This window comes from Mustelus asterias, unplaced genomic scaffold, assembly GCF_964213995.1.
Source record: "Mustelus asterias unplaced genomic scaffold, sMusAst1.hap1.1 HAP1_SCAFFOLD_1875, whole genome shotgun sequence".
Lineage (NCBI taxonomy): Eukaryota > Metazoa > Chordata > Chondrichthyes > Carcharhiniformes > Triakidae > Mustelus > Mustelus asterias.
Genome location: NW_027591820.1, coordinates 5,001 through 72,670, shown reverse-complemented (window position 1 = coordinate 72,670; position 67,670 = coordinate 5,001). Strand labels below are relative to the sequence as shown.

Below are 67,670 nucleotides of genomic sequence, written 5' to 3'. Positions count from 1 at the left end.
CCTAACCTGCACATCTTTCGGACTGTGGGAGGAAACCGGAGCACCCGGAGGAAACCCACGCAGACACGGGGAAAATGTGCAAACTCCACACAGACGGCAATCCCTCAGCACTGACCCAAGCTGGGCGTCGAACCCGGGTCCCTGGCGCTGTGAGGCAGCAGTGCTAACCACGGGACCAACTTGAGGAATGGCCACCTAACCTGCACATTTTGGACACTAAGGGACAATTTAGCATGGCCAATCCACCAAACCCGCACATCTTTGGACTGTGGTTGGAAACCGGAGACCCACGCAGACAGGGGGAGAACATGCAGACTCCACACAGAGTGACCCAAGCTGGGAATCAAACCCGGGTCCCTGGCGCTGTGAGGCAGCAGGGCTAACCACTGTGTCACCCGTGCTTGCTTCCTCCATTTCCCACATCACAATATTCACTGGACTTCAGCAGTGTGCAGTTGTTTTGAAAGCGCTTTGGGTTGGTCTGGATCAGCTCGAGGTGAGCAGATGTGTTTGCAGCATCCGTGACAATCCCCACAGCCTGTAATAAGACTGGGAATAACAGCAACCTCAGGAGAATAGGGCTGAGGGGTGTTCAACAAAAGCCATGGATGGCAAATTAGCATCAGAGGCTGGACATTTCCCATTAATCCAACCCAGGGTTGGATTATTATACACTGGGCCTGATAGAATGTGATCCAACTGTGATATTTAGAATCACAACAAATACAATCTACCATCAAGGAGTGTGTACACAGGGCTGTGTGTGTGTGTGTGGAGTCAGTGATGGGGGAGTGTGTACACAGGGCTGTGTGTGTGTGGGGGTGGAATCAGTGATGGGGGAGTGTGTACACGGGGCTGTGTGTGTGTGGGGGTAGAGTCAGTGATGGGGGAGTGTGTACACAGGGCTGTGTGTGTGTGGGGGTGGAATCAGTGATGGGGGAGTGTGTACACAGGGCTGTGTGTGTGTGGGGGTAGAGTCAGTGATGGGGGAGTGTGTACACAGGGCTGTGTGTGTGGGGGTGGAATCAGTGATGGGGGAGTGTGTACACAGGGCTGTGTGTGTGGGGGTGGAATCAGTGATGGGGGAGTGTGTACACAGGGCTGTGTGTGTGTGTGGGGGTGGAATCAGTGATGGGGGAGTGTGTACACAGGGCTGTGTGTGTGGGGGGTAGAGTCAGTGATGGGGGAGTGTGTACACGGGGCTGTGTGTGTGTGTGGAGTCAGTGATGGGGGAGTGTGTACACGGGGCTGTGTGTGTGTGTGTGGGGGGTAGAGTCAGTGATGGGGGAGTGTGTACACGGGGCTGTGTGTGTGTGTGGAGTCAGTGATGGGGGAGTGTGTACACGGGGCTGTGTGTGTGGGGGGTGGAGTCAGTGATGGGGGAGTGTGTACACGGGGCTGTGTGTGTGGGGGGTAGAGTCAGTGATGGGGGAGTGTGTACACAGGGCTGTGTGTGTGTGTGGAGTCAGTGATGGGGGAATGTGTACACAGGGCTGTGTGTGTGGGGGGTGGAGTCAGTGATGGGGGAGTGTGTACACAGGGCTGTGTGTGGGGGTGGAGTCAGTGATGGGGGAATGTGTACACAGGGCTGTGTGTGTGGGGGGTGGAGTCAGTGATGGGGGAGTGTGTACACGGGGCTGTGTGTGGGGGTGGAGTCAGTGATGGGGGAGTGTGTACACGGGGCTGTGTGTGTGTGGAGGTGGAATCAGTGATGGGGGAGTGTGTACACAGGGCTGTGTGTGTGTGGGGGTGGAATCAGTGATGGGGGAGTGTGTACACAGGGCTGTGTGTGGGGGTGGAATCAGTGATGGGGGAGTGTGTACACAGGGCTGTGTGTGTGGGGGGTAGAGTCAGTGATGCGGGAGTGTGTACACAGGGCTGTGTGTGTGTGGGGGTAGAGTCAGTGATGGGGGAGTGTGTACACAGGGCTGTGTGTGTGTGGGGGTGGAATCAGTGATGGGGGAGTGTGTACACGGGGCTGTGTGTGTGTGGAGGTGGAGTCAGTGATGGGGGAATGTGTACACAGGGCTGTGTGTGTGTGGGGGTAGAGTCAGTGATGCGGGAGTGTGTACACAGGGCTGTGTGTGGAGTCAGTGATGGGGGAGTGTGTACACAGGGCTGTGTGTGTGTGGAGTCAGTGATGGGGGAGTGTGTACACAGGGCTGTGTGTGTGTGTGGAGTCAGTGATGGGGGAGTGTGTACACAGGGCTGTGTGTGTGTGGAGTCAGTGATGGGGGAGTGTGTACACGGGGCTGTGTGTGTGTGTGGAGTCAGTGATGGGGGAGTGTGTACACAGGGCTGTGTGTGTGGGGGTAGAGTCAGTGATGCGGGAGTGTGTACACAGGGCTGTGTGTGTGTGGAGTCAGTGATGGGGGAGTGTGTACACAGGGCTGTGTGTGTGTGTGGAGTCAGTGATGGGGGAGTGTGTACACAGGGCTGTGTGTGTGTGTGGAGTCAGTGATGGGGGAGTGTGTACACAGGGCTGTGTGTGTGTGGGGGTAGAGTCAGTGATGCGGGAGTGTGTACACAGGGCTGTGTGTGGAGTCAGTGATGGGGGAGTGTGTACACAGGGCTGTGTGTGTGGGGGTAGAGTCAGTGATGCGGGAGTGTGTACACAGGGCTGTGTGTGTGGGGGTAGAGTCAGTGATGCGGGAGTGTGTACACAGGGCTGTGTGTGGAGTCAGTGATGGGGGAGTGTGTACACAGGGCTGTATGTGTGGGGGTAGAGTCAGTGATGGGGGAGTGTGTACACAGGGCTGTGTGTGGAGTCAGTGATGGGGGAGTGTGTACACAGGGCTGTGTGTGTGTGTGGAGTCAGTGATGGGGGAGTGTGTACACAGGGCTGTGTGTGTGTGGAGTCAGTGATGGGGGAGTGTGTACACGGGGCTGTGTGTGTGGGGGTAGAGTCAGTGATGGGGGAGTGTGTACACAGGGCTGTGTGTGTGGGGGTGGAGTCAGTGATGCGGGAGTGTGTACACAGGGCTGTGTGTGTGTGTGGAGTCAGTGAAGGGGGAGTGTGTACACGGGGCTGTGTGTGTGTGGAGTCAGTGAAGGGGGAGTGTGTACACGGGGCTGTGTGTGTGTGGAGTCCGTGATGGGGGAGTGTGTACACAGGGCTGTGTGTGTGTGGAGTCCGTGATGGGGGAGTGTGTACACAGGGCTGTGTGTGTGTGGAGTCCGTGATGGGGGAGTGTGTACACGGGGCTGTGTGTGTGTGGAGTCCGTGATGGGGGAGTGTGTACACAGGGCTGTGTGTGTGTGGAGTCCGTGATGGGGGAGTGTGTACACAGGGCTGTGTGTGTGTGGAGTCCGTGATGGGGGAGTGTGTACACAGGGCTGTGTGTGTGTGGAGTCCGTGATGGGGGAGTGTGTACACAGGGCTGTGTGTGTGTGGAGTCAGTGATGGGGGAGTGTGTACACAGGGCTGTGTGTGTGTGGAGTCAGTGATGGGGGAGTGTGTACACAGGGCTGTGTGTGTGGGGGGTGGAGTCAGTGATGGGGGAGTGTGTACACAGGGCTGTGTGTGTGGGGGGTGGAGTCAGTGATGGGGGAGTGTGTACACAGGGCTGTGTGTGTGGGGGGTGGAGTCAGTGATGGGGGAGTGTGTACACAGGGCTGTGTGTGTGTGGAGTCCGTGATGGGGGAGTGTGTACACAGGGCTGTGTGTGTGTGGAGTCAGTGATGGGGGAGTGTGTACACAGGGCTGTGTGTGTGTGGAGTCAGTGATGGGGGAGTGTGTACACAGGGCTGTGTGTGTGGGGGGTGGAGTCAGTGATGGGGGAGTGTGTACACAGGGCTGTGTGTGTGTGTGGGGGTGGAATCAGTGATGGGGGAGTGTGTACACAGGGCTGTGTGTGTGGGGGTGGAGTCAGTGATGGGGGAGTGTGTACACAGGGCTGTGTGTGGAGTCAGTGATGGGGGAGTGTGTACACAGGGCTGTGTGTGGGGGTGGAGTCAGTGATGGGGGAGTGTGTACACAGGGCTGTGTGTGGGGGTGGAGTCAGTGATGGGGGAGTGTGTACACAGGGCTGTGTGTGGAGTCAGTGATGGGGGAGTGTGTACACAGGGCTGTGTGTGTGGGGGTAGAGTCAGTGATGCGGGAGTGTGTACACAGGGCTGTGTGTGGAGTCAGTGATGGGGGAGTGTGTACACAGGGCTGTGTGTGTGTGTGGAGTCAGTGATGCGGGAGTGTGTACACAGGGCTGTGTGTGGAGTCAGTGATGCGGGAGTGTGTACACAGGGCTGTGTGTGTGTGTGTGTGGAGTCCGTGATGGGGGAGTGTGTACACAGGGCTGTGTGTGTGTGTGTGTGTGGAGTCCGTGATGGGGGAGTGTGTACACAGGGCTGTGTGTGTGTGGAGTCCGTGATGGGGGAGTGTGTACACGGGGCTGTGTGTGTGTGTGGAGTCAGTGATGGGGGAGTGTGTACACAGGGCTGTGTGTGTGTGTGGGGGTGGAATCAGTGATGAGGGAGTGTGTACACGGGGCTGTGTGTGTGGGGGTAGAGTCAGTGATGGGGGAATGTGTACACAGGGCTGTGTGTGGGGGTGGAGTCAGTGATGCGGGAGTGTGTACACGGGGCTGTGTGTGTGGGGGTAGAGTCAGTGATGGGGGAGTGTGTACACAGGGCTGTGTGTGTGGGGGTGGAGTCAGTGATGGGGGAGTGTGTACACGGGGCTGTGTGTGTGGGGGTGGAGTCAATGATGGGGGAGTGTGTACACAGGGCTGTGTGTGTGGGGGTGGAGTCAGTGATGGGGGAGTGTGTACACGGGGCTGTGTGTGTGGGGGTGGAATCAGTGATGGGGGAGTGTGTACACAGGGCTGTGTGTGTGGGGGGTGGAATCAGTGATGGGGAGTGTGTACACGGGGCTGTGTGTGTGTGTGGGGGTGGAGTCAGTGATGGGGGAGTGTGTACACGGGGCTGTGTGTGTGTGTGGGGGTGGAGTCAGTGATGGGGGAGTGTGTACACGGGGCTGTGTGTGTGTGTGGGGGTGGAGTCAGTGATGGGGGAGTGTGTACACGGGGCTGTGTGTGTGGGGGGTGGAGTCAGTGATGGGGGAGTGTGTACACAGGGCTGTGTGTGGGGGTGGAATCAGTGATGGGGGAGTGTGTACACAGGGCTGTGTGTGGGGGTGGAGTCAGTGATGGGGGAGTGTGTACACGGGGCTGTGTGTGTGGGGGTGGAGTCAGTGATGGGGGAGTGTGTACACAGGGCTGTGTGTGGGGGTGGAATCAGTGATGGGGGAGTGTGTACACGGGGCTGTGTGTGTGGGGGGTGGAATCAGTGATGGGGGAGTGTGTACACAGGGCTGTGTGTGTGTGGAGTCAGTGATGGGGGAGTGTGTACACAGGGCTGTGTGTGTGTGGGGGTGGAATCAGTGATGGGGGAGTGTGTACACAGGGCTGTGTGTGTGGGGGTGGAGTCAGTGATGGGGGAGTGTGTACACGGGGCTGTGTGTGTGTGTGGGGGGTGGAATCAGTGATGGGGGAGTGTGTACACAGGGCTGTGTGTGTGGGGGGTGGAGTCAGTGATGGGGGAGTGTGTACACAGGGCTGTGTGTGTGGGGGGTGGAGTCAGTGATGGGGGAGTGTGTACACAGGGCTGTGTGTGTGGGGGGTGGAATCAGTGATGGGGGAGTGTGTACACGGGGCTGTGTGTGTGTGTGGGGGGTGGAATCAGTGATGGGGGAGTGTGTACACAGGGCTGTGTGTGTGGGGGGTGGAGTCAGTGATGGGGGAGTGTGTACACAGGGCTGTGTGTGTGGGGGGTGGAGTCAGTGATGGGGGAGTGTGTACACAGGGCTGTGTGTGTGGGGGGTGGAATCAGTGATGGGGGAGTGTGTACACGGGGCTGTGTGTGTGGGGGTAGAGTCAGTGATGGGGGAGTGTGTACACAGGGCTGTGTGTGTGGGGGTAGAGTCAGTGATGCGGGAGGTGTGTGTGTGTGTGTGGAATCAGTGATGGGGGAGTGTGTACATGGGGGTGGAGTCAGTGATGGGGGAGTGTGTACACGGGGCTGTGTGTGTGTGTGGGGGTGGAATCAGTGATGGGGGAGTGTGTACACGGGGCTGTGTGTGTGTGTGGAGTCAGTGATGGGGGAGTGTGTACACAGGGCTGTGTGTGTGGGGGGTGGAGTCAGTGATGGGGGAGTGTGTACACAGGGCTGTGTGTGTGGGGGGTGGAGTCAGTGATGGGGGAGTGTGTACACGGGGCTGTGTGTGTGTGTGGAGTCAGTGATGGGGGAGTGTGTACACAGGGCTGTGTGTGTGGGGGGTGGAGTCAGTGATGGGGGAGTGTGTACACGGGGCTGTGTGTGTGTGTGGGGGTGGAATCAGTGATGGGGAGTGTGTACACGGGGCTGTGTGTGTGGGGGGTGGAGTCAGTGATGGGGGAGTGTGTACACAGGGCTGTGTGTGTGGGGGTGGAATCAGTGATGGGGGAGTGTGTACACGGGGCTGTGTGTGTGTGGGGGTGGAGTCAGTGATGGGGGAGTGTGTACACGGGGCTGTGTGTGTGTGTGGGGGTGGAGTCAGTGATGGGGGAGTGTGTACACGGGGCTGTGTGTGTGGGGGTGGAGTCAGTGATGGGGGAGTGTGTACACGGGGCTGTGTGTGTGTGTGGGGGGTGGAATCAGTGATGGGGGAGTGTGTACACAGGGCTGTGTGTGTGTGTGGGGGTGGAATCAGTGATGGGGGAGTGTGTACACAGGGCTGTGTGTGTGGGGGGTGGAATCAGTGATGGGGGAGTGTGTACACAGGGCTGTGTGTGTGTGTGGGGGTGGAATCAGTGATGGGGGAGTGTGTACACAGGGCTGTGTGTGTGTGTGGGGGTGGAATCAGTGATGGGGGAGTGTGTACACAGGGCTGTGTGTGTGGGGGGTGGAATCAGTGATGGGGGAGTGTGTACACAGGGCTGTGTGTGTGGGGGGTGGAATCAGTGATGGGGGAGTGTGTACATGGTGTTCAAACTCTCCCTGTTGAAAGTGTTTTTTTATTCATTTGTGGAACATGGGCGTCGCTGGCTGGGCCAGCATTTATTGCCCATCCCTAGTTACCCTTGGAGGGGGCAGTTGAGAGTCAACACATTGCTGTGGCTCTGGAGTCACATGTAGGCCAGACCGGGGTAAGGACGGCAGATTTCCTTCCCTAAAAGGAACCAGATGGGTTTTTCCGACAATGGGTCATCAGTAGATTCTTAATTCCAGATATTTTTTTATTGAATTCAAATTCCACCATCTGCCGTGGCGGGATTCGAACCCGGGGTCCCCCAGAACATTAGCTGAGTTTCTGGATTAATAGTCTGGTGATAATCCCACTAGGCCATCGCCTCCTTTGTTGGTGGAAGTGTCTGTTTGGGTTGAGCTGTTTGTGAGACGGGAGTGTGTGAGAGCAACATCCTGTCCCATGACCTATATTTTCAGTGATTATCAACAAATTGTCTGCTTGTTACAGAACCAAACAGCTCACAAGATCACCAGGCACTGGGGTCACTGGACAGTGATCAGGAGCAGGAACCCTGGCTGATTTCCCCTCTCTCTCTGACCCAGGGTTCGCTGGATAGTGATCAGGAGCAGGAACCCTGGCTGATTTCCCCTCTCTCTCTGACCCAGGGTTCGCTGGACAGTGATCAGGAGCAGGAACCCTGGCTGATTTCTCCTCTCTCTCTGACCCAAGGTTCAAACAAACAAAGAACAGTACAGCACAGAACAGGCCCTTCGGCCCACGATGTTGTGCCGAGCTTTATCTGAAACCAAGATCAAGCTATCCCACCCCCTATCATCCTGGTGTGCTCCATGTGCCTATCCAATAACCGCTTAAATGTTCCTAAAGTGTCTGACTCCGCTATCACTGCAGGCAGTCCATTCCACACCCCAACCACTCTCTGCGTAAAGAACCTACCTCTGATATCCTTCCTATATCTCCCACCACGAACCCTATAGTTATGCCCCCTTGTAATAGCTCCATCCACCCGAGGAAATAGTCTTTGAACGTTCACTCTATCTATCCCCTTCATCATTTTAGAAACCTCTATTAAGTCTCCCCTCAGCCTCCTCCGCTCCAGAGAGAACAGCCCTAGCTCCCTCAACCTTTCCTCATAAGACCTACCCTCCAAACCAGGCAGCATCCTGGTAAATCTCCTCTGCACTCTTTCCAGCGCTTCCACATCCTTCTTATAGTGAGGTGACCAGAACTGCACACAATATTCCAAATGTGGTCTCACCAAGGTCCTGTACAGTTGCAGCATAACCCCACGGCTCTTAAACTCCAACCCCCTGTTAATAAAAGCTAACACACTATAGGCCTTCTTCACAGCTCTATCCACTTGAGTGGCAACCTTTAGAGATCTGTGGATATGGACCCTAAGATCTCTGTTCCTCCACAGTCTTCAGAACCCTACCTTTGACCCTGTAATCCACATTTAAATTAGTCCTACCAAAATGAATCACCTCACATTTATCAGGGTTAAATTCCATTTGCCATTTTTCAGCCCAGCTTTGCATCCTATCTATGTCTCTCTAACCCAGGGATCACTGGACAGTGATCAGGAGCAGGAACCCTGGCTGATTTCCCCTCTCTCTCTCTAACCCAGGGGTCACTGGACAGTGATCAGGAGCGGGAACCCTGGCTGATTTCCCCTCTCTCTCTCTCTCTCTAACCCAGGGATCACTGGACAGTGATCAGGAGCAGGAACCCTGGCTGATTTCCCCTCTCTCTCTCTAACCCAGGGATCACTGGACAGGGATCAGGAGCAGGAACCCTGGCTGATTTCCCCTCTCTCTCTCTAACCCAGGGGTCACTGGACAGTGATCAGGAGCAGGAACCCTGGCTGATTTCCCCTCTCTCTCTGACCCAGGGTTCGCTGGATAGTGATCAGGAGCAGGAACCCTGGCTGATTTCCCCTCTCTCTCTGACCCAAGGTTCAAACAAACAAAGAACAGTACAGCACAGGAACAGGCCCTTCGGCCCACGATGTTGTGCCGAGCTTTATCTGAAACCAAGATCAAGCTATCCCACTCCCTATCATCCTGGTGTGCTCCATGTGCCTATCCAATAACCGCTTAAATGTTCCTAAAGTGTCTGACTCCGCTATCACTACAGGCAGTCCATTCCACACCCCAACCACTCTCTGCGTAAAGAACCTACCTCTGATATCCTTCCTGTATCTCCCACCATGAACCCTATAGTTATGCCCCCTTGTAATAGCTCCATCCACCCGAGGAAATAGTCTTTGAACGTTCACTCTATCTATCCCCTTCATCATTTTAGAAACCTCTATTAAGTCTCCCCTCAGCCTCCTCCGCTCCAGAGAGAACAGCCCTAGCTCCCTCAACCTTTCCTCATAAGACCTACCCTCCAAACCAGGCAGCATCCTGGTAAATCTCCTCTGCACTCTTTCCAGCGCTTCCACATCCTTCTTATAGTGAGGTGACCAGAACTGCACACAATATTCCAAATGTGGTCTCACCAAGGTCCTGTACAGTTGCAGCATAACCCCACGGCTCTTAAACTCCAACCCCCTGTTAATAAAAGCTAACACACTATAGGCCTTCTTCACAGCTCTATCCACTTGAGTGGCAACCTTTAGAGATCTGTGGATATGGACCCTAAGATCTCTGTTCCTCCACAGTCTTCAGAACCCTACCTTTGACCCTGTAATCCACATTTAAATTAGTCCTACCAAAATGAATCACCTCACATTTATCAGGGTTAAATTCCATTTGCCATTTTTCAGCCCAGCTTTGTATCCTATCTATGTCTCTCTAACCCAGGGATCACTGGACAGTGATCAGGAGCAGGAACCCTGGCTGATTTCCCCTCTCTCTCTCTAACCCAGGGGTCACTGGACAGTGATCAGGAGCGGGAACCCTGGCTGATTTCCCCTCTCTCTCTCTCTCTCTAACCCAGGGATCACTGGACAGGGATCAGGAGCGGGAACCCTGGCTGATTTCCCCTCTCTCTCTCTAACCCAGGGATCACTGGACAGGGATCAGGAGCAGGAACCCTGGCTGATTTCCCCTCTCTCTCTCTAACCCAGGGGTCACTGGACAGTGATCAGGAGCAGGAACCCTGGCTGATTTCCCCTCTCTCTCTAACCCAGGGATCATTGGACAGGGATCAGGAGCAGGAACCCTGGCTGATTTCCCCTCTCTCTCTCTCTCTAACCCAGGGATCACTGGACAGGGATCAGGAGCGGGAACCCTGGCTGATTTCCCCTCTCTCTCTCTAACCCAGGGATCACTAGACAGGGATCAGGATCAGGATCCCTGGCTGATTTCCCCTCTCTCTCTAACCCAGGGATCACTGGACAGTGATCAGGAGCAGGAACCCTGGCTGATTTCCCCTCTCTTTGTAACCCAGGGATCACTGGACAGTGATCAGGAGCAGGAACCCTGGCTGATTTCCCCTCTCTTTGTAACCCAGGGATCACTGGACAGTGATCAGGAGCAGGAACCCTGGCTGATTTCCCCTCTCTTTGTAACCCAGGGATCACTGGACAGTGATCAGGAACAGGAACCCTGGCTGATTTCCCCTCTCTCTCTAACCCAGGGGTTACTGGACAGTGATCAGGAGCAGGAACCCTGGCTGAATTCCCCTCTCTCTCTCTCTAACCCAGGGGTCACTGGACAGTGATCAGGAGCAGGAACCCTGGCTGATTTCCCCTCTCTCTCTAACCCAGGGGTCACTGGACAGTGATCAGGAGCAGGAACCCTGGCCGATTTCCCCTCCCTCTAACCCAGGGATCACTGGACAGGGATCAGGAGCAGGAACCCTGGCCGATTTCCCCTCCCTCTCTCTAACCCAGGTTGTGGTGAGTGTCGCAGAGTGGGATTGAGGTTTTGGACTTGACCAGCCTGTGCTTTCCTGGACGTGAACTCCAGCAGAGACAGGAATTCAGAACCCTCCACAGCAGCTGGGGAATTCTAATTCACTTCATGGAACGTATGGGGAATAAAGATCAGTAATGGTGAGCAGGAGCCCTCTCTGAGCTCTGTGTAACCGCACTGTCTCTAACTCGCTGCTGAGCCAAGGAGACCTGTCTCATTTTGAAATGTACCAGACAACGGATAGGTGGAGATGAAAGTGAGAGTGCTGATATCATCCCGTTCGGTAGGATGTGGTTCAGCTGCTCTCCACAGTCTCGTGCAATGGTGGATGAGTCATTGCTGGGGTTTCACTCTGTTTCCCCGCTGTGTGAATGCTTCTTCAGTCCACAGAGGATCGAGGATTCCCAGACATCCCGGACAGGAATGGGGGAAATATCTCGCGGCCTCGGGAGCTGAGGCTGGGCCTGTGGTACCATTACAGAGGTCATCTATTCCTTACCGTCTGGAACCCTTAAAGAGCCATGACTGGTGGTAACAAACTCTCCCAGGACAGGTGCAGCACGGGGTTAGATACAGAGTAAAGCTCCCTCTACACTGTCCCCCATCAAACTCTCCCAGGACAGGTACAGCACGGGGTTAGATACAGAGTAAAGCTCCCTCTACACTGCCCCCATCAAACACTCCCAGGACAGGTACAGCACGGGGTTAGATACAGAGTAAAACTCCCTCTACACTGTCCCCCATCAAACTCTCCCAGGACAGGTACAGCACGGGGTTAGATACAGAGTAAAACTCCCTCTACACTGCCCCCATCAAACACTCCCAGGACAGGTACAGCACGGGGTTAGATACAGAGTAAAACTCCCTCTACACTGTCCCCATCAAACTCTCCCAGGACAGGTGCAGCACGGGGTTAGATACAGAGTAAAGCTCCCTCTACACTGTCCCCCATCAAACTCTCCCAGGACAGGTACAGCACGGGGTTAGATACAGAGTAAAACTCCCTCTACACTGTCCCCCATCAAACACTCCCAGGACAGGTACAGCACGGGGTTAGATACAGAGTAAAACTCCCTCTACACTGTCTCCCATCAAACACTCCCAGGACAGGTACAGCACGGGGTTAGATACAGAGTAAAACTCCCTCTACACTGTCCCCCATCAAACACTCCCAGGACAGGTACAGCACGGGGTTAGATACAGAGTAAAGCTCCCTCTACACTGTCCCCCATCAAACACTCCCAGGACAGGTACAGCACGGGGTTAGATACAGAGTTAAGCTCCGTGTTGTCTGAGTGTCAGCCTGGTGTGGGTTTGTTCAGAGTTGTGATGAGGTCGGTGGCTGATCGAGCAGACTGCCCTGTCCGAATTTGTGTGGTAATCTTGCTGCTTCTGGTTGGATGTGCTGTGGCCGATGGTATTGAGTGGAACATACGTGCGCTTTGACTGGTTTGGGACTTGTCAAAGTTCTGCAATTTCATCTTCGAGCTGGTTTCTGTTTCTTGTTTGTGGAGAGGGAAAGATTTGAATTGGCGAAATTGGAGTTTCTCAATGGGCCTCTGTACTGTGGTGATAATACCATTGATAGAGATTTTTTTATGTTTAAGGGTCATGTGTAAAAATTCAGCATAATTCGACAGGCAGTCAGTATGTCTGGAGGGAGTGCGGCTCAAATGGTGGAAGAGCAAGATAATTGCTCATTTTAGCCATGTAGTGTTTACTTAGGCTAGAGCTAATGGAGTGTTATTTATAGATGGGGATGTCTCCTGGGGTTTTTGATTAGGTTGATTGAAAGGGTTATGAATTATCCATCAGGTGCTAATGAAAGGAACTAGGTCTAGCAGGGAAAGACTGAAGGAGTTACAGTCAGAAGCATGTGCAGGCTGCTCTCTCCACAAAATCTCTCTGAAAGCTTCAAGACTGTTAACACAATTTATGGCAAGTATGCCTGAGTTTGCTAACTGTATTTATTTGAAAGTGTTTTTGGCCTATGCATAAATGGGGTTCCATCAGAGCTGGGGCAGACATAAACTGAAAGTAAAGTTGCTGCCTTAAATGTTGTTTGACTGTTGATGGTTAAGCTGCTTCATTTGTTAGAGTTATATTTAAACGGTGTTATTAAAGAACATTTGTTTCACTAAAAGATTCCTGCTTTGTCAATGGAATCATTCATGGGAAAAGAATATCCTTTCCTCATTTTTATGGCAAAATAGAAAAGTTATTGGGGTCCAATCTGTTGCCCTCATGTTGGGGTCCAATCTGTTGCCCTCATGTTGGGGTCCAATCTGTTGCCCCCATGTTGGGGTCCAATCTGTTGCCCCCATGTTGGGGCCTAATCTGTTGCCGTCATGTTGGGGTCCAGTCTAGCGTTCTGATGTATCTTGGGGTTCTGATCCAGCACCCTAACAGTGCCATCTGCAGCTGTTGGCTCAGACACAGTTAGTACTGAGTGTGTTATGGGGATGATACAGATTCAAGCAACCCACTTTACACTGGCGATGAGGGTGTCATCACAGTGCGATACAGGCACAGAGCCTGGGAATGTATCCTCGGGCAGGTGCTGTCAGTCGGGGTAATACCACCATTGGGTGTTAATCCCCATTGGAAGATGTGTGGTGTTTGGGTGCCAGAGCAGAACCCCAAGGTATCTTGTGAAGCTAGACCAGACCCCAACAATCTTTCTATTCTGGTGTTAATGTGAGTAAAGGATATCTTGCCTCCAGAGTAATGCCACTGACAAACTAGGGATCTTTCATCAAAACATGCTTTATTCAAAACCGTTTAAATATAACTTTAATAAAATGAAACAGATGAACAGTGGAACAATCTTTAAACATGAAAAGAGGCAACTCTTCACTTCTAACTTATCAATACTCACTTCCAATTAAGCAATATTTCTTTTATAGGCTTAAAAATTACATTGCTGTACACCAGGATACAGCACAATCCAGGAATGTAACCATTACATTGCTGTACCCCTGGGTACAGCACAGTCTGGGAATGTAACCATTGCATTCCTGGACCCCTGGGTGCAGCACAGTCTGGGAATGTAACCATTGCATTCCTGTACCCCTGGGTGCAGCACAGTCTGGGAATGTAACCATTGCATTCCTGGACGCCTGGGTGCAGCACAGTCTGGGAATGTAATTCCTGGACGCCTGGGTACAGCACAGTCTGGGAATGTAACCATTACATTCCTGTACCCCTGGATACAGCACAGTCTGGGAATGTAACCATTACATTCCTGGACCCCTGGGTACAGCACAGTCTGGGAATGTAACCATTACATTCCTGTACCCCTGGATACAGCACAGTCTGGGAATGTAACCATTACATTCCTGGACCCCTGGGTACAGCACAGTCTGGGAATGTAACCATTACATTGCTGTATCCCTGGGTACAGCACAGTCTGGGAATGTAACCATTACATTCCTGGACGCCTGGGTGCAGCACAGTCTGGGAATGTAACCATTACATTCCTGGACCCCTGGGTACAGCACAGTCTGGGAATGTAACCATTACATTCTTGGACCCCTGGGTACAGCACAGTCTGGGAATGTAACCATTACATTCCTGGACCCCTGGGTGCAGCACAGTCTGGGAATGTAACCATTACATTCCTGGACCCCTGGGTACAGCACGGTCTGGGAATGTAACCATTACATTCCTGGATGCCTGGGTGCAGCACAGTCTGGGAATGTAACCATTACATTCCTGTACCCCTGGGTACAGCACAGTCTGGGAATGTAACCATTACATTCCTGGACCCCTGGGTACAGCACAGTCTGGGAATGTAACCATTACATTCCTGTACCCCTGGGTACAGCACAGTCTGGGAATGTAACCATTACATTGCTGTATCCCTGGGTACAGCACGGTCTGGGAATGTAACCATTACATTGCTGTACCCCTGGGTACAGCACAGTCTGGGAATGTAACCATTCCATTGCTGTATCCCTGGGTACAGCACGGTCTGGGAATGTAACCATTACATTCCTGGACACCTGGGTGCAGCACAGTCTGGGAATGTAACCATTACATTCCTGGACCCCTGGGTACAGCACAGTCTGGGAATGTAACCATTACATTGCTGGACCCCTGGGTACAGCACAGTCTGGGAATGTAACCATTACATTGCTGGACCCCTGGGTACAGCACAGTCTGGGAACATGGGGAGTTGATATCGTATTGCAGTTTTGTTGGCTGTCTCTCACTCTGTTAACTGATTGCTGTTTGCTTACAGGATCCAGCAGTGCTCGAACACAGCATGGAGCATCAGCAGCCTGCCATGAACCAGCTTTATAACCCTTTCGAGGGAGGCAGAGGGGTAAGTGCGGCAGGACTGACTGCTATTATCTCACCAGATAGTCCTTGTGGTGCCACATTCCATGAGAAAGGAAGTTGGCAGATATTCCTCAGAGAGTGACATTCCAAACTGGGAGCAAAGCTTGCACCAAACCCCTCGATTAGATTCCAGTCTGGAACTCACTCCCGGGTATCTGTTATTCTATATATAAACCACCATGAACCCTTCGATTAGATTCCAGTCTGTAACTCACTCCCGGGTATCTGTTATTCTATATATAAACCACCATGAACCCTTCGATTAGATTCCAGTCTGTAACTCACTCCCAGGTATCTGTTATTCTATATATAAACCACCCCGAACCCATCGATTAGATTCCAGTCTGTAACTCACTCCCGGGTATCTGTTATTCTATATATAAACCACACTGAACCCCTCGATTAGATTCCAGTCTGTAACTCACACCCGGGTATCTGTTATTCTATATATAAACCACCATGAACCCTTCGATTTGATTCCAGTCTGTAACTCACTCCCGGGTATCTGTTATTCTATATATAAACCACACCGAACCCCTCGATTAGATTCCAGTCTGTAACTCACTCCCGGGTATCTGTTATTCTATATATAAACCACCATGAACCCTTCGATTTGATTCCAGTCTGTAACTCACTCCCGGGTATCTGTTATTCTATATATAAACCACCATGAACCCTTCGATTAGATTCCAGTCTGTAACTCACTCCCGGGTATCTGTTATTCTATATATAAACCACCATGAACCCTTCGATTAGATTCCAGTCTGTAACTCACTCCCAGGTATCTGTTATTCTATATATAAACCACCCCGAACCCATCGATTAGATTCCAGTCTGTAACTCACTCCCGGGTATCTGTTATTCTATATATAAACCACACTGAACCCCTCGATTAGATTCCAGTCTGTAACTCACACCCGGGTATCTGTTATTCTATATATAAACCACACTGAACCCCTCGATTAGATTCCAGTCTGTAACTCACTCCCGGGTATCTGTTATTCTATATATAAACCACCTCGAACCCCTCGATTAGATTCCAGTCTGTAACTCACTCCCGGGTATCTGTTATTCTATATATAAACCACCCTGAACCCCTCGATTTGATTCCAGTCTGTAACTCACTCCCGGGTATCTGTTATTCTGTATATAAACCACCCTGAACCCCTTGATTAGATTCCAGTCTGTAACCCACTCCCGGGTATCTGTTATTCTATATATAAACCACCCCAAACCCCTCGATTAGATTCCAGTCTGTAACTCACTCCCGGGTATCTGTTATTCTGTATATAAACCACCCTGAACCCCTTGATTAGATTCCAGTCTGTAACCCACTCCCGGGTATCTGTTATTCTATATATAAACCACCCCGAACCCCTCGATTAGATTCCAGTCTATAACTCACTCCCGGGTATCTGTTATTCTATATATAAACCACCCCGAACCCCTCGATTAGATTCCAGTCTGTAACTCACTCCCGGGTATCTGTTATTCTATATATAAATCGCCCCGAACCCCTCGATGAGATTCCAGTCTGTAACTCACTCCCGGGTATCTGTTATTCTGTATATAAACCATCCTGAACCCCTCGATTAGATTCCAGTCTGTAACTCACTCCCGGGTATCTGTTATTCTGTATATAAACCATCCTGAACCCCTCGATTAGATTCCAGTCTGTAACTCACTCCCGGGTATCTGTTATTCTATATATAAACCAACCCGAACCCCTCGATTAGATTCCAGTCTGTAACTCACTCCCGGGTATCTGTTATTCTGTATATAAACCATCCTGAACCCCTCGATTAGATTCCAGTCTGTAACTCACTCTCGGGTATCTGTTCTATATATAAACCACCCCGAACCCCTCGATTAGATTCCAGTCTGTAACTCACTCCCGGGTATCTGTTATTCTATATATAAACCACCCCGAACCCCTCGATTAGATTCCAGTCTGTAACTCACTCCCGGGTATCTGTTATTCTGTATATAAACCATCCTGAACCCCTCGATTAGATTCCAGTCTGTAACTCACTCCCGGGTATCTGTTATTCTATATATAAACCACCCTGAACCCCTCGATTAGATTCCAGTCTGTAACTCACTCCCGGGTATCTGTTATTCTATATATAAACCACCCCGAACCCCTCGATTAGATTCCAGTCTGTAACTCACTCCCGGGTATCTGTTATTCTATCTATAAACCACCCCGAACACCTCGATTAGATTCCAGTCTGTAACTCACTCCCTGGTATCTGTTATTCTATATATAAACCACCCCGAACCCCTCGATTAAATTCCAGTCTGTAACTCACTCCAGGGAGTCTGTTATTCTGTATATAAACCACCCCGAACCCCTCGAGTAGATTCCAGTCTGTAACTCACTCCAGGGAGTCTGTTATTCTATATATAAACCACCCCGAACCCCTCGATTAGATTCCAGTCTGTAACTCACTCCCGGGTATCTGTTATTCTATCTATAAACCACCCCGAACACCTCGATTAGATTCCAGTCTGTAACTCACTCCCTGGTATCTGTTATTCTATATATAAACCACCCCGAACCCCTCGATTAAATTCCAGTCTGTAACTCACTCCAGGGAGTCTGTTATTCTGTATATAAACCACCCCGAACCCCTCTATTAGATTCCAGTCTGTAACTCACTCCCGGGTATCTGTTATTCTGTATATAAACCATCCTGAACCCCTCGATTAGATTCCAGTCTGTAACTCACTCCCGGGTATCTGTTATTCTATATATAAACCAACCCGAACCCCTCGATTAGATTCCAGTCTGTAACTCACTCCCGGGTATCTGTTATTCTGTATATAAACCATCCTGAACCCCTCGATTAGATTCCAGTCTGTAACTCACTCTCGGGTATCTGTTCTATATATAAACCACCCCGAACCCCTCGATTAGATTCCAGTCTGTAACTCACTCCCGGGTATCTGTTATTCTATATATAAACCACCCCGAACCCCTCGATTAGATTCCAGTCTGTAACTCACTCCCGGGTATCTGTTATTCTGTATATAAACCATCCTGAACCCCTCGATTAGATTCCAGTCTGTAACTCACTCCCGGGTATCTGTTATTCTATATATAAACCACCCTGAACCCCTCGATTAGATTCCAGTCTGTAACTCACTCCCGGGTATCTGTTATTCTATATATAAACCACCCCGAACCCCTCGATTAGATTCCAGTCTGTAACTCACTCCCGGGTATCTGTTATTCTATCTATAAACCACCCCGAACACCTCGATTAGATTCCAGTCTGTAACTCACTCCCTGGTATCTGTTATTCTATATATAAACCACCCCGAACCCCTCGATTAAATTCCAGTCTGTAACTCACTCCAGGGAGTCTGTTATTCTGTATATAAACCACCCCGAACCCCTCGAGTAGATTCCAGTCTGTAACTCACTCCCGGGCATCTGTTATTCTGTATATTGTACACAAACACCTCCATTAGATTTCGGTCTAAATTGGATATTGTGGTGATTAAAATGAAAGGTACCGTTGAGATTTTTGGATGTTTGGGAGTGGTTGGAGTTGGGAGAGACGGTGAGGTTGCCGTCTTCCTGGGTTGTGTGGGGAGCAGAGAGTGCTGACTGATGCAGAGTGAGTGTGCAGTCACTGGTGGGGTGACGGTGAGGTCCCTGCCCTGGGTTGTGAGGGGAGCTGAGTGCTGGCTGATGCAGAGTGAGTGTGCAGTCACTGGCGGGGTGACAGTGAGGTCTCCTGGGTTGTGTGGGGAGCTGAGTGCTGACTGATGCAGAGTGAGTGTGCAGTCACTGGTGGGGTGACGGTGAGGTCTCCTGGGTTGTGTGGGGAGCTGAGTGCTGACTGATGCAGAGTGAGTGTGCAGTCACTGGTGGGGTGACGGTGAGGTCTCCTGGGTTGTGTGGGGAGCTGAGTGCTGACTGATGCAGAGTGAGTGTGCAGTCACTGGTGGGGTGACGGTGAGGTCCCTGCCCTGGGTTGTGAGGGGAGCTGAGTGCTGGCTGAATGCAGGCACTGGCAGGAGCCAGAGCCCCTCTTGAATTTGAAGGAATGAGGGACTGTGTGTCCATACCATCCAGCTTCCACAGGCACTGCCCCCCACCCCCTACCCCCTCTCCCCCTCTGTTGTAACCGAGCTCAGACCTGGAAGGAGGCTGTTTAGCCAGGAGGGTCATTGCAGCTAAGAGTCCCTTCTCACTGAGTCCGAGCAGCCATCACTGGAACAGGCTTCACAAAGAGGGGGCTGCCTGGAGGAGAATGGAAAGCAGCGGGGTGCTTTTGTTCATTTGTTTATGGGCGTCGGTGGCTGGGCCAGAATTTATTACCCAACCCCGAGAGCAACCCCATTGCTGTGGCTCTGGAGTCACATGTAGGCCAGACCAGGAAAGGACGGCAGATTTCCTTCCCTAAAGGACATCAGTGAACCGGGGTGGGTTTGTCTGACTGTTAACTCCAGATTTTTACTGGATTCAGATTTCACCCTCTGCCGCGGTGGGATTCGAACCCGGCCCCCCAGAGCATTACCCTGGATTACTAGCCCAGTGACAGTGCCACTGCATCCAGGGTACATGTGATAAGAACCCGGGTGACTGAGTGTGGAGCTAACAGTTCATTCAGCATGCAGAGGGCTTGGGAGAGTGCTCACATCAGTCTGGCTGCAGGAAGTTAGTAGCAGCAGATAGCTTGCAGTGCTTTCCCCTCGTCCTGCCTGCCTGTGTGTATGCTAATGTGCACACAGACTCTGGGTGTGGTGGCTGTTGTGTGCTGCTGTTCTCCCTCATTTCCATGTGGTTAAAGGCAGTGTGTAGGTCTGTGTAGCCTGATCCAATTGACACTCAGCTGCTTACGTGGGGTTACAGCACTAAGCTAAAAGCCCACCGAATCTGGATCTCAATCTTCCAGGTGAGTGATCATTGGGACTGGCCCTAAAAAGCCCTCAGTGTTTCCTTCCATGCCTTCACCTCTCGGGATTTGAGAACATAACAATCTAGGCTGACACTCCCAGCACAGTACACAGGGAGTGGTGCTCTGTTGGAGGATCAATACAGAGGGAGTGGTGCTCTGTCAGAGGGTCAGACCTTCAGTTAAGTTTGGGCCCGTGTGTCTCGCTGCCCTCTGAGGCGGCCACTATTGGGAACAGAGCTAAGGGTGGAGGGGCTGATGGAAGATAGAGAGATATAGACCGAATTGGGTACTGAATGGGTTGTGCTTGTGTCTGTACATGTGTATGTGTGGGCACAGTGGGTTGGCACTGCTGCCTCACAGCATCAAGGACCCGGGTTCGATTCCCGGCTTGGGTCACTGTCTGTGTGGAGTCTGCACGTTCTCCCCATGTCTGCGTGGGTTTCCTCCGGGTGCTCCGGTTTCCTCCCACAGTCCAAAGATGTGCAGGTTAGGTGGATTGGCCATGCTAAATTGCCACTTCGTATCAGGGGGATTAGCAGGGTGAACGTGGGGTTAGGGGGATAGGGCCTGGGTGGGATTGTGGTCGGTGCAGACTCGATGGGCCAAATGGACACTAAGGGGCAACTTAGCACGGTCAATCCACCTAGCCTGCACATCTTTGGCCGTGCTAAATTGCCCCTTAGTGTCCAATCAAGGAACCTGAGTGAAACTGGAATAAATTGATCCAATGGGCCTTGATATCAGAGGCCATCACTCTCACCTCCACTCTGGAATTCAGCTCTTTTGTCCATGTTTGAACCAAGGCTGTAATGAGGTCAGGAGCTGAGTGACCCTGGCGGAAGCCAAACTGGGCGTCACTGAGCAGGTTATTGCTGAGCAGGTGCTGCTTGATAGCACTGTCGATGACCCCTTCCATCACTTTACTGATGATGGAGAATATTCTGATGGCAGTAATTGGTCGGGTTGGATTTATCCTGTTTCTTGTGAAAGGGATATATCTGGGCAATTCTCCACATTAGTGAGTAATGCTGATGCAGCTGTACTGGAAGAGCTTGGCTTGGAGTGCGGCAAGTTGCTGGAATCTTCTCAGGGCCCATATCCTTTGCAGTATTCTTCAGCAGTTTCTTGATATCACGTGGAGTGAATCGAATTGGTTGGAGACTGGCATCTGTGATGCTGGGGACCACTGGAGGAGGCCGAGATGGATCATCCACTCAGCACTTCTGGCTGAAGCTTGCTGTGAATGCTTCAGCCTTATCCTTTGCACTGATGCGCTGGGGTCCTCCATCATGGAGGACGGGGATATTTGTGGGGCCTTCTCCACCAGTGAATTGTTTAATTGTCCATCACCATTCACGGCTGGATGTGGGGGAGGGTAGTGCATCTGACTGGGTGCGTGTGTGTGCGCTTGATGCCTGTGTGTCCCCCTGACGCCTGTGTGTCCGTGTGTGTGTGTCCCTGACTCCCGTGCGTGTACGTTGAAGGGTATTGGATGAGATGATGTGAATACTGATGGGTTTTACGTTCTGTTTTCCAGCCGCCGCCTCCGTACCAGACTGCACCCATCATGACGACTCCACTGCCTCCCTCCCAGCCTCCGGAGCGACCTCCTGCGCCTCCCGTCTGCCAAAACCCAAGGAGTCCAAATGAACAGCGAACGTACGGAACCCAGGTCTGTGCCTGTCACTGAACCGCCCCTCCCTCTGCCCGGGGAATCCCTGGGGAAGCCCCTTCCCCACCTGGGGAAGCCCCTCCCCCTGCCCAGATTGGCCCCTGTTCCTGGGAAGCCCCTCCCTCCTACCCGGGGGGGGGGCCCCCACTTCCATCCCGGCACGCTCAGTGCTGGGTGAAAGCAGTAGGGTGAGCAGGGTATGGTTTGGAAATTTGCCCTCTCTCTGCTCCCTACCAATGCCCTTGGGCAAGTCTATTCCAATCAGCCATGATTGGCACCATAGCAATGACCAATCCTGCTCTCTCACTGCCTTGCCAGCATAACACTTGGCCAATTAGTTCAGGAGTGTGTTAATATTTAACCTCTACAGTCCACTACACTCAGAGGTCTGGGGGTGTGAGCGGAGCTGCCATCCTCTCTGTCTGCCACCGTACCGTATACACTGCCCACTCTGGCAGGAGGGCAGTAAAATTTCCCAGCCCCAGGATTTATTACAAGCTTAATTTTGATTTGATTTATTATTGTCACACGTGTTAACATACAGTGAAGTGTTGTTTCTTGCGCACTATGCAGACAAAGCATGCCATTCATAGAGAAGGAAAGGAGAGGGTGCAGAATGTAGTGTTACAGTCATAGCTAGGGTGTAGAGAAAGATCAACTTGATGCAAGGTCGGTCCATTCAAAAGTCTGACAGCAGCAGGGAAGAAGCTGTTCTTGAGTCGGTTGGTACACGACCTCAGACTTTTGTATCTTTTTCCCGAAGGAAGAAGGTGGAAGAGAGAATGTCCGGGGTGCGTGGGGTCCTTAATTATGCCGGCTGCTTTTCCCGAGGCAGCGGGAAGTGTAGACAGAGTCAATGGATGGGAGGCTGGTTTGCGAGATGTATTGGGCTACATTCACATCCTTCTGTAGTTCCTTGCGGTCTTGGGCAGAGCAGGAGCCCATACCAAGCTGTGATACAACCAGAAAGAATGCTTTCGATGGTGCATCTGTAAAAGTTGGTGAGAGTCGTAGCTGACATGCCAAATTTCCTTGGCCTTCTGAGAAAGTAGAGGCGTTGGTGGGGCTTTCTTAACTATAGTGTTGGCATGGGGGGGACCAGGACAGGTTGTTGTTGATCTGGACACCTATAAACCTGAAGCTCTCGACCCTTTCTACTTCGTCCCCATTGATGTAGACAGGGGTATGTTCTCCTTTACGCTTCCTGAAGTCGATGACGATCTCCTTTTTGTTGACATTGAGGGAGAGATTATTGTTCCTAGAGAGATTATTGTTAATTCTAACATCAGTGGTCAGGAAATTATTGGAAAAAATTCTGAGGGACGGAATTAATTTCCACTTGGAGAGGAAAGGATTAATCAAGAGCAGTCAGCATGGTTTTGTCAGAGGGAGATCATGTGGTTGGATTTTTTTGAGGTGGTGTGTAGATGACGGCAGTGCAGTTGATGTGGTCTCCATGGACTTCAGTAAGACAAGGTCCCACATGGGAGGCTGATGAAGAAGATAAGAGCCCATTGGATCCAGGGCAATCTGGCAAATTAGATCCAAAATGAGCTTTGTGGCAGAGGGTGATGGTGGAAGGTTGTTTTTGTGTCTGGAAGCCTGTGTGCAGTGGTGTTCCACTGGGTGCTGTCTCCCTTGCTGCTTGTAGTGTACATTGGTGATCTAGATGTGAATGTGGGGGTTACGATCAGTAAGTTCGCAGATAACACAAAAATTGATGGTGTGGTAAATAGCGAGGAGGGAAGCCTTAGATTACAGGACGATGTAGGCGGGCTGGTCAGAACAGCGGCAAATGGAATTTAGCCCTGAAAAGTGTGAGGTCATCCATTTTGGGAGAACTAGCAAGACTAGGGATTACACAATGAATGGTCGGATCCTCGGAAGTGCAGAGGAACCTTGGGTACGTGTCCAAAGATCCCCTGAGGGCAGCAAGACAGGTAGGTAAGGTGGTGAAGAAGGCGTATGGGATACTTGCCTTTATTAACCGAGGCAGTGACTATAGGAGCAGTGAGGTGATGATGGAGCTGTATAAAACACTGGTTAGGCCACAGCTAGAGCACTGTGTGCAGTTCTGGTCACCTCACTGTCGGAAGGATGTGATCCCACTGGAGAAGGTGCAGAGGAGATTCACCAGGATGCTGCCTGGGATGGAGCGTTTCAGCTATGAAGAGAGGCTGGTTGGGCTGGGGGTTTTTTCCTTAGAGCAAAGAAGGCTGAGGGGGACCTGATCAAGCTGTACAGAACTAAGAGGTAGCTATGAGGTGGAGATGCTGGCATTGGACTGGGATGGGCACAGTAAGAAGTCTCTCAACACCAGGTTAAAGTCCAACAGGTTTATTTGGAGCGCTGCCCCTTCATCAGGTGAGTGAGTCGCCTGATGAAGGAGCAGCGCTCTGAAAGCTCGTGATTTCACATAAACCTGTTGGACTTTAACCTGGTGTCGTGAGGCTTCTTACAGAATTATGAAGGACATAGATATGGAAGGCAGGAAGGAACTTTTCCCCTTAGCAGAGGGGTCAGTAACCAGGGGGCACAGATATAAGGTAAGGAGTGGGAGATTTAGAGGGGATTTGAGGAAAAGCCTTTCCGTCCAGGGGATGGTGGGAATCTGGAACTTACTGCCTGAAAGGGTGATGGAGGCTGGAACACTCACTACATTTAGGAAGCATTTAGATGAGCGCTCCACGCCACAGTGTACATGGCAATGGAGCGAGTGCTGGAAAATGGGTTTTGAGTAGATTGGTGTTTGATGGCCGGCGCAGACACGGTGTTTCTGTGCCACTGGACTCCACGACTGGCCAGTGCTGAGGGAGCTCTGGTCGATCATAGAGTCACAGACATTTACAACACAGCAGGAGGCCATTCAGCCCATCGTACCCACACTGGTCGACAAAGATCTGACTGGGCTAATCCCATTATGCAGCGCTTGGCCCATAGCCCTGGAAGTTACGGCAGCGCAAGTGAATATCATCTGCAACGTTGGGCGAGTTTCTGACTCGACCACGCTGTCGGACGGTGAATTCCAGACTCCCAGCACCTTTTGGGTGAAGAGGTTTCTCCTTAACTCCCCTCGGAGATGTAAGGTAGAGGTTAGAAGACTATGCGCCTTGGTTAGTGACCTCTTTACTAATGGAAAGCAAGTGTCTTCCAATCTGAGAGACTCTGAGGCTGCAAATACAGCTCGAGATTTCCTCCACACTACCCGCCCACTCCCCCTCAGCTGTTGTCAAGGTTTGAGATTGCCTGTCTAAAGTCCTCTGCCATCTTTTAACAGTAAGAAGTCTCACAACACCAGGTTAAAGTCCAACAGGTTTATTTGGCAGCACGAGCTTTTGGAGCGCCGCTCCTTCATCAGGAGAGTGGGAGTTGTGTTCACAAACTGGGCATAGACAGACACAAACTCAATTTACAAGATAATGATTGGAATGCGAGTCTTTACAGGTAATCAAGTCTTAACGGTACAGACAATGTGAGTGGAGAGAGGGTTAAGCACAGGTTAAAGAGATGTTTATTGTCTCCAGCCGGGACAGTTGGTGAGATTTTGCAAGCCCAGGCAAGTCGTGGGGTTACAGATAGTGTGACATGAACCCAAGATCACGGTTGAGGCCGTCCTTGTGTGTGCGGAACTTGGCTATCAGTTTCTGCTCAGCGATTCTGCGTTGTTGTGAAGGCTGCCTTGGCCCCCACGACTTGCCTGGGCTTGCAAAATCTCACCAACTGTCCCGGCTGGAGACAATACACGTCTCTTTAACCTGTGCTTAACTCTCTCTCCACTCACATTGTCTGTACCTTTAAGACTTGATTACCTGTAAAGACTCACATTCCACCCATTATTTTGTAAATTGAGTTTGTGTCTGTCTATGCCCAGTTTGTGAACACAACTCACTCACCTGATGAAGGAGCGGCGCTCCGAAAGCTCGTGCTACCGAATAAACCTGTTGGACTTTAACCTGGTGTTGTGAGACTTCTTACTGTGCCCACCCCAGTCCAACGCCGGCATCTCCGTATCTTTTAACAGGCCCCATTCACACCGATCTCCAGCTGTCCTCCTCCAGTCCGACTGGGCTTCGGTTTGTATAGTGCTGTTTCTGAAATGCTTTGGGCCAGGTCACAATGCAAAATGAGTGTGTCCGCTGAGGGTTTGAATTGAATTTTACAGAAACCAGCAACAATTCTCACGGCCGATCTGTTGAGGCAGCAGGAAGAGCTGGAAAAGAAAGCGGCTGAGTTAGATCGGAAGGAGAGGGAGTTACAGAACGCTGCCGTCTCCTCCAGCAGTGAGTGCCCTGTCATTGTTACCATGGCGAAACATCAGCAAGCAATTTAACTCGCGAGCCTTCCCAAAACATTGGCACCAATTATGGTCTGTGCACAGCCACCTGCATTTGTGAGCGACAATGTGCTACTGCCCCCAAAATCACACTCACTGATAAAGAGTCAGTGCTGAGGGAGCGCCGCACTGTGGGAGGGTCAGTGCTGAGGGAGCGCCGCACTGTGGGAGGGTCGGTGCTGAGGGAGCGCCGCACTGTGGGAGGGTCAGTGCTGAGGGAGCGCCGCACTGTGGGAGGGTCGGTGCTGAGGGAGCGCCGCACTGTGGGAGGGTCAGTGCTGAGGGAGCGCCGCACTGTGGGAGGGTCAGTGCTGAGGGAGCGCCGCACTGTGCGTGGGTCAGTGCTGAGGGAGCGCCGCACTGTGGGAGGGTCAGTGCTGAGGGAGCGCCGCACTGTGGGAGGGTCAGTGCTGAGGGAGCGCCGCACTGTGGGAGGGTCAGTGCTGAGGGAGCGCCGCACTGTGGGAGGGTCAGTGCTGAGGGAGCGCCGCACTGTGGGAGGGTCAGTGCTGAGGGAGCGCCGCACTGTGGGAGGGTCAGTGCTGAGGGAGCGCCGCACTGTGGGAGGGTCAGTGCTGAGGGAGCGCCGCACTGTGGGAGGGTCAGTGCTGAGGGAGCGCCGCACTGTGGGAGGGTCGGTGCTGAGGGAGCGCCGCACTGTGGGAGGGTCAGTGCTGAGGGAGCGCCGCACTGTGGGAGGGTCAGTGCTGAGGGAGCGCCGCACTGTGGGAGGGTCAGTGCTGAGGGAGCGCCGCACTGTGGGGAGGGTCAGTGCTGAGGGAGCGCCGCACTGTCAGAGGGTCAGTGCTGAGGGAGCGCCGCACTGTGGGAGGGTCAGTGCTGAGGGAGCGCCGCACTGTGGGAGGGTCAGTGCTGCGGGAGCGCCGCACTGTGGGAGAGTCAGTGCTGAGGGAGCGCCGCACTGTGGGAGGGTCGGTGCTGAGGGAGCGCCGCACTGTGGGAGGGTCGGTGCTGAGGGAGCGCGCACTGTGGGAGGGTCGGTGCTGAGGGAGCGCCGCACTGTGTGACGGTCAGTGCCGAGGGAACGCCGCACTGTGGGAGGGTCAGTGTTGAGGGAGCGCCGCACTGTGGGAGGGTCGGTGCTGAGGGAGCACTGCACTGTCAGAGGGTCAGTGCTGAGGGAGCGCCGCACTGTGGGAGTGTCAGTGCTGAGGGAGCACTGCACTGTCAGAGGGTCAGTGCTGAGGGAGCGCTGCACTGAGAGGGTCAGTACTGCACTGAAGGAGAGCTTTACTCTGTATCTAACCCTGTGCTGTACCTGTCCTGGGAGTGTTTGATGGGGGGACAGTGTAGAGGGAGCTTTACTCTGTATCTAACCCCGTGCTGTACCTGTCCTGGGAGTGTTTGATGGGGACAGTGTAGAGGGAGCTTTACTCTCTATCTAACTCTATGTTGTACCTGTCCTGTGTGGGACCGGATAGGTTAGATGACGGGTGAATCTGTTAACGGTAACCAGCACTGATTTAAGTAGAAAGGTTGGAACTAGTTTATCAGTTGCTGTGTTTAAAGTGAATGATGTCTTGATTGCAGCCATAGTGAATAACTGGCCGCCGCTGCCCTCCTTCTGCCCAGTGAAACCCTGCTTCTATCAGGACATCAAGTCGGACATTCCCCAGGACTTTCAGAAGACGGTAACGGTGATGTACTACCTGTGGATGTGTGAGTATTGCAAAGCCCAGCCCTGCCAGTGCCACTGATCCATGCTGTGTCCTCGTGCCCTGCTCGGACAGGAGACCAGGCCCGCCTGTCCCTGCAGTGTTTAACTACTCTTCTGCTTTTCCACAGTGAGCTCTGTTGTTCTGTTCCTCAACCTCCTGGGAAGCCTGGCCTGGTTCACGGTTAATGTCGAGGCCGGAACACACTTTGGCCTTTCCATCCTGTGGTTACTCATGTTCACCCCCTGCTCCTTCGTCTGTTGGTACAGGCCGCTATATAAGGCATTCAGGTAAGTCCCACCCTCTACACCGTCCCCCGTCACTCCAGTCTTTCCACAGATCACTAGTACTGGGACGGGGCCCCCCCCCTGTAAATACTGACCCACTCCCAGAGACCCCCTGTAACTACCATCCCACTCCCGGGGACCCCCCCTGTAAACACTGACCCACTCCTGGGACCCCCCCCTGTAAATACTGACCCACTCCCGGGGACCCCCCCTGTAAATACTGACCCACTCCCGGGGACCCCCCCTGTAAACACTGACCCACTCCCGGGGGCCCCCTGTAAATACTGACCCACTCCCAGAGACCCCTGTAACTACCATCCCACTCCCGGGGGCCCCCCTGTAAATACTGACCCACTCCCAGAGACCCCCTGTAACTACCATCCCACTCCCGGGGGCCCCCCTGTAAATACTGTCCCACTCCCGGGGACCCCCCCTGTAAATACTGTCCCACTCCCGGGGACCCCCCCTGTAAATACTGTCCCACTCCCGGGGACCCCCCCTGTAAATACTGTCCCACTCCCGGGGACCCCCCCTGTAAATACTGACCCACTCCCGGGGACCCCCCCTGTAAACACTGACCCACTCCTGGGACCCCCCTGTAAATACTGACCCACTCCCGGGGACCCCCCCTTTAAATACTGACCCACTCCCGGGGAACCCCCTGTAAACACTGACCCACTCCCGGGGACCCCCCCCCCCCCCCCGGTAAATACTGACCCACTCCCGGGGACCCCCCCCCTGACCCACTCCCGGGGACCCCCCCCCTGTAAATACTGACCCACTCCCGGGGACCCCCCCTGTAAACACTGACCCACTCCCGGGGACCCCCCCCTGTAAATACTGACCCACTCCCGGGGACCCCCCTGTAAATACTGACCGACTCCCGGGGACCCCCCTGTAAATACTGACCCACTCCCGGGGACCCCCCCCCTGTAAATACTGTCCCACTCCTGGTGAGCCATCGCGCTCGAGGCTGTAGTGTTGTATTTTGTCTATTTTAATTTCTTTCTCCTTTTCCTCCGTTCAGAGCGGATAGTTCGTTCAATTTCTTCTCGTTCTTCTTCATTTTCTTTGTCCAAGACATTGTGTTTGTCTTGGAAACAGTGGGCATTCCCGGCTGGGGATTCTGGTGAGTAGTCGTGAACTATCCTCTGCTTTCAACGCACGTAGCTATGACCTCCCATCAAAAGGACCTCTCTGGGGTCCGGGCTCAACTTCAGTCACCATCCATCCACTGAAGGCTGAGGGCAACCCTGTTCTGGCTGATGGGTCACTGATAATCAGGAGCAGGAACCCTGGCTGGTTTCCCCTCTCTCTCTCTAACCCAGGGATCACTGGACAGTGATCAGGAGCAGGAACCCTGGCTGATTTCCCCTCTCTCTCTCTAACCCAGGGGTCACTGGACAGTGATCAGGAGCAGGAACCCTGCCTGATTTCCCCTCTCTCTCTAACCCAGGGATCACTGGACAGTGATCAGGGGCAGGAACCCTGGCTGATTTCCCCTCTCTCTCTAACCCAGGGATCACTGGACAGTGATCAGGAGCAGGAACCCTGGCTGATTTCCCCTCTCTCTCTCTAACCCAGGGATCACTGGACAGAGATCAGGAGCAGGAACCCTGGCTGATTTCCCCTCTCTCTCTCTAACCCAGGATCACTGGACAGTGATCAGGAGCAGGAACCCTGGCTGATTTCCCCTCTCTCTCTCTAACCCAGGGATCACTGGACAGTGATCAGGAGCAGGAACCCTGGCTGATTTCCCCTCTCTCTCTCTCTAACCCAGGGATCACTGGACAGTGATCAGGAGCCAGAACCCTGGCTGATTTCCCCTCTCTCTCTCTAACCCAGGGATCACTGGACAGTGATCAGGAGCAGGAACCCTGGCTGATTTCCCCTCTCTGTAACCCAGGGATCACTGGACAGTGATCAGGAGCAGGAACCCTGGCTGGTTTCCCCTCTCTGTCTAACCCAGGGATCACTGGACAGTGATCAGGAGCAGGAACCCTGGCTGATTTCCCCTCTCTCTAACCCAGGGGATCACTGGACAGTGATCAGGAGCCGGAACCCTGGCTGATTTCCCCTCTCTCTCTCTAACCCAGGGATCACTGGACAGTGATCAGGAGCAGGAACCCTGGCTGATTTCCCCTCTCTGTAACCCAGGGATCACTGGACAGTGATCAGGAGCAGGAACCCTGGCTGATTTCCCCTCTCTGTCTAACCCAGGGGACAAGAGTTAATGCTTCAGTTAGTTGCTTTTTAACAAACTGAGGCTGATATTCTTTCGTTTTGAGTTGAGGCCAATGTCTGAGCTTGCTGGGCACAGGATGGAAATGGCAGTGAATTTGAATAGTTACACACTGTGGGTTACGATGTATAGAGTGCTCCCACTCTGATAGCAGGCTGGTGGTCAGTAATGGTGACAGTCGCAATAGCTCCGCTCCATTGGGGTCCGTGGGGGCGACAGTGTACTGGAAGTAACACTAGCGTCACAGAGGTTTACAGCACGGAAACAGGCCCTTCGGCCCAACTTGTCCATACCGCCCTTTTTTTAACCCCTAAGCTAGTCCCAATTGCCCCTGTTTGGCCCATATCCCTCTATAACCATCGTACCCATGTAACTGTCTAAATGCTTTTTAAAGACAAAATTGTACCCGCCTCTACTACTGCCTCTGGCAGCTCGTTCCAGACACTCACCACCCTCTGTGTGAAAAAGTTGCCTCTCTGGATCCTCTTGTATCTCTCCCCTCTCACCTTAAACCTATGCCCTCTAGTTTTAGACTCCCCTACCTTTGGGAAAAGATATTGACTATCTAGCTGATCTGTGCCCCTCATTATTTTATAGACCTCTATAAGATCACCCCTCAGCCTCCTGCGCTCCAGAGAAAAAAGTCCCAGTCTATCCAGCCTCTCCTTATAACTCAAACCATCAAGTCCCGGTAGCATCCTAGTAAATCTTTGCTGCACTCTTTCTAGTTTAATAATATCCTTTCTATAATAGGGTGACCAGAACTGTACACAGTATTCCAAGTGTGGCCTCACCAATGTCTTGTACAACTTCAACAAGACGTCCCAACTCCTGTATTCAATGTTCTGACCGATGAAACCAAGCATGCCGAATGCCTTCTTCACCACTCTGTCCACCTGTGACTCCACTTTCAAGGAGCGATGAACATGTACCCCTAGATCTCTTTGTTCTGTAACTCTCCCCAACGTCCTACCATTAACTGAGTAAGTCCTGCCCTGGTTCAATCTACCAAACTGCATCACCTCGCATTTATGTTAATTAAACTCCATCTGCCATTCATCAGCCCACTGGCCCAATTGATCAGGATCCCGTTGCAATCCGAGTTAACCACCTTCACTGTCCACCAGGCCACCAATCTTGGTGTCATCTGCAAACTTAATAACCATGCCCACTAACCTTGATGTATGAGGAGAGATTGACCAGGTTAGGATTGTTTTCACTGGAGTTCAGACGAATGAGGGGTGGATCTCATAGAGACTTATAAAATTCTAACAGGACGAGACAGGGTCGATGCAGGGAGGATGTTCCCGATGGTGGGGGGAGTCCAGAACCAGGGGTCACAGCCTGAGGATTCGGGGCAGACCATTTAGGACGGAGGTGAGGAGACATTTCTTCACCCGGTGAGCCTGTGGAATTCATTACCACAGGAAGTAGCTGATGCCAAAACATTGAATGTATTCAGGAGGCGGCTGGATAGAGCACTTGGGGCGAACGGGATCAAAGGTTACGGGGAGAAAGCAGGATTCGGCTATTGAGTTGGATGATCAGCCATGACCGTAATGAATGGCGGAGCAGGCTCGAAGGGCCGAATGGCCTCCTCCTGCTCCTATCTTCTATGTTTCTATGTAACCCTGGGTGTAGTGAGAGTGAGGGCTGTTGCTGTGGGGTCGATGCTGTCTGTGACTCTGTCTCTCTCTCTCTCTCTCACTTCTCCTTTTCCCCGCAGTGGCTGGATTTCCTCGCTGTCTGCATTGAAGAGTAACGTAGGGGTGGCTGTCGTCATGTTGATGGTCTCGGTATTGTTCACCGGCTCCGCGGTGCTGGGAGTGGTGATGCTGAAGCGGGTGAGTTACAATAGCTCCGAGGAGCTCACCTCCGCTCTCCCCTCTCACACCATCACAGTTATTATAGGTGCAGTGCCCCTCCAGGCCTGGCGGTGATGCCAGTGAGGCAGTGAGGACAACATGGCCCATGTTACACCGGGACAAGAGGAGGCCATTCAGCCCCTCTCTCTCTCGAGACTGTTACACAGGAACAGGAGGAGGCCATTCAGCCCCTCTCTCTCTCTCGAGTCTGTTACACAGGAACAGGAGGCGGCCATTCAGCCCCTCTCTCTCGAGTCTGTTACACAGGAATAGGAGGAGGCCATTCAGCCCCTCTCTCTCGAGACTGTTACACAGGAACAGGAGGAGGCCATTCGGCCCCTCTCTCTCTCGAGGCTGTTACACAAGAACAGGAGGAGGCCATTCAGCCCCTCTCTCTCTCGACTGTTACACAGGAACAGGGGGAGGCCATTCAGCTCCCCTCTCTTGAGGCTGTTACACAGGAACAGGAGGAGGCCATTCGGCCCCTCTCTCTCTCGAGGCTGTTACACAAGAACAGGAAGAGGCCATTCAGCCCCTTGAGCCTGTTACACAGGAACAGGAGAGGCCATTCAGCCCCTTGGGCCAGGCACACAGGAACAGGAGGAGGCAATTCAGCCGTTCTGAGATCCGTATCTTGGTTCTTGTAACCCTTTGTACCCTGAAACAAACTGATCAATGTCATATTTCTAGTTAATTCTGAATAGTTTTTCCGTGGGAAAGAGTTCTGTATTTCCACCCCAGTGAGTGTGGAACTCCCTCTTGACATCACTCTGGCCCTGTTTGGGATGTTAAGGTTCTGCCCCAATCAGAGTGCCCATAGATCTGTACACTGGAGAATCCAGGCCTCCTCTGTGTAGCCTGTCCATGAACCTGGTATTATTCTGGTGCGTCAGCCCTGCACCCACTCCAAAGCCAGTGCCCAGATCTGATCGCAGTTACTCCAGACAGGCTCCGATCACACCAACCTATCATCAGGTAAAATAAAGACAAGTGTGTGCTTGCTGAGAGTTTAGACACGGTGACACAGTGGGTTAACACTGCTGCCTCACAGTGACACGGTGACACAGTGGGTTAACACTGCTGCCTCACAGTGACACGGTGACACAGTGGGTTAACACTGCTCCCTCACAGTGACACGGTGACACAGTGGGTTAACACTGCTGCCTCACAGTGACACGGTGACACAGTGGGTTAACACTGCTGTCTCACAGCGACACAGTGACACAGTGGGTTAACACTGCTGTCTCACAGTGACACAGTGGGTTAACACTGCTGCCTCACAGTGACACGGTGACACAGTGGGTTAACACTGCTGCCTCACGGTGACACAGTGGGTTAACACTGCTGCCTCACAGTGACACGGTGACACAGTGGGTTAACACTGCTGCCTCACAGTGACACAGTGGGTTAACACTGCTGTCTCACAGTGACACGGTGACACAGTGGGTTAACACTGCTGCCTCACAGTGACACGGTGACACAGTGGGTTAACACTGCTGTCTCACAGTGACACGATGACACAGTGGGTTAACACTGCTCCCTCACAGTGACACGATGACACAGTGGGTTAACACTGCTGTCTCACAGTGACACGATGACACAGTGGGTTAACACTGCTCCCTCACAGTGACACGATGACACAGTGGGTTAACACTGCTGTCTCACAGTGACACGGTGACACAGTGGGTTAACACTGCTGCCTCACAGTGACACGGTGACACAGTGGGTTAACACTGCTGCCTCACAGTGACACGGTGACACAGTGGGTTAACACTGCTGTCTCACAGTGACACGATGACACAGTGGGTTAACACTGCTGTCTCACAGTGACACGATGACACAGTGGGTTAACACTGCTGCCTCACAGTGACACGATGACACAGTGGGTTAACACTGCTGCCTCACAGTGACACGGTGACACAGTGGGTTAACACTGCTGTCTCACAGTGACACGATGACACAGTGGGTTAACACTGCTGCCTCACAGTGACACGGTGACACAGTGGGTTAACACTGCTGTCTCACAGTGACACGGTGTCACAGTGGGTTAACACTGCTGTCTCACAGTGACACGGTGACACAGTGGGTTAACACTGCTGCCTCACAGTGACACGGTGACACAGTGGGTTAACACTGCTGCCTCACAGTGACACGGTGACACAGTGGGTTAACACTGCTGTCTCACAGTGACACGGTGACACAGTGGGTTAACACTGCTGTCTCACATTGACACGGTGACACAGTGGGTTAACACTGCTGCCTCACAGTGACACGGTGACACAGTGGTTAACACTGCTGCCTCACAGTGACACGGTGACACAGTGGTTAACACTGCTGCCTCACAGTGACACGGTGACACAGTGGGTTAACACTGCTGTCTCACAGTGACACGGTGACACAGTGGGTTAACACTGCTGTCTCACAGTGACACGGTGACACAGTGGGTTAACACTGCTCCCTCACAGTGACACGGTGACACAGTGGGTTAACACTGCTCCCTCACAGTGACACGGTGACACAGTGGGTTAACACTGCTGTCTCACAGTGACACGGTGACACAGTGGTTAACACTGCTCCCTCACAGTGACACGGTGACACAGTGGTTAACACTGCTCCCTCACAGTGACACGGTGACACAGTGGGTTAACACTGCTCCCTCACAGTGACACGGTGACACAGTGGGTTAACACTGCTGCCTCACAGTGACACGGTGACACAGTGGGTTAACACTGCTCCCTCACAGTGACACGGTGACACAGTGGGTTAACACTGCTGTCTCACAGTGACACGGTGACACAGTGGTTAACACTGCTCCCTCACAGTGACACGGTGACACAGTGGGTTAACACTGCTGCCTCACAGTGACACGGTGACACAGTGGGTTAACGCTGCTGTCTCACAGTGACACGGTGACACAGTGGTTAACACTGCTCCCTCACAGTGACACGGTGACACAGTGGGTTAACACTGCTGCCTCACAGTGACACGGTGACACAGTGGGTTAACACTGCTCCCTCACAGTGACACGGTGACAGAGTGGGTTAACACTGCTGCCTCACAGTGACACGGTGACACAGTGGGTTAACACTGCTGTCTCACAGTGACACAGTGGGTTAACACTGCTGTCTCACAGTGACACGGTGACACAGTGGGTTAACACTGCTGCCTCGCAGTGACACGGTGACACAGTGGTTAACACTGCTGTCTCACAGTGACACGGTGACACAGTGGGTTAACACTGCTGCCTCACAGTGACACGGTGACACAGTGGGTTAACACTGCTGCCTCACAGTGACACGGTGACACAGTGGGTTAACACTGCGCCCTCACAGTGACACAGTGGGTTAACACTGCTGCCTCACAGTGACACGGTGGCACAGCGGTTAGCACTGCTGCCTCACAGTGACACGGTGACACAGTGGGTTAACACTGCTGCCTCACAGCGACACGGTGGCACAGTGGGTTAACACTGCTGCCTCACAGTGACACGGTGACACAGTGGGTTAACACTGCTGTCTCACAGTGACACGGTGACACAGTGGGTTAACACTGCTGTCTCACAGTGACACGGTGACACAGTGGGTTAACACTGCTGCCTCACAGTGACACGGTGACACAGTGGGTTAACACTGCTGTCTCACAGTGACACGGTGACACAGTGGGTTAACACTGCTGTCTCACAGTGACACGGTGACACAGTGGGTTAACACTGCTGTCTCACAGTGACACAGTGGGTTAACACTGCTGTCTCACAGCGCCACAGTGACACAGTGGGTTAACGCTGCTGCCTCACAGTGACACAGTGGGTTAACACTGCTGCCTCACAGTGACACGGTGACACAGTGGGTTAACACTGCTGTCTCACAGTGACACGGTGACACAGTGGGTTAACACTGCTGTCTCACAGTGACACGGTGACACAGTGGGTTAACACTGCTGCCTCACAGTGACACGGTGACACAGTGGGTTAACACTGCTGCCTCACAGTGACACGGTGACACAGTGGGTTAACACTGCTGTCTCACAGTGACACGGTGACACAGTGGGTTAACACTGCTGCCTCACAGTGACACGGTGACACAGTGGGTTAACACTGCTCCCTCACAGTGACACGGTGACACAGTGGGTTAACACTGCTCCCTCACAGTGACACGGTGACACAGTGGGTTAACACTGCTGCCTCACAGTGACACGGTGACACAGTGGGTTAACACTGCTGCCTCACAGTGACACGGTGACACAGTGGGTTAACACTGCTGCCTCACAGCGACACGGTGACACAGTGGGTTAACACTGCTGTCTCACAGTGACACGGTGACACAGTGGGTTAACACTGCTGTCTCACAGTGACACGGTGACACAGTGGGTTAACACTGCTGCCTCACAGTGACACGGTGACACAGTGGTTAACACTGCTGTCTCACAGTGACACGGTGACACAGTGGGTTAACACTGCTGTCTCACAGTGACACGGTGACACAGTGGGTTAACACTGCTGTCTCACAGTGACACGGTGACACAGTGGTTCGCACTGCTGCCTCACAGCGACACGGTGACACAGTGGGTTAACACTGCTGTCTCACAGTGACACGGTGACAGTGGGTTAACACTGCTGCCTCACAGTGACACGGTGACACAGTGGGTTAACACTGCTGCCTCACAGTGACACGGTGACACAGTGAGTTAACACTGCTGCCTCACAGTGACACGGTGACACAGTGGGTTAACACTGCTGCCTCACAGTTACACGGTGACACAGTGGGTTAACACTGCTGCCTCACAGTGACACGGTGACACAGTGGGTTAACACTGCTCCCTCACAGTGACACGGTGACACAGTGGGTTAACACTGCTGTCTCACAGTGACACGATGACACAGTGGGTTAACACTGCTGCCTCACAGCGACACGGTGACACAGTGGGTTAACACTGCTGTCTCACAGCGACACGGTGACACAGTGGGTTAACACTGCTGCCTCACAGTGACACGGTGACACAGTGGGTTAACACTGCTGCCTCACAGTGACACGGTGACACAGTGGGTTAACACTGCTCCCTCACAGCGACACGGTGGCACAGTGGGTTAACACTGCTGTCTCACAGTGACACGGTGACACAGTGGGTTAACACTGCTGTCTCACAGTGACACGGTGACACAGTGGGTTAACACTGCTGTCTCACAGTGACACGGTGACACAGTGGGTTAACACTGCTCCCTCACAGTGACACGGTGACACAGTGGGTTAACACTGCTCCCTCACAGTGACACGGTGACACAGTGGGTTAACACTGCTGTCTCACAGTGACACGGTGACACAGTGGGTTAACACTGCTGCCTCACAGTGACACGGTGACACAGTGGGTTAACACTGCTGTCTCACAGTGACACGGTGACACAGTGGTTAACACTGCTCCCTCACAGTGACACGGTGACACAGTGGTTAACACTGCTCCCTCACAGTGACACGGTGACACAGTGGGTTAACACTGCTCCCTCACAGTGACACGGTGACACAGTGGGTTAACACTGCTGCCTCACAGTGACACGGTGACACAGTGGGTTAACACTGCTCCCTCACAGTGACACGGTGACAGAGTGGGTTAACACTGCTGTCTCACAGTGACACGGTGACACAGTGGTTAACACTGCTCCCTCACAGTGACACGGTGACACAGTGGGTTAACACTGCTGCCTCACAGTGACACGGTGACACAGTGGGTTAACACTGCTGTCTCACAGTGACACGGTGACACAGTGGTTAACACTGCTCCCTCACAGTGACACGGTGACACAGTGGGTTAACACTGCTGCCTCACAGTGACACGGTGACACAGTGGGTTAACACTGCTCCCTCACAGTGACACGGTGACAGAGTGGGTTAACACTGCTGCCTCACAGTGACACGGTGACACAGTGGGTTAACACTGCTGTCTCACAGTGACACAGTGACACAGTGGGTTAACACTGCTGCCTCACAGTGACACGGTGACACAGTGGTTAACACTGCTGTCTCACAGTGACACGGTGACACAGTGGGTTAACACTGCTGCCTCACAGTGACACGGTGACACAGTGGGTTAACACTGCTGCCTCACAGTGACACGGTGGCACAGCGGTTAGCACTGCTGCCTCACAGTGACACGGTGACACAGTGGGTTAACACTGCTGCCTCACAGTGACACGGTGACACAGTGGGTTAACACTGCGCCCTCACAGTGACACAGTGGGTTAACACTGCTGCCTCACAGTGACACGGTGGCACAGCGGTTAGCACTGCTGCCTCACAGTGACACGGTGACACAGTGGGTTAACACTGCTGCCTCACAGCGACACGGTGACACAGTGGTTAACACTGCTGCCTCACAGCGACACGGTGGCACAGTGGGTTAACACTGCTGCCTCACAGTGACACGGTGACACAGTGGGTTAACACTGCTGTCTCACAGTGACACGGTGACACAGTGGGTTAACACTGCTGTCTCACAGTGACACGGTGACACAGTGGGTTAACACTGCTGTCTCACAGTGACACAGTGGGTTAACACTGCTGTCTCACAGCGACACAGTGACACAGTGGGTTAACGCTGCTGCCTCACAGTGACACAGTGGGTTAACACTGCTGCCTCACAGTGACACGGTGACACAGTGGGTTAACACTGCTGTCTCACAGTGACACGGTGACACAGTGGGTTAACACTGCTGTCTCACAGCGACACAGTGACACAGTGGGTTAACGCTGCTGCCTCACAGTGACACAGTGGGTTAACACTGCTGCCTCACAGTGACACGGTGACACAGTGGGTTAACACTGCTGCCTCACAGTGACACGGTGACACAGTGGGTTAACACTGCTCCCTCACAGTGACACGGTGACACAGTGGGTTAACACTGCTGCCTCACAGTGACACGGTGACACAGTGGGTTAACACTGCTCCCTCACAGTGACACAGTGACACAGTGGGTTAACACTGCTCCCTCACAGTGACACGGTGACACAGTGGGTTAACACTGCTGCCTCACAGTGACACGGTGACACAGTGGGTTAACACTGCTGCCTCACAGTGACACGGTGACACAGTGGTTAACACTGCTGTCTCACAGTGACACGGTGACACAGTGGGTTAACACTGCTGCCTCACAGTGACACGGTGACACAGTGGGTTAACACTGCTGCCTCACAGCGACACGGTGACACAGTGGGTTAACACTGCTGTCTCACAGTGACACGGTGACACAGTGGGTTAACACTGCTGTCTCACAGTGACACGGTGACACAGTGGGTTAACACTGCTGCCTCACAGTGACACGGTGACAGTGGTTAACACTGCTGTCTCACAGTGACACGGTGACACAGTGGTTCGCACTGCTGCCTCACAGCGACACGGTGACACAGTGGGTTAACACTGCTGTCTCACAGTGACACGGTGACAGTGGGTTAACACTGCTGCCTCACAGTGACACGGTGACACAGTGGGTTAACACTGCTGCCTCACAGTGACACGGTGACACAGTGAGTTAACACAGCTGCCTCACAGTGACACGGTGACACAGTGGGTTAACACTGCTGCCTCACAGTGACACGGTGACACAGTGGGTTAACACTGCTGTCTCACAGTGACACGGTGACACAGTGGGTTAACACTGCTGTCTCACAGTGACATGGTGACACAGTGGGTTAACACTGCTGCCTCACAGTGACACGGTGACACAGTGGGTTAACACTGCTCCCGCACAGTGACACAGTGACACAGTGGGTTAACACTGCTGCCTCACAGTGACACGGTGACACAGTGGGTTAACACTGCTGCCTCACAGTGACACGGTGACACAGTGGTTAACACTGCTGCCTCACAGTGACACGGTGACACAGTGGGTTAACACTGCTGCCTCACAGTGACACGGTGACACAGTGGGTTAACACTGCTCCCTCACAGTGACACGGTGACACAGTGGGTTAACACTGCTGTCTCACAGTGACACAGTGGGTTAACACTGCTGTCTCACAGTGACACGGTGACACAGTGGGTTAACACTGCTGTCTCACAGTGACACAGTGGGTTAACACTGCTGCCTCACAGTGACACAGTGACACAGTGGGTTAACACTGCTGCCTCACAGTGACACGGTGACACAGTGGGTTAACACTGCTGCCTCACAGTGACACGGTGACACAGTGGTTAACACTGCTGCCTCACAGTGACACGGTGACACAGTGGGTTAACACTGCTGCCTCACAGTGACACGGTGACACAGTGGGTTAACACTGCTGTCTCACAGTGACACGGTGACACAGTGGGTTAACACTGCTGCCTCACAGTGACACGGTGACACAGTGGGTTAACACTGCTCCCTCACAGTGACACGGTGACACCGTGGGTTAACACTGCTGCCTCACAGTGACACGGTGACACAGTGGGTTAACACTGCTGCCTCACAGTGACACGGTGACACAGTGGGTTAACACTGCTGCCTCACAGTGACACGGTGACACAGTGGGTTAACACTGCTGTCTCACAGTGACACGGTGACACAGTGGGTTAACACTGCTGCCTCACAGTGACACGGTGACACAGTGGGTTAACACTGCTGCCTCACAGTGACACGGTGACACAGTGGGTTAACACTGCTGCCTCACAGTGACACGGTGACACAGTGGGTTAACACTGCTGCCTCACAGTGACACGGTGACACAGTGGGTTAACACTGCTGCCTCACAGTGACATGGTGGCACAGTGGGTTAACACTGCTCCCTCACAGTGACACGGTGACACAGTGGGTTAACACTGCTGCCTCACAGTGACACGGTGACACAGTGGGTTAACACTGCTGTCTCACAGTGACACGGTGACACAGTGGGTTAACACTGCTGTCTCACAGTGACACGGTGACACAGTGGGTTAACACTGCTGTCTCACAGTGACACGGTGACACAGTGGGTTAACACTGCTGCCTCACAGTGACACGGTGACACAGTGGGTTAACACTGCTGTCTCACAGTGACACAGTGGGTTAACACTGCTGCCTCACAGTGACACGGTGACACAGTGGGTTAACACTGCTGCCTCACAGTGACACGGTGACACAGTGGGTTAACACTGCTGCCTCACAGTGACACGGTGACACAGTGGGTTAACACTGCTGCCTCACAGTGACATGGTGGCACAGTGGGTTAACACTGCTCCCTCACAGTGACGCGGTGACACAGTGGGTTAACACTGCTCCCTCACAGTGACACGGTGACACAGTGGGTTAACACTGCTCCCTCACAGTGACACGGTGACACAGTGGGTTAACACTGCTGCCTCACAGTGACACGGTGACACAGTGGGTTAACACTGCTGTCTCAGTGACACGGTGACACAGTGGGTTAACACTGCTGTCTCACAGTGACACGGTGACACTGGGTTAACACTGCTGCCTCACAGCGACACGGTGACACAGTGGGTTAACACTGCTGCCTCACAGTGACACGGTGACACAGTGGGTTAACACTGCTGTCTCACATTGACACGGTGACACAGTGGGTTAACACTGCTCCCTCACAGTGACACGGTGACACAGTGGGTTAACACTGCTGTCTCACATTGACACGGTGACACAGTGGGTTAACACTGCTGCCTCACAGTGACACGGTGACACAGTGGGTTAACACTGCTGTCTCACAGTGACACGGTGACACAGTGGGTTAACACTGCTGCCTCACAGCGACACGGTGACACAGTGGGTTAACACTGCTGTCTCACATTGACACGGTGACACAGTGGGTTAACACTGCTGCCTCACAGTGACACGGTGACACAGTGGGTTAACACTGCTGCCTCACAGTGACACAGTGACACAGTGGGTTAACACTGCTGTCTCACATTGACACGGTGACACAGTGGGTTAACACTGCTGCCTCACAGTGACACGGTGACACAGTGGGTTAACACTGCTGCCTCACAGCGACACGGTGACACAGTGGGTTAACACTGCTGCCTCACGGTGACACAGTGGGTTAACACTGCTGTCTCACATTGACACGGTGACACAGTGGGTTAACACTGCTGCCTCACAGTGACACGGTGACACAGTGGGTTAACACTGCTGTCTCACATTGACACGGTGACACAGTGGGTTAACACTGCTGTCTCACATTGACACGGTGACACAGTGGGTTAACACTGCTCCCTCACAGTGACACGGTGACACAGTGGGTTAACACTGCTGCCTCACAGTGACACGGTGACACAGTGGGTTAACACTGCTCCCTCACAGTGACACGGTGACACAGTGGGTTAACACTGCTCCCTCACAGTGACACGGTGACACAGTGGGTTAACACTGCTGTCTCACAGTGACACGATGACACAGTGGGTTAACACTGCTGCCTCACAGTGACACGGTGACACAGTGGGTTAACACTGCTGCCTCACAGCGACACGGTGACACAGTGGGTTAACACTGCTGTCTCACATTGACACGGTGACACAGTGGGTTAACACTGCTCCCTCACAGTGACACGGTGACACAGTGGGTTAACACTGCTGTCTCACAGTGACACGGTGACACAGTGGGTTAACACTGCTGTCTCACAGTGACACGGTGACACAGTGGGTTAACACTGCTGTCTCACAGTGACACGATGACACAGTGGGTTAACACTGCTGCCTCACAGTGACACGATGACACAGTGGGTTAACACTGCTGTCTCACAGTGACACGGTGACACAGTGGGTTAACACTGCTGTCTCACAGTGACACGATGACACAGTGGGTTAACACTGCTGTCTCACAGTGACACGATGACACAGTGGGTTAACACTGCTGCCTCACAGTGACACGATGACACAGTGGGTTAACACTGCTGCCTCACAGTGACACGGTGACACAGTGGGTTAACACTGCTGCCTCACAGTGACACGGTGACACAGTGGGTTAACACTGCTGTCTCACAGCGACACGGTGACACAGTGGGTTAACACTGCTCCCTCACAGTGACACGGTGACACAGTGGGTTAACACTGCTGTCTCACAGTGACACGGTGACACAGTGGGTTAACACTGCTGTCTCACAGTGACACGATGACACAGTGGGTTAACACTGCTGTCTCACAGTGACACGATGACACAGTGGGTTAACACTGCTGTCTCACAGTGACACGATGACACAGTGGGTTAACACTGCTGCCTCACAGTGACACGGTGACACAGTGGGTTAACACTGCTGTCTCACAGTGACACGATGACACAGTGGGTTAACACTGCTGCCTCACAGTGACACGGTGACACAGTGGGTTAACACTGCTGCCTCACAGTGACACGGTGACACAGTGGGTTAACACTGCTGCCTCACAGTGACACGGTGACACAGTGGGTTAACACTGCTGTCTCACAGTGACACGGTGACACAGTGGGTTAACACTGCTGTCTCACAGTGACACGGTGACACAGTGGGTTAACACTGCTGTCTCACAGTGACACAGTGACACAGTGGGTTAACACTGCTGTCTCACAGTGACACGGTGACACAGTGGGTTAACACTGCTCCCTCACAGTGACACGGTGACACAGTGGGTTAACACTGCTGTCTCACAGTGACACGGTGACACAGTGGGTTAACACTGCTGCCTCACAGCGACACGGTGACACAGTGGGTTAACACTGCTGTCTCACAGTGACACGGTGACACAGTGGGTTAACACTGCTGCCTCACAGTGACACGGTGACACAGTGGGTTAACACTGCTGTCTCACAGTGACACGGTGACACAGTGGGTTAACACTGCTGCCTCACAGTGACACGGTGACACAGTGGGTTAACACTGCTGTCTCACAGTGACACGGTGACACAGTGGGTTAACACTGCTCCCTCACAGTGACACGGTGACACAGTGGGTTAACACTGCTGCCTCACAGTGACACGGTGACACAGTGGGTTAACACTGCTGCCTCACAGTGACACGGTGACACAGTGGGTTAACACTGCTGCCTCACAGTGGCACGGTGACACAGTGGGTTAACACTGCTGCCTCACAGTGACACGGTGGCACAGTGGGTTAACACTGCTCCCTCACAGTGACACGGTGACAAAGTGGGTTAACACTGCTGCCTCACAGTGACACGGTGACACAGTGGGTTAACACTGCTCCCTCACAGTGACACGGTGACACAGTGGGTTAACACTGCTGTCTCACAGTGACACGGTGACACAGTGGGTTAACACTGCTCCCTCACAGTGACACGGTGACACAGTGGGTTAACACTGCTGCCTCACAGTGACACGGTGACACAGTGGGTTAACACTGCTGCCTCACAGTGACACGGTGACACAGTGGGTTAACACTGCTGCCTCACAGTGACACGGTGACACAGTGGGTTAACACTGCTGTCTCACAGTGACACAGTGACACAGTGGGTTAACACTGCTGCCTCACAGTGACACGGTGACACAGTGGGTTAACACTGCTGCCTCACAGTGACACGGTGACACAGTGGGTTAACACTGCTGCCTCACAGTGACACGGTGACACAGTGGGTTAACACTGCTGCCTCACAGTGACACGGTGACACAGTGGGTTAACACTGCTGCCTCACAGTGACACGGTGACACAGTGGGTTAACACTGCTGTCTCACAGTGACACGGTGACACAGTGGGTTAACACTGCTGCCTCACAGTGACACGGTGACACAGTGGGTTAACACTGCTGTCTCACATTGACACGGTGACACAGTGGGTTAACACTGCTCCCTCACAGTGACACGGTGGCACAGTGGGTTAACACTGCTGTCTCACAGTGACACGGTGACACAGTGGGTTAACACTGCTGTCTCACAGTGACACGGTGACACAGTGGGTTAACACTGCTGCCCCACGGTGACACAGTGGGTTAACACTGCTGCCTCACAGTGACACGGTGACACAGTGGGTTAACACTGCTGTCTCACAGTGACACGGTGAGACAGTGGGTTAACACTGCTGTCTCACAGTGACACGGTGACACAGTGGGTTAACACTGCTGCCTCACAGTGACACGGTGACACAGTGGGTTAACACTGCTGCCTCACAGTGACACGGTGACACAGTGGGTTAACACTGCTGCCTCACAGTGACACGGTGACACAGTGGGTTAACACTGCTGTCTCACAGTGACACGGTGACACAGTGGGTTAACACTGCTGCCTCACAGTGACACGGTGACACAGTGGGTTAACACTGCTGCCTCACAGTGACACGGTGACACAGTGGGTTAACACTGCTGCCTCACAGTGACACGGTGACACAGTGGGTTAACACTGCTCCCTCACAGTGACACAGTGGGTTAACACTGCTGCCCCACGGTGACACAGTGGGTTAACACTGCTCCCTCACAGTGACACGGTGACACAGTGGGTTAACACTGCTGTCTCACAGTGACACGGTGACACAGTGGGTTAACACTGCTGCCTCACAGTGACACGGTGACACAGTGGGTTAACACTGCTCCCTCACAGTGACACGATGACACAGTGGGTTAACACTGCTGTCTCACAGTGACACGGTGACACAGTGGGTTAACACTGCTGCCTCACAGTGACACGGTGACACAGTGGGTTAACACTGCTCCCTCACAGTGACACGGTGACACAGTGGGTTAACACTGCTGTCTCACAGTGACACGGTGACACAGTGGGTTAACACTGCTGTCTCACAGCGACACGGTGACACAGTGGGTTAACACTGCTGTCTCACAGTGACACGGTGACACAGTGGGTTAACACTGCTGCCTCACAGTGACACGGTGACACAGTGGGTTAACACTGCTGCCTCACAGTGACACGGTGACACAGTGGGTTAACACTGCTGTCTCACAGTGACACGGTGACACAGTGGGTTAACACTGCTGTCTCACAGCGACACGGTGACACAGTGGGTTAACACTGCTGTCTCACAGTGACACGGTGACACAGTGGGTTAACACTGCTGCCTCACAGTGACACGGTGACACAGTGGGTTAACACTGCTGCCTCACAGTGACACAGTGACACAGTGGGTTAACACTGCTGCCTCACAGTGACACGGTGACACAGTGGGTTAACACTGCTGCCTCACAGTGACACGGTGACACAGTGGGTTAACACTGCTGCCTCACAGTGACACGGTGACACAGTGGTTAACACTGCTGCCTCACAGTGACACGGTGACACAGTGGGTTAACACTGCTGCCTCACAGTGACACGGTGACACAGTGGGTTAACACTGCTGTCTCACATTGACACGGTGACACAGTGGGTTAACACTGCTGTCTCACAGTGACACGGTGACACAGTGGGTTAACACTGCTCCCTCACAGTGACACAGTGGGTTAACACTGCTGCCCCACGGTGACACAGTGGGTTAACACTGCTCCCTCACAGTGACACAGTGGGTTAACACTGCTGCCCCACGGTGACACAGTGGGTTAACACTGCTGCCTCACAGTGACACGGTGACACAGTGGGTTAACACTGCTGCCTCACAGTGACACGGTGACACAGTGGGTTAACACTGCTGTCTCACAGTGACACGGTGACACAGTGGGTTAACACTGCTGTCTCACAGCGACACGGTGACACAGTGGGTTAACACTGCTGTCTCACAGTGACACGGTGACACAGTGGGTTAACACTGCTGTCTCACAGTGACACGGTGACACAGTGGGTTAACACTGCTGCCTCACAGTGACACAGTGACACAGTGGGTTAACACTGCTGCCTCACAGTGACACGGTGACACAGTGGGTTAACACTGCTGCCTCACAGTGACACGGTGACACAGTGGGTTAACACTGCTGCCTCACAGTGACACGGTGACACAGTGGTTAACACTGCTGCCTCACAGTGACACGGTGACACAGTGGGTTAACACTGCTGCCTCACAGTGACACGGTGACACAGTGGGTTAACACTGCTGTCTCACATTGACACGGTGACACAGTGGGTTAACACTGCTGTCTCACAGTGACACGGTGACACAGTGGGTTAACACTGCTCCCTCACAGTGACACAGTGGGTTAACACTGCTGCCCCACGGTGACACAGTGGGTTAACACTGCTCCCTCACAGTGACACAGTGGGTTAACACTGCTGCCCCACGGTGACACAGTGGGTTAACACTGCTGCCTCACAGTGACACGGTGACACAGTGGGTTAACACTGCTCCCTCACAGTGACACGGTGACACAGTGGGTTAACACTGCTGTCTCACAGTGACACGGTGACACAGTGGGTTAACACTGCTGTCTCACAGTGACACGGTGACACAGTGGGTTAACACTGCTGCCTCACAGTGACACAGTGACACAGTGGGTTAACACTGCTCCCTCACAGTGACACGGTGACACAGTGGGTTAACACTGCTGTCTCACAGTGACACGGTGACACAGTGGGTTAACACTGCTGCCTCACAGTGACACAGTGACACAGTGGGTTAACACTGCTGCCTCACAGTGACACGGTGACACAGTGGGTTAACACTGCTGCCTCACAGTGACACGGTGACACAGTGGGTTAACACTGCTGCCTCACAGTGACACGGTGGCACAGTGGGTTAACACTGCTGTCTCACAGTGACACGGTGACACAGTGGGTTAACACTGCTGTCTCACAGTGACACAGTGACACAGTGGGTTAACACTGCTGCCACACAGTGACACGGTGACACAGTGGGTTAACACTGCTGCCTCTCAGTGACACGGTGACACAGTGGGTTAACACTGCTGCCTCACAGTGACACGGTGACACAGTGGGTTAACACTGCTGCCTCACGGTGACACAGTGGGTTAACACTGCTGCCTCACGGTGACACAGTGGGTTAACACTGCTGTCTCACAGTGACACGGTGACACAGTGGGTTAACACTGCTGCCTCACAGCGACACGGTGACACAGTGGGTTAACACTGCTGTCTCACAGTGACACGGTGACACAGTGGGTTAACACTGCTGCCTCACGGTGACACAGTGGGTTAACACTGCTGCCTCACGGTGACACAGTGGGTTAACACTGCTGTCTCACAGTGACACGGTGACACAGTGGGTTAACACTGCTGCCTCACAGCGACACGGTGACACAGTGGGTTAACACTGCTGCCTCACAGTGACACGGTGACACAGTGGTTAACACTGCTGCCTCACAGGGACACAGTGGGTTAACACTGCTGCCTCACAGTGCCAGGGACCCGGGTTCGATTCCCGGCTTGGATCACTGTCTGTGTGGAGTCTGCATGTTCTCCCCGTGTCTGTGTGTGTTTCCTCCGGGTGCTCCGGTTTCCTCCCACAGTCCGAAAGACGTGCTGGTTAGGGTGCATCGGCTGTGCTAAATTCTCCCTCAGTGTAACCCGAACAGGAGTGTCGGCGACTGGGGGAATTTCACAGTAACTTCATTGCAGTGTTAATGTAAGCTGACGTGTGACACTGATAAGCTAAACTCCTCCCCGAGTTATTTGGGTTTGTGGGCCTTGGGTTTAAGCACATTCTAAGTTAAAGCAGTGGGAGGAACGGTGTGCCTCCCAGTAATGGCTTTCCCTCCCTGGCTGCAGGTTCACTCGCTGTACCGAAGGACTGGTGCCAGCTTCCAGAAGGCACAAGAGGAACTGGCAGCCGGAGTCATGTCGAACCAGGCCATGCGGAACGCGGCGGGGACGGCGGCTGGGGCAGCGGCACAAAACACCTTCCAACGCAACTGACAGCGTGAGGCAGCCACGCACGCACACCCTCACCCCACCCCCCCCGCCTCTCTCCCCTCACCCCCGCCCCCCCCTCTCTGTCCCTTGCCCCCTCTCCCCCTCCCCCCCCCCCCCCCCCCCCCCCTCCATAGAGAGAGAAAAACGAACTCCCAACTCTCATTCAGCCTCGTCAGCCAATCACGGCACCTTCCTGCTGCTTAGCCAATCGGGAAACTCTGCCTGCCGTTGAGGGTTAAAGGTCGTGCCAAATGATTGACTGCTGCATCATGGGTTTTTATTGGATATTAATTTTTTTTCTGCTCTGAATTCTGCAGACTTTGTGTTCCCGGTTAATAAATGGAAGCAACCTCTGTATGTTTGTTGCTCTGGAGCCTACGGTTTAAACACATCTTACATGCTTGGTTTCATTTTGTTTATTTAATATTCACCCGGGCAGCGAGGTTGACCCATCGACTGAACCAGGTGACTGAGACCTTACTAGGATGCTACCGGGACTTGATGAGTTGAGTTATAAGGAGAGGCTGGATAGACTGGGACTTTTTTCTCTGGAGCGCAGGAGGCTGAGGGGTGATCTTATAGAGGTCTATAAAATAATGAGGGGCACAGATCAGCGAGATAGTCAATATCTTTTCCCAAAGGTAGGGGAGTCTAAAACTAGAGGGCATCGGTTTAAGGTGAGAGGGGAGAGATACACAAGTGTCCAGAGGGGCAATTGTTTCACACAGAGGGTGGTGAGTGTCTGGAACGAGCTGCCAGAGGTAGTAGTAGAGACGGGTACAATTTTGTCTTTTAAAAAGCGTTTAGATAGTTACATGGGTAAGATGGGTATCAAGGGATATGGGCCAAACGCGGGCAATTGGGATTAGCTTAGGGGTTTAAAAAAAAGGTGGCGGCATGGACAAGTTGGGCCGAAGGGCCTGTTTCCATGGTGTGAACCTCTCTGACTCTGAGTCTGAGAGATGAAGATGTCCACCAGGTATTTCCGTTAGTTATCGACAGACCTCGAGGTGGGGGGGGGGGGCGGTGCCTGATTCAGATCTTCCCTGACCAGGCGCCCTTCACTGAACCACTTAAATCGGCGTTATTGCCTTCTGGCTGGGTAGATGGAGACCCTGGCGGATTATGGGATGGTCGTGCTGTAGAGAGAGGAGGCCACAGCCCTGAATGGAAGACACAGCTTTGGACAAAGGTTACCGTGCGGCAAGAAAGGACTCCGACTGCAATAAACTGGGCAGACAACTGCCATCTCCGCTCTCTCCCGGTAGCGGTTTCCCCGCTTCCTGACGCTCTCCCCCGGTAGCGGTTTCCCCGCTTCCTGACGCTCTCCCCCGGTAGCGGTTTCCCCGCTTCCTGACGCTCTCCCCCGGTAGCGGTTTCCCCGCTTCCTGACGCTCTCCCCCGGTAGCGGTTTCCCCGCTTCCTGACCCTCTCCCCCGGTAGCGGTTTCCCCGCTTCCTGACGCTCTCCCCCGGTAGCGGTTTCCCCGCTTCCTGACGCTCTCCCCCGGTAGCGGTTTCCCCCGCTTCCTGAGGCTCTCCCCCGGTAGCGGTTTCCCCCGCTTCCTGAGGCTCTCCCCCGGTAGCGGTTACCCCGCTTCCTGACGCTCTCCCCCGGTAGCGGTTTCCCCGCTTCCTGACGCTCTCCCCCGGTAGCGGTTTCCCCGCTTCCTGACGCTCTCCCCCGGTAGCGGTTTCCCCGCTTCCTGACGCTCTCCCCCGGTAGCGGTTTCCCCGCTTCCTGACGCTCTCCCCCGGTAGCGGTTTCCCCGCTTCCTGATGCTCTCCCCCGGTAGCGGTTTCCCCGCTTCCTGACGCTCTCCCCCGGTAGCGGTTTCCCCGCTTCCTGACGCTCTCCCCCGGTAGCGGTTTCCCCGCTTCCTGAGGCTCTCCCCCGGTAGCGGTTTCCCCGCTTCCTGAGGCTCTCCCCCGGTAGCGGTTTTCCCAGTCCCTGGGATCTTCCCCAGTGGAGGTTTGCTGCAGTGGGGAACTGAGTGAGATTCCCTCCCCTGCCTGTTTGCTGATATTGATTGAAGGACGGGAGCGAGGGAAGGGGTGAAAATCCTGTACTCAGTAACCCAGCCGAGTTCTCGCTGCCTCCTAATAGCTGACCCTGCTGCTGTGTGCACTTCCTTTGACGTGTGGCATTGGATCCCTCTGCCTCCTGTGTGTCCTTGAGACAGGCTGCAGAGAGAAAGCCAGCAGCCCTGTTACGGTGTTAGGATACTGACCACGCTCTGCTGTTGCCTCATTATCAGCTCCAAGGTCATTTTCATATCCGTTTTTTGCGAGCACCTTCAGTGAATTCTCTTGAACTTCTACGAGCAGTTTTTTATTTGGCCTCTTGTTCTTGTACCTTCTCATGTAGCCCGGTGTGCATTGTATTGTGTGCAGTTTTGGTCTCCTGAGGAAGGATGTTCTTGCTCTCGAGGGAGTGCAGTGAAGGTTTACCAGGCTGATTCCGGGGATGGCGGGACTGATGTATGAGGAGATATTGACCAGGTTAGGATTGTTTTCACTGGAGTTCGGACGAATGAGGGGTGAATCTCATAGAGACTTATAAAATTCTAACAGGACTAGACAGGGTAGACGCAGGGAGGATATCTCCGATTTGGGGTGGCATGGTGGGTTAGCACTGCTGCTTCTCAGCGCCAGGGACCCAGGTTCGATTCCCGGCTCGGGTCACTGTCTGTGTGGAGTCTGCACGTTCTCCCCGTGCCTGCGTGGGTTTCCTCCGGGTGCTCCGGTTTCCTCCCACAGTCCAAAGATGTGCGGGTTCGGTGGATTGGTCGTGCTAAATTGTCCCTTAGTGTCAGGGGGACTAGTTAGGGTAAATGCATGGGGTTGCGGGAATAGGGCCTGGGTGGGATTGTGGTCAGTGTGTACTCGATGGGCCGAATGGCCTCCTTCTGCACTGTGGGGATTCTATAGATGGTGGGGGGGGGAGTCCAGAACCAGGGGGTCACAGTCTGAGGATTCGGGGTGGACCATTTAGGACGGAGGTGAGGAGACATTTCTTCATCCGGTGAGCCTGTGGAATTCATTACCACAGGAAGTAGTTGATGCCAAAACATTGAATGTATTCAGGAGGCGGCTGGACATAGCACTTGGGGCGAATGGGATCAAAGGTTATGGGGAGAAAGCAGGATTAGGCTATTGAGTTGGATGATCAGCCATGATTGTGATGAATGGCGGAGCAGGATCGAAGGGCCGAATGGCCTCCTCCTGCTCCTATATTCTATGTTCTTGGTCTGACTCTGCTCCCGTGAATCAATGTGGGCTGTTATTATGTTACTGCCTGACGTAAACGCAAGGTTGTTTGTGAGCCTGAGCGGGCAGCTTCCCTCTTACTGATCCCAGGTTTCTGTTTTCAGATCTTAAAAGCTGATATCAAATTCCCAAACTCCTGGTGTAGGGTTTGAACTCGTGGTCTCTGCTTTATTAGTCAGGTAACTTACCCACTGCTGCACCCCGTCTCTGCCCCGGGGAATCCTGGTGCCACCAGCCAGCCTTGCCAGGTAATTCACACACTATCCAGACCCTCAGCTGTCATTCCCACTGCCCACGCAGCCCACCTGCCAACGGATTGAAGCCAGGAACCTCTGGCCCCCTTAACCTCTGGTGAGAATCATACAGTGCAGAAGGAGGCCATTCGGCCCATCATGCCTGCACTGACAACAATCCCACCTAGGTCCTATCCCTGTAACTCAACATATTTACACTCCTAGCCCCCCTGACGCTAAGGGACAATTTAGTACGGCCAATCCACCTAACCCGCACATCTTTGCACTGTAGGAGGAAACCGGAGCACCCAGAGGAAACCCACGCAGACACGGGGAGAATGTGCAGACTCTGCACAGACAGTGACCCGAGCCGGGAATCGAACCTGGGTCCCTGGCGCTGTGAAGCAGCAGTGCTAACCACCGTGAGCGTAATGGAGGGGAGGCGATGGCCTCGTGGTATTATTGCTGGGCTATTAATCCAGAAACTAAGCTAATGTTCTGGGGACCCGGGTTCGAATCCCGCCACGGCAGATGGTGGAATCTGAATTCAATAAAAAATATCTGGAATTAAGAATCTACTGATGACCCATTGTCGGAAAAACCCATCTGGTTCCCGTTAGGGAAGGAAATCTGCCGTCCTTACCCCAGTCTGGCCTACATGTGACTCCAGAGCCACAGCAATGTGGTTGACTCTCAACTGCCCTCCAAGGAGCAACTAGGGATGGGCAATAAATGCTGACCCAGCCAGCGATGCCCATGTCCCACGGATGAATAAAACATAAAAAGTGTTACCATCCTTGGCCAGACCCTGGGATGTTTTCAGGGAGGGGGCGGCTGGAGATCTGGTTCAGAACCAATAATGTTTTGTTTGAAGTAGATAAAGTTTATTTATCAGTCACAAGTAAGACTTACATTAACACTGCAATGAAGTTACTGTGAAAAATTCCGCTCACCAAGCGAGTAAACCGCCACAAGATTCCATGGGTTTTGAAATAAACTTACAAGACAGGTTCAGAAAGATTCAACAACTTGCAATGTCTCCCTCCTGCTTGCCCTGAATGTTCGAGTATGAGGTACCTGTGCATTGATGGGTGAAATGTGGTCAGACAAAGCACACTACACGATAGGTGACAGGTGCGACCAAAACAGATGCCATGGAGTTGTGAACAATCCACCCAGACATTGTCCAGGCACGAGGGTGAGTGGTGAGCACGGCTGCCTCACAGCGCCAGGGATCTGGCTTCAATTCCAACCTCCGGTGACTGTGCAGAATCCACACATTCTCGCCGCTTCTCCGTGGGTTTCCTCCGGGTGCTCCGGTTTCCTCCCACACTCCAAAGAGGTGCAGGCCAGGTGGATTGGCCATGCTAAATTGCCCCTTGGTGTCCAAAGATGAGCAGGTTAGGTGGATTGGCCGTGCTAAATTGCCTCTTAGTATCCAAAGATGAGCAGGTTAGGTGGATTGGCCATGCTAAATTGCCTCTTAGTATCCAAAGATGTGTAGGTTAGGTGGATTGGCTGTGATAAATTGCACCTTAAGTGTCCAAAGATGTGTAGGTTAGGTGGATTGGCTGTGATAAATTGCACCTTAAGTGTCCAAAGATGTGTAGGTTAGGTGGATTGGCTGTGATAAATTGCCCCTTAGTATCCAAAGATGTGTAGGTTAGGTGGATTGGCCATGCTAAATTGCCCCTTAGTGTCCAAAGATGTGTAGGTTAGGTGGATTGGCCATGCTAAATTGCCCCTTAGTGTCAGGGGGACTAGCTAGGGTAAATGCATGGGGATAAGGCCCGAGTGGGATTGTGGTCGTAGAATCCTACAGTGCAGAAGGAGGCCATTCGGCCCATCGAGTCTGCACTGACCACAATCCCACCCAGGCCCTATCCCCGTTTAGTTACCCTGTTAATCCCTCTCACCTATCACATCCCCGGACACTAAGGGTTAATTTAACATGTCCAATCAACCTAAGCCACACATCTTCGGGTCGGTACAGACTTGATGGCCCAATGGCCGCCCCCTGCGCTACAGATTCCACGATTGCTAATTTCTCCTCCAGAGGCATGGAGAGAATAATACGAGGCAGTGGGATTGTCACTGGACGAGAAATCTGGAAACCCAGGGTAATGCTCTGGGGACCCGGGTTCGAATCCCGCCACGGCAAATGGTGGAATTTAAACTAAAATCATTTGGAATTTAAAAAGTCTACTGCTGATCGTGAAGCCATTGTCGGAAAAAACCCCTCTGTTCCCCAATGTCCTTTAGGGAAGGAAATCTGCCATCCTTACCCAGTCTGGCCTCTGTGACTCCAGAGCCACAGCAATGTGGCCCCTCTGAGCCAGACACTCAATTGCATTCAACCAGTACAAAGGAAAGGAGGAGGAATGAAAGTGGACGAGCCACCCACCATTGATCTCGGCACCGGAAAAGACGACGGCAAACCCAGCCCTGTAGACCCTGCAGAGTCCTCACTAACATCTGGGGGCTTGTGCTAAAATTGGGAGAGCTGTCTCACAGACACTTCAAGCAACAGCCTGACATCGTCATTCTCACGGAATCATACCTTACAGATAATGTCTCAGACACCACCATCACCATTCCTGGGTATGTCCTGTCCCATCGGCAGAGGTGAACATAAGAACGAGGAGCAGGAGTAGGCCATCTGACCCCTCGAGCCTGCTCCGCCATTCAATAAGATCATGGCTGATCTTTTCGTGGACTCAGCTCCACTTACGGCGCGGTAGCACAGTGGTTAGCACTGCTGCTTCACAGCTCCAGGGACCTGGGTTCGATTCCCGGCTTGGGTCACTGTCTGTGTGGAGTTTGCACATTCTCCTCGTGTCTGCGTGGGTTTCCTCCGGGTGCTCCGGTTTCCTCCCACAGTCCAAAGATGTGCGGGTTAGGTTGATTGGCCATGCTAAAAAACAAAATTGCCCCTTAGTGTCCTGAGATGCGTAGGTTAGAGGGATTAGTGGGTAAAATATGTAGGGATATGGGGGTAGGGCCTGGGTGGGATTGTGGTCGGTGCAGACTCGATGGGCCAAATGGCCTCTTTCTGTACTGTAGGGTTTCTATGATTCTATGACTTACCCGCCCGCTCATCATAACCCTTAATTCCTTTACTGTTCAAAAATTTATCTATCCTTGCCTTAGAAACATTCAATGAGGTAGCCTCAACTGGGCAGGGAATTCCACAGATTCACAACCCTTTGTGTGAAGAAGTTCCCCCTCAACTCTGTCCTAAATCTGCTCCCCCTTATTTTGAGGCCATGCCCCCTAGTTCAAGTTTAACCCGCCAGTGGAAACAATCGCCCTATCTCTATCTTACTTATTCCCTTCATAATCTTATGTTTCTATAGGATCCCCCCACTGAATTCTAATGAGTATAGCCCCAGTCTCTCCTCATAAGCCAATCCTCTCAACACTGGCGGCACAGTGGCATACAGGATGTTGCCCTAAGAGTACTCACCATCGACTCTGGATCCTATGAAGTCTCATGGCACCAGGCCAAACATGGGTAAAGAAACTCCAGCTGATTACCATCTACCGTTCCCCTTTCACGACCCCCATCCCCCTCGACAGTACTCCTCCATGTTAACCACTTGGAAGAAGCACTGAGAGTGGTAAGGGTGCAGGATGTACCCTGGGTTGGGGGGGGACTTCAATGTCCATCACCAAGAGTGTCTTGGTACTACCATAAGACCATAAGACATAGGAGCGGAAGTAAGGCCATTCGGCCCATCGAGTCCACTCCACCATTCAATCATGGTTGATTTCAACTCCATTTACCCGCTCTCTCCCCATAGCCCTTAATTCCTCGAGAAATCAAGAATTTATCAATTTCTGTCTTGAAGACGCTCAACGTCTCGGCCTCCACAGCCCTCTGTGGCAATGAATTCCACAGACCTACCACTCTCTGGCTGAAGAAATTTCTCCTCATCTCTGTTCTAAAGTGACTCCCTTTTATTCTAAGGCTGTGCCCCCGCGTCCTAGTCTCCCCTGCTAATGGAAACAACTTCCCTACGTCCATCCTATCTAAGCCGTTCATTATCTTGTAAGTTTCTATCAGATCTCCCCTCAACCTCCTAAACTCCAATGAATATAATCCCACGATCCTCAGACGTTCATCGTATGTCAGGCCTACCATTCCTGGGATCATCCGTGTGAATCTCCGCTGGACCCGCTCCAGTGCCAGTATGTCCTTCCTGAGGTGTGGGGCCCAAAATTGCTCACAGTACTCCAAATGGGGCCTAACCAGTGCTTTATAAAGCCTCAGAAGTACATCCCTGCTTTTGTATTCCAAGCCTCTTGAGATAAATGACAACATTACATTTGCTTTCTTAATTACGGACTCAACCTGCAAGTTTACCTTTAGAGAATCCTGGACTAGGACTCCCAAGTCCCTTTGCACTTTAGCATTATGAATTTTGTCACCGTTTAGAAAATAGTCCATGCCGCCGCAGACAAGCTGGCCAGGTCCTAAAGGACGTCGCTGCTGGACTGTGACAGGTGGAACCAACAAGAGGGAAAAACATACTTAACCTCATCCTCACCAATCTGCCTGCCGCAGATTCATCTGTCAATGGCAGTATTGATAAGATTGACCAACGCACAGCGCTTGTGGAAACAAAGTCCCATCTTGAGGACACCCTCCATCATGTGTAGCACTACCACGGTGCTAAATGGGATTGACTTTAAACAGATCTGGGCTGGGTATCCATGAGGCGCTGTGGGCCATCGGCAGCAGAAGAATTGTACTCACCACAATCAGTAACCTCAAGGCCTGGCCTATCCCCCCTCTCAACCATTACCAGCAAGCCAGGGGACCAATGCTGGTTCAATACAGGAGGGCATGCCAGGAGCAGCACCAGGCATACCTAAAAATGAAGGGTCAACCGGGTGATGTTAAACACAGGAATACTCGCACGCCAAACAGCAAATAATAGACATAGATAAGCGATCCCACAACCAACGGATCAGATCTAAGCTCTGCAGTCCTGCCCCATCCAGCCGAGAATGGTGGTGGATAATTAAACAACTCACTGGGGGAGGAGGCTCCACAAATATCCCCGTCCTCAATGATGGAGGAGCCCAGCACACCAGTGCGAAGGATAAGACGGAAGCATTCGCAGCAATCTTCAGCCAGAAGTGTCGAGTGGATGATCCATCTCGGTTCCTCCAGAGGTCCCCAGCATCACAGATGCCAGTCTCCAGCCAATTTGGTTCACTCCACGTGATATAGAAGCAGGGGGAGGCCATTCGGCCTTTCAAGTCTGCTCTGCCATTCATTACGATCATAGCTGATCACCAAATTTCATATCCCTTTCCCCCATATCCCTTGATCCCTTTAGCTCTAAGACTTAGTCTCTCCTCATATGACAGACCTGCCATCCCAGGAATCGGCCTGGTAAACCTTCGCTGCGCTCCCTCTATAGCAAGGACATCCTTCCTCAGATAAGGAGACCAAAACTGCACACAATACTCCAGGTGTGGCCTCACCAATGCCCTGTACAGTTGCAGCAAAACATCCCTATCCCTATACTCAAATCCTCTCACTATGAAGGCCAACATTCCATTTGCCTTCTTTACTACCTGCTGTACCTGCGCGCTTACTTTCAGCGACTGATGCACGAAGACTCCAAGGTCTCGCTGAGTATCCGCCTCTCTCAATTTACACCCATTCAAATAATAATGTCTTCCTATTATTGCTACCAAAGTGGATAATCTCACATTTATCCACATTATACTGCATCTGCCATGCAGATACCCACACACTCAGCCTGTCCAAATCACACTGAAGCATCTCTGCATCCTCCTCACAGCTCACCCTCCCACCCAACTTTGAATCATCTGCAAATTTGGAGATAATACATTCAGTTCCCTCTTCCAAATCATTAATATATAATGTGAACAGTTGGGGTTCTAGCACAGATCCCTGCGGAAACCCCACTAGTCACTGACTGCCAATCAGAAAAAGACCCATTTATGCCGACTCCTATCTGCTAACCAGCTTTCTATCCGTCTCAAGACATTACCTGCAATTCCTGTGCTTTAACTTTACATAGTAGTCTGTTATGTGAGACCTTGTCGGAAGCCTTCTGAAAGTCTAAATAAACCGCATCCACTGGTTCTCCTTGGTCAACTCTACTCGTTACATTCTCAAAGAATTCCAATAGATTCGTCAAGCATGATTTCCCTTTTGTCAATCCATGCTGACTTTGATTATACCACTGCCTTCCAAATGCTGAGTTATGAAATCCTTGATAATAGACTCCAGCAACTTCCCCAGTTCTCACGTTAGGCTCACTGGTCTATAGTTCCCTGTTTTCTCTCTACCTCCCTTTTTGAATAGCGGGCTTACATTAGCTGCCCTCCAACCTGTAGAAACCAGGCCAGAGGCTAAAGAATTTTGGGAAATAACCACCAATGGATCTACTATTTCCAGGGCCACTTCCTTAAGTTCTCTGGGATGAAGATTATCAGGACCTGGGGATTTATCCACCTTCAATCCCATCAATTTCCCCAAAACCATTTCTCTACTAATGCTGATTTCCTTCAGCTCCTCACTAAAACATGTTTCTCTCAGCACTTCTGGTACATTATTCATGTCTTCCTTTGTGAAGATTGAAGCAAAGAACAAATTTAATTCCTCGGCCATTTCTCTATTCCCCGTTATGAATTCTCCCGTTTCTGACTGTGAGGGGCCTACATGTGTTTTTGTCAATCTTTCTCTCTTTACACATCTATAGAAACTTTTACAGTCAGTTTTTATGTTCCCCTCTAGCTTACTTTCATACTCTATTTTTCCCTTCTTAATCAATCCCTTGGTCCTCCTTTGCTGGATTTTAAACTGCTCCCAATCCTCAGGCCTATTGTTTTTCCTTGCCAATTTGTATGCTTCTTCCTTGAATCTGATCCTATCTCTAATTTCCCTTGTGAGCCATGGTCTGGCCACAGTTCCCTTTCCACTCTTGCGCCAAACAGGAATAAACAACTTCTGGAGTTCACCTATTTGTTCTGTAAATGCCTGCCATTGCCTGTCCACTGTCTGTCCTTTCAGTAATGTTTCCCAGTCCATCATGGCCAATTCGTGCCTCATACCATCATAGCTACCTTTACTGAGATTCAGGACCCTGGTCTCGGAATCAACTACATCATTATCCGCCTTGACAAAGAATTCTTCCATATTATGGTCACTCATCCCTTAGGGTTCTCTCACAACTAGATTGCCAACTAATCCTTTCTCATCGCACAACACCCAGTTCAAGATGGCCTGTTCTCTTGCTGGTTCCTCAATGTATTGCCATATGCATCCCGTATGCACTCCAGAAATTCCTCCTCGACTGTACTGTGACTAATTTGACCCTCCCAATCTATATGCAGATTAAAGTCACCCATAATCACTGATGTTCCTTTAACAGCGCTCTCAAGCAGCACCTGCTCAGCAATAACCTGCTCAGTGACGCCCAGTTTGGGTTCCGCCAGGGTCACTCAGCTCCTGACCTCATTACAGCCTTGGTTCAAACATGGACAAAAGAGCTGAATTCCAGAGGTGAGGTGAGAGTGACTGCCCTTGACATCAAGGCCGCATTCGACCGAGTGTGGCATCAAGGAGCCCCAGCGAAACTGGAATCAATGGGTATCGGGGGCAAGCACTCCGCTGGTTGGAGTCATACCTGGTACACAGGAAGATGGTTGTGGCGGGTCAGTCATCTCAGCTCCAGGACATCTCTGCAGGAGTCCCTCAGGGTAGTGTCCTCGGCCCAACCATCTTCCGCTGCTTCATCAATGACCTTCCCTCCATCATAAGGTCAGAAGTGGGGATGTTCGCCGATGATTGCACAATGTTCAGCACCATTCGCGACTCCTCAGATACTGAAGCAGTCCATGTTTAAACGCAGCAAGATCTGGACAATATCCAGGGTTGGGCTGATAAGTGGCAGTAACATTCACGCCACACAAGTGCCAGGCAATGACCATCGCCAATAAGAGACACTCTAACCACTGCCCCTTGACATTCAATGGTGTAACCATCACTGAATCCCCCACTGTCAACATCCTCGGGGTTACCATTGACCAGAAACTCAACTGGACTCACCACATAAACACAGTGGCTACAAGAGCAGGTCAGAGGCTGGGAATCCTGCGGAGAGTAACTCAGTTCCTGACTACCCAAAGTCTGTCCGCCATCGACAAGGACACAAGTCAGGAGTGTGATGGAACACTCCCCACTTGCCTGGATGGGTGCGGCTCCAACAACTCAAGAAGCTCAACACCATCCAAGACAAAGCAGCCCCGCTTGATTGGCACCACATCCACAAACATCCACTCCCTCCACCACCGACGCTCAGTAGCAGCAGTGTGTACTATCTACAAGATACACTGCAGCAATTCACCAAAGATCCTTAGACAGCACCTTCCAAACCCACGACCACTTCCATCTAGAAGGACAAGGGCAGCAGATACATGGGGAACACCCCCACCAGCAAGTTCCTCTCCGAGCCACTCACCATCCTGACTTGGAAATATATCGGCCGTTCCTTCACTGTCATTTGGTCAAAATCCTGGAATTCCCTCCCTAACGGCATTGTGGGTCAACCCACAGCACGTGGACTGCAGCGATTCAAGAAGGCAGCTCACCACCACCTTCTCAAGGGGCAACTAGGGATGGGCAATAAATGCTGGGCCCAGCCAGCGACGCCCATGTCCCACGAATGAATAAAAAAACACTCATGCATCTCTGATTTCCTGCCTAATGCTTTTCCGAACATTACCAGTACAGTTTGGGGTCTGTAAACCACCCCCCACCAATGTTTCTGTCCCTTGTTGTTTCTTAACTCGACCCATACAGATTCCACATCATCGATGCTAATATCTTTCCTCAATATCGTATCAATATCATCTTTAATCAACGATGCAGCTCCACCACCTTTTCCTTTCCGTCTGTCCTTCCTAAACACTGAATAGCCCTCAATGTTTAGTTCCTGTCCTTGCTCACCTTGGAGCTAGGACACTACTCTGAGGGACCCCTGTAGAGATATCCTGGCCTTCTTAAGGTGGGCACTTTTAACATTCCTTGTCCAGTTCCTATTATTTTTTACTGTGACCATTGTTCCAATACAGCTACGACATTGGCATCTACCTGGCAATGTAGAAATTCACTCAGGTATGTCCAGTGCACAAGAAACGAGATAAATCCAACCCGGACAATTACTGCCCCATCAATCTACTCTCGATCATCCGTAAAGTGATGGAAGGGGTCACCAACAGTGGCACTTACTCAGCAATAACCTGCTCACGGGCACTCAGTTTGGGTTTCGCCAGGATCACTCAGCTCCTGACCTCACTACAGCCTTGGTTCAAACATGGACAAAAGAGCTGAATTCCAGAGGTGAGGTGAGAGTGACTGCCCTTGACATAAAGGCCGCATTCGACCGAGTGTGGCATCAAGGAGCCCCAGCGAAACTGGAATCAATGGGTATCAGGGGGCAAACACTCCACTGGTTGGAGTCATACCTGGCGCATAGGAAGATGGTTGTGGTGATTGAAGACCAGGATATCTCTGCAGGGGTCCCTCAGGGGAGTGTCCTCGGCCCAACAATCTTCACCTGCTTCATCAATGACCTTCCTTCCACTATAAGACGTGGGGATGTTCGCCGATGATTGCACAATGTTCAGCACCATTCGCGACTCCTCAGATACTGAAGCAGTCCATGTTCAAACGCAGCAAGATCTGGACAATATCCAGGCTCGGGCTGACAAGTGGCAGTAACATTCACGCCACACAAATGCCAGGCAATGACCATCACCAATAAGAGACACTCTAACCACCGCCCCTTGACATTCAATGGTGTAACCATCACTGAATCCCCCCACTGTCAACATCCTTGGGGTTACCATTGACCAGAAACTCAACTGGACTCACCACATAAACACAGAGGCTACAAGAGCAGGTCAGAGGCTGGGAATCCTGCGGAGAGTAACTCACCTCCTGACTCCCCAGAGCCTATCCACCATCTACAAGGACACAAGTCAGGAGTGTGATGGAACACTCCCCACTTGCCTGGATGGTGCAGCTCCAACAACACTCAAGAAGCTCGACACCATCCAGGACAAAGCAGCCCCGCTTGATTGGCACCCCATCCACAAACATCCACTCCCTCCACCACCGACGCAGCCGTATGTACCATCTACAAGATGCACTGCAGCAACTCACCAAGACTCCTTCGACAGCACCTTCCAAACCTGCCACCTCTACTGTCTAGAAAGACAAGGAGGGGGACATCAAACACATGGGGACATCAAACACATGGGTGGCACGGTAGCACAATGGTTAGCATTGCTGCTTCACAGCTCCAGGGACCCGGGTTTGATTCCCGGCTCGGGTCACTGTCTGTGTGGAGTTTGCACATTCTCCTCGTGTCTGCGTGGGTTTCCTCCGGGTGCTCCGGTTTCCTCCCACAGTCCAAAGATGTGCGGGTTAGGTTGATTGGTCATGCTAAATTGCCCCTTAGTGTCCTGGGATGCGTAGGTTGGAGGGATTAGTGGGTAAATATGTAGGGATATGGGGGTAGGTCCTGGGTGGGTTTGTGGTTGGTGGATTGGCCGAATGGCCTCTTTCTATACTGTAGGGTTTCTATGATATGATTCTATGACATGGGGAACACCAAGTTTCCCCTCCGAGCCACTCACCATCCCGACTTGGAAATATATCGGCTGTTCTTTCACTGTCGCTAGGGTCAAAGTCCTGGAACTCCCTCCCTAACAGCGCTGTGGGAGTACCTACCCCACACACAGGGACTGACTGATGACCAATAACAATCCTGGAACTCCCTCCCTAACAGCACTGTGGGTGTACCTACCCCACACACAGGGACTGACTGATGTCCAATAACAATCCTGGAACTCCCTCCCTAACAGCACTGTGGGTGTACCTACCCCACACACGGGGACTGACTGATGTCCAACAACAATCCTGGAACTCCCTCCCTAACAGCACTGTGGGTGTACCTACCCCACACACGGGGGTTGACTGATGTCCAATAACAATCCTGGAACTCCCTCCCTAGCAGCACTGTGGGTGTACCTACCCCACACACGGGGACTGACTGATGTCCAATAACAATCCTGGAACTCCCTCCCTAGCAGCACTGTGGGTGTACCTACCCCACACACGGGGGTTGACTGATGTCCAATGACAATCCTGGAACTCCCTCCCTAGCAGCACTGTGGGTGTACCTACCCCACACACGGGGACTGACTGATGTCCAATAACAATCCTGGAACTCCCTCCCTAACAGCACTGTGGGTGTACCTACCCCACACACAGGGACTGACTGATGTCCAATAACAATCCTGGAACTCCCTCCCTAGCAGCACTGTGGGTGTACCTACCCCACACACGGGGACTGACTGGTGTCCAATAACAATCCTGGAACTCCCTCCCTAACAGCACTGTGGGTGTACCTACCCCACACACAGGGACTGACTGATGTCCAATAACAATCCTGGAACTCCCTCCCTAGCAGCACTGTGGGTGTACCTACCCCACACACAGGGACTGACTGATGTCCAATAACAATCCCGGAACTCCCTCCCTAACAGCACTGTGGGTGTACCTACACTGCAGGAACTGGAGTGGGTTCAAGAAGGCAGCTCACCCCCCCCCCCCCCACCTTAGAGATGGGCAATAAATGCTGACCAGGCCAGCGACACCCACACCCCTGTGAATGAATAACCAAAACAGTCACCTCACTTGGACCCTCATCAATTGAATCATCCAGTCTGCTTTAGCTGCACAGGTGCTGTGACTGACGGCAAAGTGTGAGAAATGGGCTGAAATGTGGAAAAGAAGCATCCCATTAACCAGATGCTACTTTATTTGAGGGCAGGATCTCTCAATCTCCCTCTGAGAGCTCCTGAACCACAGCACGCAATCTGCCAGAGGTGAGTTCAGCCTTCGAGTCAAGCCCGTGGGGAGCTGGGAAAATGTCATATAATCGCAAGGCACAGAAGGGAGGCCCTTCAGCCCATCTTGTGTGTGCTAGCTCTCCTCGATTTGATCTGACTCGCTCCCCTGCCCTCTCCCCACACTCTTGCGGAGCTTTCACCTTCATGTGTTTATCCAATTCCTTTTTCACGCACCCCGGACATTCTCTCTTCCTCCTTCTTCCATTGGGAAAAAAGATACTAAAGTCTGAGGTCACGTACCAACCGACTCAAGAACAGCTTCTTCCCTGCTGCTGTCAGACTTTTGAATGGACCTACCTCGCATTAAGTTGATCTTTCTCTACACCCTGGCTATGACTGTAACACTACATTCTACACCCTCTCCTTTCCTTCTCCCCGGTGTTTTGACTTGATTTATTATTGTCTGTACTGGGATACAGTGAAAAGCATTGTTTCTTGCGCGCTATACAGACAAAGCATACCCTTCATAGAGAAGGAAAGGAGAGGGTGCAGAATGTAGTGTTCCAGTCATATCTAGGGTGTAGAGAAAGATCAACTTAATGCGAGGTAGGCCCATTCAAAAGTCTGACAGCAGCAGGGAAGAAGCTGTTCTCGAGTCGGTCGGTACGTGACCTCAGACTTTCGTATCTTTTTCCCGACGGAAGAAAGTGGAAGAGAGAATGTCCGGGGTGCGTGGGGGTCCTTGGTTATGCTGCCTGCTTTGTCGAGACAGCGGGAAGTGTAGACAGAGTCAATGGATGGGAGGCTGGTTTGCGTGATGGATTGGGCTACATTCACAATCCTTTGTAGTTCCTTGCGGTCTTGGGCAGAGCAGGAGCCCCAGACCAAGCTGTGATACAACCAGGAAGAATGCTTTCTATGGTGCATCTGTAGAAGTACTCTATGAACGGTATGCTTTGTCTGTACCGCGCGCAAGAAACAATACTTTTCACTGTATCCCAATATATGTGACAATAATAAATCAAATCAAAATGAAAGTTCCTCTTGAATCTGCTGCCACTACCCTTCCGGGCACCACTTTCCAGATCACAACAATTCGCTGCATTTGAAAGACAAAAATAAAATTCTTATCCGTCTCCTGGCTTTTTCCAAGGGTGGAAGTGTCAATTACAAACGGGGCACAGGTTCAAGGCGAGAGGGGGATAGACCTTCAGGTTTCTAGGTGCCCAGATCACCAACAACCTGTCCTGGTCCCCCCATGCCGACACTATAGTTAAGAAAGCCCCACCAACACCTCTACTTTCTCAGAAGACTAAGGAAATTTGGCATGTCAGCTACGACTCTCACCAACTTTTACAGATGCTCCATAGAAAGCATTCTTTCTGGATGTATCACAGCTTGGCATGGGGCTCCTGCTCTGCCCAAGACCACAAGGAACTACAAAGGGTCGTGAACGTAGCCCAGTCCATCACGCAAACCAGCCTCCCATCCATTGACTCTGTCTACACTTCCCGCTGCCTCGGGAAAAGCAGCCAGCATAATTAAGGACCCCACGCACCCCGGACATTCTCTCTTCCACCTTCTTCCGTCAGGAAAAAGATACAAAAGTCTGAGGTCACGTACCGACCGACTCAAGAACAGCTTCTTCCCTGCTGCTGTCAGACTTTTGAATGGACCTACCTCGCATTAAGTTGATCTTTCTCTACACCCTAGCTATGACTGTAACACTACATTCTGCACTCTCTCCTTTCCTTCTCTATGAACGGTATGCTTTGTCTGTATAGCACGCAAGGAACAATACTTTTCACTGTATCCCAATACATGTGACAATAATAAATCAAATCAAAGTTGAAGGGAGATGTGTGGGGTAAGTTTTTCAGAGTGCTGGGTGCCTGGAATGCGGACCGAGTCGGGGCAGAATGTTTTCTTTAGTTGAGTCAGGGCATTACGATTGGCACAGGCTTGGAGGGCCGAAGGGCCTGTTTCCTGTGCTGTACCGTTCTTTGTTCTCTGCTTCTTTTGCGAATGGCCATCAAACACTGTCCGTTTTGTCCTGCTCTGCTGATCACTCTCGATACCTGGTGTGGGTGGTGATCAGGGGCAGGAATCTTTGCTAGGTGGTTGCCAGAGTCTCGTTGCCGGCGTTGCCAGGGTCCCGTTGTCAGGGTCTCGTTGCCAGGGTCCCGTTGCCAGGGTCCCGTTGTCAGGGTCTCGTTGCCAGGGTCCCGTTGTCAGGGTCTCGTTGCCAGGATCCTGTTGCCAGGGTCCCATTGCCGGCGTTGCCAGGGTCCCATTACCAGGGTCCCATTGACAGGGTCCCATTGCCAGGGTTGCATTGCCACCGTCTCGTTGCCAGGGTCCCGTTGCCAGGGTCCCATTGCCAGGGTCCCATTGCCAGCGTTGCCAGGGTCCCGTTGCTGCCGTTGCCAGGGTCCCATTGCCAGGGTCTCGTTGCCACGGTCTCGTTGCTAGGGTCTCGTTGCCGGCGTTACCAGGGTCTCGTTGCCAAGGTCCCATTGCCAGGTTCCCATTGCCAGTGTTGCCAGGGTCCCGTTGCCGGCGTTGCCAGGGACACATTGCCAGGGTCTCGTTGCCAGGGTCCCATTGCCAGGGTCCCGTTGCCACGGTCTCGTTGCCAGGGTCTCGTTGTCAGGGTCTCATTGCCACCGTTACCAGGGTCTCGTTGCCGCTATTGCCAGGGTCTCGTTGCCAGGGTCTCGTTGCCAGGGTCTCGTTGCCAGGGTCCCGTTGCCAGGGGGCGAGTCTAACACATTACACTGAGTGTCAGGAGACTCCAGGTCTCTGATTTCCCCGGTGTGGGGATTAAACAATTTTGCTTGGCAGTGGAAACTGGATCTCTGAATGCGCTGCACACAATTACATTAAACCCAACCATCTCTCCCGGTCTCTGTCCATTTCTCTCATTCTCTTCCTGTCTCCTTTTTATATTCGCATCCACCCAATTGCAGTGTCTCACTGGAGCCTTCCTCAGCCCAGTCCCTCACTGCCCCACTCCCCTCGTCAATGTCTCCCCTCTCCCCTTGGCAATGTCTCCCCCTCTCCCCTCTCAATGTCTCCCCATCTCCCCTTGGCAATGTCTCCCCCTCTCCCCTCTCCCCCCTCCCCTTGGCAATGCCTCCCCCTCTCCCCTGGGCAATGTCTCCCCCTCTAACCCTCTCCCCTGGGCAATGTCTCCCCCTCTCCCCTCTCAATGTCTCCCCCTCTCCCCTCTCCCCCCTCCCCTTGGCAATGTCTCCCCCTCTCCCCTGGGTAATGTCTCCCCCTCTCCCGACTGGTGTCCAGAGAGGGATTGGGGGACACACACGGGAGCAGGTATTGAGGCTGTGTGATAGGCTGGCGATGTGAGTGAGTGTGAATGTTGCCTGTGCCACCCACACTTTCCCCTGGGCTAATGGGCTGTTGG

At 52.4% G+C, this 67,670-nt stretch overlaps 1 protein-coding gene across 2 annotated transcripts; it reads left to right on the top strand.

The window, feature by feature from the left end:
- Nucleotides 1–15,066: 15,066 nt before the first annotated feature.
- On the top strand, nucleotides 15,067–49,228 carry LOC144488808 (secretory carrier-associated membrane protein 3-like). 2 transcript variants are annotated; one of them, XM_078206908.1, is made up of 8 exons: nucleotides 15,067–15,151; nucleotides 21,619–21,753; nucleotides 25,916–26,033; nucleotides 27,638–27,766; nucleotides 27,893–28,052; nucleotides 29,077–29,178; nucleotides 32,018–32,135; nucleotides 48,694–49,228. In XM_078206908.1, exons 1-8 carry the CDS (start codon nucleotides 15,092–15,094, stop codon nucleotides 48,838–48,840), a joined length of 969 nt encoding a protein of 322 aa, XP_078063034.1. In that variant the 5' UTR covers nucleotides 15,067–15,091; the 3' UTR covers nucleotides 48,841–49,228. The 2 variants fall into 2 exon arrangements, with proteins under 2 accessions (XP_078063034.1, XP_078063035.1); XM_078206909.1 differs by lacking the exon at nucleotides 15,067–15,151 and adding an exon at nucleotides 19,957–20,078 and having other exon boundaries at nucleotides 48,694–48,873.
- Nucleotides 49,229–67,670: the final 18,442 nt, after the last annotated feature.

Excerpts from the sequence above, each read along its gene's own strand:
- LOC144488808 (XM_078206908.1), top strand. The coding sequence starts at position 15,092 with ATGGAGCATCAGCAGCCTGCCATGAACCAGCTTTATAACCCTTTCGAG. Across the intron at positions 26,034-27,637 it reads CGCTGCCGTCTCCTCCAGCA|CCATAGTGAATAACTGGCCG; the intron begins GTGAGTGCCCTG and ends TCTTGATTGCAG. Across the intron at positions 29,179-32,017 it reads ATTCCCGGCTGGGGATTCTG|TGGCTGGATTTCCTCGCTGT; the intron begins GTGAGTAGTCGT and ends TTTTCCCCGCAG.